At 42.7% G+C, this 72,089-nt stretch overlaps 2 long non-coding RNA genes across 3 annotated transcripts; one reads left to right on the plus strand and one right to left on the minus strand.

Annotated features, from left to right (window-relative positions):
* Positions 1-5,673: 5,673 nt before the first annotated feature.
* Positions 5,674-24,103, minus strand: LOC111771395 (uncharacterized). The gene is made up of 3 exons (XR_002805203.2): positions 23,711-24,103; positions 16,009-16,843; positions 5,674-8,542 (listed from the first exon to the last, which is right to left on the minus strand). It is a non-coding gene; the product is annotated as an uncharacterized lncRNA (long non-coding RNA).
* Positions 24,104-36,914: 12,811 nt separating this feature from the next.
* LOC138921678 (uncharacterized) lies at positions 36,915-38,337 on the plus strand. Of its 2 annotated transcripts, none has more exons than XR_011434461.1 (2): positions 36,915-37,177; positions 38,056-38,337. It is a non-coding gene; the product is annotated as an uncharacterized lncRNA (long non-coding RNA). The 2 variants fall into 2 exon arrangements; XR_011434460.1 differs by having other exon boundaries at positions 38,086-38,337.
* The last annotated feature ends 33,752 nt before the right edge of the window (positions 38,338-72,089 follow it).

The following is a 72,089-nucleotide window of genomic DNA, read 5'->3' on the forward strand; positions in this document are numbered from 1 at the left end:
CTAACTGTTTAGTGTAGCTGCTAAGATCTTGGCTCTGGAGCTATCAAGACCAGAGTTTAAATTCTGCCTCCGCCACTCGTAAACTGAGAGATCTTGAGTGAGTTATTTATTTAGCATGCATTTTCTTCATCTGTAATACAAGGGGGATAGGACTAGAATCTACTGCCAAGAGTTGTTGTGAGGAATGAGTGAGAAATGCAAGCAGAGTAGAAGAACAGAACCTGCTATGCATAAGTGCTCAATAAGTGGTGGTGACCATCCCTTCCTCCCCGGGGAGCCCCCCATCAGGCTTTTCTTCCCTAAGCAGGGACCACACTTAGAGCCTCTTCATCTTTCCTGGGTCTCATCAACATTTCATTTCCTCAACTTCCAGGTCAAGTTACTAGCAGGGAGAACGGAGCTAACAAAAACCAAAGGTGTGAATAGCAAAAAGCTGGACTCTAAGATGTCAAACCAAAGATATTTTAGGCTACAAATCATGCTTTTAACTAAAGGATTAAATTCTCTCAGTGGAAATTCAAGCAATGAGGCAATGACAGTATGGGAATTCACAGCTCTCCTCTGCAGATACCAGCTGTTGACTGAGGGAAACTTGCTGAATTGGGGTCTCCTCTTTGGGAATGTGTCCTTTGTAGGGTTGTGGTGAGGATTCATGCAGATAAGAAAGCTTGACAACTAAAAGGTTCTTGTGAATGTTCTTCTTTTTTAACCCCTGAACCTATGGCATAAATGATAGCCTTGCTGCAGTATTGGCGAGCAGAGTACAGATGCAATCAATTTACTTTGAATTGCATCAAAAATAAGATGAATTGATAGATAAATAAAATCATTAATAGATCAATATATCTTGATAAGACAAGTATAATAAAATGTTAACAGTAGAATCCAGATGGTAAACATACAGGTGTTCACCATAAAATTCTTTCAACTTTGCCAAATATTTGAAAATATTCATAGTAAAAAAACTTTTTAAAATGAGAACAAAATGGGACAATTTCACACAAAAACAGAGTTTTGCAATATTTCTCTAAAAGAATGTCTAAAGGAGACAATTCAGAAAGAAAGAAAGTAACACAAGGAAAAATGATAACTGAAATACAGAAAAAATAGTCTATAATTTGGGAGGAGAATGATTAGAGTTAATGAGTTTTTGTTTTTTATTGTTCAGAGGGAGTTAAGCTGTTAACCTTAGACTTTGTTAATACTTTCTATCTCCCAGAGTTGCTGTGGGGATTAAATAAGTTGATACGTTTAAAATATTCAGAATACAGTCTGTCACATAGTGTCTGTTTACCATATATATTAATTTACTTATATGTTTTACTACAATTATTATTGTTTTCATTGTGTAAACACTAAAAGAAAGAAAATAAAGTGCCTGACTTTTCAGCCTTGCAGAGGGAGAAAAGGGGAGTAGGAAAGACAAGACACAAAAAAAATCTCAATTCTAAAGTGGTAAAAATAGTTTTTTAAAAAAGAAGCATAGCAAAAGTGGAACAAGCAGAAAACACAAAGAAGGGAGGTAGAGACTACCTCTGAATATATATCAGTCATCACAATGAATGTAAAGGGATTAAATTCTCCTGTTAAAAAACAGAGATAAGAAGATAGGATTACAGCTGCAGTCCCCAAATCAAGTTGACTATTTGGTATTAATAAATACACAATTAAAACTTAAAGACATGGAAAGTTGGAAAAACAAAATGGAAAACTATATACCACGCAAATGTAAACAAAACAAAACAAAAAACCTGACAGCTACATTAGCATCTGACACATAGACTTTAAGACAAAGCAATTATTAGTGATAGAAAGGATCACTACATAAAAAAGATTAAATTCATTAGAAATATACAGCTCTAAATTGTAAGCGTTTGATAAAATAGTCTAAAAATGTGGTAGATTCACAGAGGGAAACAAACAAATTCATCATCATAGTGTGAGAATTTAACGGACTTCTTTCAATTATTACTAGGTAAAACAAACTAAAATATATATTTAAATATAGAAAAAAATTGAACAAAATAATTGACTTGCTAGATTTAATGGACACTTATAGAATCAGAAATTAGAGAATACATATTCATCTCTACATTCTACAAGTGGGACATTTACAAAAATTAGACCTGATGCTAAGCCATAAACAGATCTTAATAAATTCAAAGAACTGGAGTCATACACAGTGTATTCTTTGACTACTATGCAAGTAAGTTGAAATTAATAACAAAAATATAAATTTAAAAACCTATACATTTGAAAATTTAAGAAGTATACTTCTGAATAATGTGTAAAAGAAGAAATCACATTGAATTTTTTTTTTAAAGATTTTATTTTTTCCTTTTTCTCCCCAAAGCCCCCCAGTACATAGTTGTGTATTCTTCGTTGTGGGTTCTTCTAGTTGTGGCATGTGGGACGCCGCCTCAGCGTGGTCTGATGAGCAGTGCCATGTCCGCGCCCAGGATTCGAACTAACGAAACACTGGGCCGCCTGCAGCGGAGCGCGCGAACTTAACCACTCGGCCACGGGGCCAGCCCCAAATCACATTGAATTTAGTGGAAATTTAAAATACTTATGACTGAATGATGACAAAAATAATATATATTAAAACTCATGGGATACTGGCAAAGCAATATTTTGAGATACAATTATGCTTTAAAAGTTTTTATTAGAAAAAAAGAAAGGCAGAAACTTGAGGAGCTGAATATCCAACTTAAGAAGTAAGAAAAATAACTCCAGAAAATTTTTTAAATGCAGAAAGAAGGAATGAGCAAAAATAAAGGAAGTAGGAAGTAAAGACATAATAGAATCAGCAACATCAAAAGCAATTTCTTAAAAAGATTAATAAAATAGACAAACCTTTGCTGAGATTGATCAGTAAAAATATAGATGTCACAAATAAAAAATATTAAGAATGAAAAGGTGACATAAATACAGGTACAACAGAGATATTTCAAAAAGAAATAATACTGTGAAAATATGTATAAAATGAACAAATTCTAGGAAAGGATAACTTATCAAAATAAACTCAGGAAGAAATAGAAAAGGATAACTTATCAACTGTGCTCAAGATGAATTACAAAGCTCTGATAATTCTACCATTAAAGAATTTGAATGAAGATTGTAACTTTTCCTCAGAGGCCCAGAGGGTTTTACAGGTGAGTTTTAAACAAACTTATAAATAATTGTTCATCCAATCTTATATAAACCATTCATAGAGTGCACAAAAGAGGAAACACTCCTCAATGTATTGTAAGAGGCCACCATAACCTTAAGACCAAAGCCAGACAAGGACTTTATAAAGGAAAGTTTTAAGACAATCTCACTCATTAACATGAATGCAAAAATCTTAAATAAAACACTAGCAAACCAAATATAGTATTGTAATGAAAGAGAAAATACACCAAGATCAAATTGAGTTTATCTCAATAATGCATGGATGGTTTATAAATTTTTAAAAAATCTATCTATAGATGTGACACAGTACCTTTTGCCTCTTAGTAGATGGATACACAGCATTTGATAAAAGTAAAAAAAAAAACGTTTGTAGTAAAATAGGAATGGGAGGGAACTTCCTTAATGATTGATGTATGGTGTCTACCAAAATGATAGCCAATATCATTCTCAATGGTGAATGCTAGAGGTATTAATTTTAAATTCAGGAACAAGGAAGATACCACGATCACTGTTTCTATGATAGTAGAAGTCCTAGTGAGCACAGTAAGAAAACAAAAAAGTACTGAGGATAGGAAGGAAAAAAACAGAACTATCATTACTGTTAGGTGATATAGTTCAGTCAAAAACCTCAAAAAATTATAGAAAATTCATTAAAATTAAGAGCGTTTTTGCAAGCTGACTGGATTTAGGATCAATATAAAAAATCAATTGCATTTCTTTATGTCAGCAGCAATTTATAAAATATAATAAAAATAAACCAGCTACTATTTGCAGTGGTACACACATGCCCCAAAAATGAGATAGAAATATATCTAACAAAAGATGTGCAAGACCTGCATGAAGAAACATTTTAAGTGCTACTAAAAGACATCAAAGATCTAAATAAAAGGAGAGAGAACATGTCGTTGGTTTAAAAGGCTATCCAGTAAAGTCAATTGCCTTAAATTCCCAACCAGTTTTTCATGGAACACAACAGTGTTTCTCTACCACTTAAATGGAAGACAAAGGCTCCAGAATAGTCATAAAGGGGAAAAATAAGGTTAAAAAAAACTTGTCCAAACAGGTGTCTATATTTCTTTTAAATTTAGGGTAACTAAAACACTGTGGTATTGGCTCAGTGAAGACGTACTGACCCTTGGAACAGAACAGAGAACCCAAAGTAGTTCCACATCTTTTTTGAACTTGCAATATGATAGAGGTGTCAGTGTAGATTACTAGAAAAGGCAGAACTATTCCATAAATGCTGTTGGGGCCATTCGTTATCTATACGAGAAAAAATGAAATTAGATCCCAACCTCACACCATACACAAACATCAATTCCAGATGGATTTAAAGACTTCATTATGAAAGGCAAAAGATTCAAACCTTAAGAAGAAAATACTGGGGAAAATCTTTAAGACTTTGGAGGTAGAGAAGTTTTATTTAAACAAAGTACACTAAGCATTAACTATAAAAGAAAAGATTGACATAATCAACTGCATTGAGATGAAGGATTTCTGTATATCAAAATACAGCAAAAGGAAAATGAACATGCCCCAATTTGGAAGATATTTTTAGCACATATAAGCAGCAAATTATTATTACTCGTTATATATTAAAAATTCCTTCAAGGGGACAAGAAAAAGACAAATAATGTGATCAAAAAAGAGAGATAGGCTGTGATGGGTATTTCATGGAAGAAGAAATATGAATGGTAAATAAGCATATAAAATATGGTCAATATCTTTTATAATTAGAGAAATGTAAACTAAAAACATATGAGATATACTTTGACTCAACTGTATTAACAAAAATCAATACATCTGAACATATGAAGAGCGTGGGAAGGTTTAAATACTGTATAGTTAAAAGTGTAAATTGCTACAGTTACATTGAGGAATAATTTGGCATTATCTTGTAAAGTTGAGGACATAACAAACATACTCTCGAACCCAGCAATTCCACTCCTAGGGGTGTGCGTGTACCCTAGGGAAAATTTGTGTATGTGCACTGGAAAACAGGTACAACCACATCCTTAACAGTGTTATTCTTAAAAGCGAAAAACTGGAAACAGGCCAAATGTTCATTGTCAGGACTAGATGAATAAATGTGTTACCTACACACACAAGGGAATATGAAGTACCAAGGACTATGAACAAACTTTAGCAACATGCAACAAACTAGATCAATCTTGGAAAAAATTCTGAGTGCAAAAAGCAAGATGAAGAAGGTTGCGTATTCACTGTGGTACCACTTTTATAAAGCTTAAAAACAAGCAAAACTAAACAACGTATTGCATAAAGATATGTACATAAACCATTTTAACAAGCTGCAATGATAAACACAAGTTTAAGGTTTTGCTTATTACAGGCCAACCCATCAAGGAAACATCTAGGTCATTTCAAAAGTGCTGGTCTGGTTCTTGAGTTGAGTGATGGTTCTCAGATGTTCCTTTTATAATTTTGTTTTACAACCAACATAGAGATTAGAGACATTATTTCGTATTAATGAAGTATTTCATGAAACATTTCAGGCACAAACCAAATCATCCAGTGACTTGTTGGTTGTATCACAAGTTTTAGAGTTCATTTTTCTACTCTTATTTATCTTAATTTTTCCATTTTTATTTCCTCTGGGACTTCTCACACTTTGGACAATCACCAGCCAGATCATGAGCCAGGCCATTGTGACTTCATGAACTCTTTTGCCTGAAAAACAACCTCTCCTTCTCTTTCTTCAGCACCACTTGACCCTGCCCAGCTCCCTACAAATCAGAGACCCAAAGCTCCAGTTGACTGTTTGGAGAAACATTCTCCGAGCAGATCTCTTGCTAGTTGCTCATGTTAACACCCACAGCATCACCTCTCAGATCTCGGAAGGATGACTGACTCTCACAAGGCTTATGGCTTGGAGCTGTCCTCAGAGCCATTTTTAGGAGTGTGGGCTTCTCATGGTTTGTCTGAACCCAAAGCCTTGGCCAGGCAGGTATGTAGGGCCTGCCTGTCCCTTTGCCTCTGCCCCTTGTCAGCTTTGTGGACTCCTTGATTTTCTCTCTGCCTCCATTTTTTTTTCTTTAAATGAGTTGTGACCATATTAGCTGACTGTGGAGCCATCGAGATTCATCCTTAATAAAACCCACTGGAAACATAAACCAGAAATGTCCACAGATGCATGTGGGGATGGACAGTGGAAGATTTCACGGCTGGATCCCCCGCCCTACCCCCATTGCTGGTTAAGAGTAGTTGGCATCTGCCACTGAGAGAGCTGGAGCCATGATTCATCATAGTCACTTGCAAAACTAGGATCGTCATTTTTCCCAGCTGCTGGCGAGGGCAGAAGTTAATACACTTTTCAAACAAAGTGAGTGGGACCCAGAAGTCCTTCAAAGGCTGCTGTTGTACATGTGCACAGGCCAATTTTCAGCTGTGAATAACTCAGCAATTGGCAAATGCTGAAACTCATGACTGAGTTCGTGGGAACAACTAATTATGAACATCATTTAACTAAAATCACCCTCTGTGTCCAAAGAACCATCAAAAAATCTTGAACTGGGAAAGTTGAGTTCAATGCATTGAGGAGACACTTGGGGTCGACAATACAGATGGAGCAAGGGGACCTGACAAGGGGCCCATGGCCAAGTCCAGGCCAGGGATGGGGGATGGAGCAGGGTAGCTGTGGGCATGGTAGTGCCCTCGCCAGGGCTGAGGCTGGGTCTTCCTCTTTCAGCTTTTCATGCTAATGTCTGGGTCCATCTTGGTTCTGCTTGTGGGTTTTGTGTATCAAGCGACATGGTTGGGTGCATGGGCTGTGGTCAACCAGGCACATCTCTCTGGTTCCCTCCAAGGGCTGACTTTGGAAAAAGTACTTAGTCTTTCTGTGCTTCCAGTTCCTCATCTGTAAAATGAGGATAATAATAGTGCCGGCCTCCCTGGGAGTTCTGAGGATTCATTGTTTTTCTTCATGAGAAAACAGTCAGTACAGGGCCTGGCACACACTGGGGACTTAATATTGGTCAGCTGATGTCTGTAGTTGCTGGACCAGGAAGCAGTTCTATGGGGATGCCCCCTAGGCCACCCCACTCAGTGCTGCTGGGAGCCAGTTCTGGTTCTGTCTTGGTTCTGTGTCTCTAGGTACCAAGCTCATCTCAACAAAGCAGGGGGCACTCGAACAGGCACACGGACCAGGGAAGGTTGATGGCCAGCTATAAGTCTTATTATTGTAGTAGATAGATGATCGTAAACAGCAGCTCATGAGATTATTTTATTTTACAACAGCTGCTTTGACAGTTTGTCTCTATAACTTAAAAACATTAAATAACTTCCTCCATGAAACTTATGAAAAAACTGTCTTCAAAGAATTAGTTATTACAAGGACTTAAAAAAAATCCAAACATTATTTGGTGAAATATGGATTTTTAAAAATGCTTTCACCAAGACTGGGCACATTTTTAGAGAACCATATCAGTGCATAGCCTCTGCGAGGTTAGGTAGTGTTCTGAGGTCCACACAGCATGGAGACCGACCTGGAGTTTAAACCACATGCTCTACTTCATTATGCACTCTCCAGTCCTGTACTCTTTGGGCTGTCCCAGTGGACCTTGCTGACTACTAATTCTGAGCTCTTTACCTCTCCCCAGATCTCTTCTGCTGGATATTTCACAGTTTTGTCTTAATCAGGAATTCAAGGATGGGTTGATTGCATAAACTCTCAATAATTTCCATTTCAATCTCAAAAACAGCATGCAAGCAGGGCATGCAGGGTTCCAGGTTGTTTTTAGTTGGGCTTGGGTTGATGAGCTTCAGTGCCTGTCTTTGTGATGTCTCAGCCCTGTCAGATCAAAAACTGTGTTCTTTATTCTAAGTTTAACTCTCTTGATCTGTGCAGGAGAGGTTAATGAAGGATTGCCCTTGGTCGTAAGCAGTGAGCAACTTCTCCAGCCATTGATGGGGGGGAAAGAATTCTTTAACCAGGAAAAGCACAACCCCAGGTACACATCTGCATGAATTAATTCCAATGAAATTCAAAAGAGCAACAATTCTACAAAATGCTAGAGACGTACTTTTGAACATATATTCATTCTCCTTCCTTGTAAACACTGGTATTTCTAAGCTGGAATTTCTTCTCACAGGCTCAACTGTCACTTAGTGCATTGACAGGTCTCACTAAGAAGCTTCAAGGAACAGGTGGGGACAGGTGGGTAACATGTGCTAAAGTTCACTGGCCAGAAGGCGCCATCAACAAAACTTCTCCAATGACCTTGCACCAATGACTGATGCAGTCTTCTCTCCCAATTAGCTCCTTGGTCTACAGAGGTTGAGCAGTCCCTGGATTTCTTCTCCAAATGGTGATGGTGGTAGAATCCAGCTGGCGTTTGTCACTGTCAGGTGGCTAAAGGGACAGAGAGGGAATCAGGAAATCGGACTCTGAGAAGAACCACAGAGCTCTAGCTTCCCTCTTCTCTGTCTGACACATGTAGTCACAGTCCAAATACTGTGCCGTAAATCTCCTCACCATCCCCATTCCTCGTGTGTGCACATACGTTTCTACAGTATCACTGTCGATATCACTCATTTGAGCCCTTCCTCTCCATCTTGCATGGCTATCTGATCTCTCATGGCTATGTATTCATCTTGTCTCCTTCTATGGCTATTTGATCTCTCATGGTTGTATACCTATTTTGTCTCCTTGGATGGCTATTTGATCTCTCATGATGTATATCCATCTCATCTCCTTGTGTGGCTGTCTGATGTCTCATGACTGTATGGCCATCTTGTCTTCTCATATGACTATTCCATCTCTCGTGGATGTACATTCATCTTGTCTCCTTGCATAGCTATCTAATCTCTTGTGACCGTATATCCATTTTGTCTGCCCAAGAGAACTGTAAGCAGTAGAGGGTGGTTAAGAGCAGGTCTTTGGAGTTAGACAGACATAGGTTAGAAGGTCAGCTTAGTCACTGCATTTATCAGGATAAGTTAGGGTATGCTGTTGTAACAAACAAACCCTAACATTTTAGTGGACAAACACAACAAAGGTTTATCTCTCATGATGCAAGCTGGGAGGCCCTCCTTTTTGTAGTCTACATCCTGCAGACCTCCTTCTCCTCCTAAGGCCTCCTCCTGAGGTCCCTGTAGCAGTGGAAGAGGGAATGAAGGAGGCACATCAACCTTTAACTGTCTCCACTCAAAAGTGACACACATCACTTCTACACATGATCCATTCACCAGAACTAGTCACATGGCCCTAATCTTACTGCAAAAGAGGCTAGGAAATGCAGAGATGCATGCATATTTGGAGAGCCCTAATTGCCTGCTACAGTCACTTACCAGCTGTGTGACTATGGATATTCAACTTCTCTGAACCTCAGACCTCTTAATTTACAATTAAGGTACAAAGTAAGATGCCTCATAGGTGTGCCATAGGATCAGATAAAGTGATATTATGTCAAGTTCCCAGCCTACTGTCTGGCTTAGAGTAAGTGCTTAGTATATTCAGTCCATGTAGCTGTAAAGGTTACGATGATCTAAGGATAAGGCTCATATTTTCCACTTCTTCATTATTAATCCTCCCCCACCATATTATCCAGCAGGATAGAAAGAAATCAAAATTAAATTTGTCATTGTTTAATTTGGGAGGATTAGGGAAGACACACACACACACACACAGGTCTAAAAATAGATATATGTATTGTAAACTTTTTACTTACTCATTCATCCATTCATCATAAACGTTTTTTGAATATGTGCAGTAAATTATACCCTCTTTTAGGTGCTGGGAGTACAGAAATGAATGTCATATTCTGTCATCTCAAGGAGTGTATGGACTAGTGGAGGAGAAAGAGAGTAATTACGTGACACAGTGCAAATAATAAATAATATGATACACAGTAAAAGTCCACTAAAAAAGGTACCAGCAAAATGTGGTGGAACCCTAGATGAAGGAGATATAAGTAAATCTCCAAAAGTCAGGGAAGCTTTCATAGAAGAGAAAACTACGTCTTAAAGGACAATAGAAATTCACCTAAAGAAGAAGGTAGGAATGATGTTCCAGGCACATCCCAGTCACTACAAGTGGTTAATTTTGTATTGACGTTGAATAACCACGGCTAGAAGATCACACCTGTATCTGGCTGGCTTAAGTTGCTGAAAATAGAACACTCCCTAGTTAATTTACACAGGAAAGAACTTACTGCAGATCTATAATTGGCTTAGAGAATCACTGGGAGTGCTGAAGAAACAGATTCTATGTGGAGTTTGCAGGAATGTGTCCCAAAGGCACATTGCATCGCTGACCCACCGAGGGAGTGGTTGATTTTTCAGTGATTAGGAAGCCACTGGCTCCAGAACCACACTCCCAAAATAAAGGGCCACCATGACGAGGAAGCAGCCACAATCAGAAAAGCTGATGTGTCTCCTGGCTCCAGTACTTGCTATGATCCGCAGGGATGACCTATTCTTTGTCGGTTGACACCCAAGATAATTACTAGACAATGAGACCTCTACTAACACTGGTGCAAAAAATCCCAAAGCACATCTTTGAGCTTGCCAGCAGAGGCAGCAGATGCGCAGCTTCGGCCTCACTTCTGCCTCCCAAATTTCACTCGAGAACATCTGATTGTTCTAATCCTTGGTCACCTAGTGGATCCTAGATGCAAGAGAGTCTGAGAGTTGTGGATTGCAGATCATCAGACTATGGAGCACAGAAAAGTGTTCTGAAGCAGGACAGAATGGAGAAAAAATTGAAAGTTAAAAGAAGAAAACACTTGTGTATACTTAACAAATAGCTTATGTGTATATTTGACCCTGTTGTTTTTATGAAATGTCCCTCTTCGTCTTTGATAATACTCCTTGTTTTAAAGTCTACTTTGTCTGATATTAATATAGTCATACTAGTTTTTGTATGTTTACCATTTGCTTGGTCTATCTTTCCATCCTCTTACTTTTGACCTATTCGTGCCTTTATATTTGAAATGTGTCTCTTGCAGAAGATGGTTGGGTTTTCTTTATCATATGCCTTTTAATTAGACAATCTCTGCCTTTTAACTGGAGCACCTAGTCCTTTTATACTCAGTGTAATCATGGATATGGTTGGGTTTAAGTTACATATTTTACTTCACCTATGTCGTGAACCCCATCTTACAATGCTAGTATTTTTACTTTAACAATTATTTGTCTGTTACAGAACTTAAGAAAAAACCTGTCTTTTGTATTTACCCATGTATTTAACTTTCTTGTGTTTTTCAATCATTCCTATAGGTCTGAGTTTCTGTGTGGCATCATTTCCCTTCATACTGAATAACTTCTTTTAATATTTCCTGTAATGAAGGTCTGCTGGCAATGAATTTTCCCAGCTTTCATTTATCTGAAAATATCTTCTTTTTTTAAATCTCAGCTTTAAAGCTTTCATCACATTGTCTTCTGGCCTCCATTGTTTCTGATGACGTCAGCCATCATTTGAATTATTGTTCCTCTGAAGGTAATAGATCATATTTTCCCACTCCATGTTTATTTTCCTCCTCATTTTAAGATTTTCTCTTTATCTTTCATTTTCAGAGTTTTGACTATGATCTGCCTTGGCTTGGTTTTCTGGAATCATTGGCTCTGTAAGTTGGTGTATTTTCACCAAATCTGGGGAAACGTTGACCATACTTTCTTCAAATATCTTTTCCTGCTCTCATTCTTACTCTCCTCTTTTTCTGGGACTTTATTATGTTCATGGTAGACCACTTGCTATCCCATAGGTCACTGAGGCTCTGTTAGTTTTGGTTTGATCTTATTTCTCTCTGTTCTTCAGATTGGATAATTTGTATGGATCTATCTTTTAGTTCACTGACCTTTTCTTCTGTCATATCTAATCTGATCATCAAATTAATTTTTTATTTTAGATTTTGTGTTTTTTATTTCTGGAATTTCTACTTGTTCCTTTTTTGCAGCTTCCATCTCTCTCCTGAGATCCTTATCTGCTTGCTTCAAGACTTTGAATATATTTGTAATACCTGTTTTAAAGTTCTTGTATACTAATTCTAACGTCTGGATCATTTCAGGGTCTGTTTCTGCTCACTATTTTTATTCTTGATTATGAGTCAAAATTTTCTGCTTTTCATGTGTCTAAAAATTTTTGTTAAGATGCTGGACATTTGAGGCAATGCAGCATAAAGGACCTTTAATTTTGGAAGTTGTGCTTACACCTAAGGAGTGAAATTTCTGGTGCCCCAGCTGAATATCTGGGATGTTAATGAAGTCTCTTCATTCTGTTTGGGCTAGAACCCACTGTCTTCCAGAACTGTGCATTTTAGGCATCTTTGTTTCTGTTTCAACCCTGTAGTAGTTCTCTCTGCTAGGCCCCTTGGAGCAACGTGCAGGCACCTTTTGACCAAGAACCCACAGAGAAGCATCACACAGACGTCTGCCCCCTCCCACTTTCACCTTCTCGCTGCAAATACAACTCTCTTTTCTCTAGTATCCTGAGCCATGAACCCCAAATTATGCTTTCTCAGCTCAGCAGGACTGCCCTACTCTGTTTGAGTCCTACCTTCTGATGCTAAAGTCAAGAAATTGTCCCCAACCAGACAGCCAGGGTGAGTCTAGGCCCCACGACGTGTACTTCCCTTCTCTCAGGGATCCCAGACCTGCAGTGCCTACTGTTCAGTGCCTGAGAACAATATCCTCATATATTTGTCCAACTTTATAATTGTTTATCATGTAAGGGTAAGTCTGGCACCAGTTACTCCAATCTGGCCAGAAATAGTTCCTCTCTGTACATACTTGAAATGCATATAATAAAGAGAAAAATCAAGAAGTAATCACCTTAAGGCAACTCTACTGATTTTAAGCCAATTTGAATTGAAACACTTTGTAAGTAAATCCAGAGGATATGTAAACGTTATAATTTGAAAAGTTACCTAAATATAAGATGTATCTATTATGGTTTTTGCACTTGGGTGTGGCAGGCATGAAAATTCTTGTGTTGCTAACTGCCCTGGTGATTTTAGCATGAGTTGAAGGACCTTATTTTCCCACTGAGTTTCCAAGATGAGGTGCATTTTTCCTTTCATCCTGACACTAGATCATAGGTTGGCCAGACCTGAGAATCTTGGACTATCAGAAAATGAACGACTTTAAGAGAAATGATTTAAATAGAATGAGAGTTTAAGGTGCAGATATAGAATGAGGTTGCTGTTACATTTCAGATACTAAAGGAAGTGTGACTCAAAGAGGAGACAGTGGTTAATTTTAGCTGCTTGAACTGTATGGGGCGAGAGTGTGATGGACATCCCAGAATAATATACAACCATCGTCCAACCTCTGTGAGTCACACGTGAGCCCTCCAGCAAGCTCTTTATTGAATGTTCTCTTTGCTTCTGTGGTCAAACCTGGGCTTTCCAGGGACAGGCTAATGGGCCAGCCACATTTTGAGCTGAAACCTAATAAAGGCAAAGAAATTTTAAATGAGTTCACGTTTAAAGGACTCATAAAAAAGATGTGCTTATGCCGCCAAGTACATTTAAGAAAGTCTGCATCCTCAACATAAATGAAAGGAAATGTCAGCTCTCTGACGTTAATTCAACTGCAGGTAATTTTTCAGTGTCCAGTTTAAATTATTGTTTCCTATTAAAATCAGCTAAGACTTTTGGTCCAGGCAGGATGTGTTAGAGTACCTGACCCTGAGGAGTACGTGGTAAGCAGGCAAAGGCAGACCCTACTGGGCTGTGGAGACTTATTAGGGTTAGCCTGAGGCCAGGGCTGAGGCGGGAGAGTGTGCGACTGACAAAGATCACAAGAGGCTCTGTGGTGGTGGCGGTTAAGGCTCAGGCTTTGGAATCAGACTCACCTAGATTATATTCCTGACTCTGACTTTGGGTCAGTTAACTTGTCCTCTCTGAAAGTGGCTTCCTCATCTACAGAAAGTTGATCACAATTGCATCAACTTCTCAGAATCCATGTGATGCTTCAACGAGATTATATTTGTAAGATCCTGAGCACAGATCCTGAAGATCACAACGCTCAGTAAATGGTAGAGGTTATTATGAAACACGCATGTTCCATGACTTCTCTGTAAGTCTGCACATTACTGACAAAATAAAGCCAAGCTTTGTGGTTCCTGCAGTGTTAAGACACTAACAGATCATAGGGTAGGTAAAAACAAGTGTTCTTTCTCTCTCTCTCCCCACCCACATCCCCCCGGCCACCAGAAGATCCTTTCTCTCTGCAGAGCCTGGGCAGCCTCACCTTCATCCATTGATTGGTTAGGATCTGTCAGTGTCATTTCAAAATGCTTGCGTTGTGATGTTAACCACACATTTGCACACACTATTCAGGATAAGGGCCAAGCACAGTTGATTCATTTTGGAATTTGTATTGGGTGGGCAAAGCTTTGTTAGGTTTGGAGAAGGGGTCATACCTTCTAGTGGGCAGCCCTAGGAAGGCAGGAGCTGTCAGGGATAAGGGGAGCACCCCGGTTAGCTGTTTCAGCAGACAAATGCTCACAGGATGCTATCTGAAAGTGGGATGCTGGGCAAGGTTGATTTTGTTTTTTTTTAAAGATTGGCCCTGTGTTAACATCTGTTGCCAATCTTTTTTTTCCCTTCTTCTCCCCAAAGCTCCCCAGTACATAGTTGTATATTCTAGTTGTAGATCCTTCTAGTTCTGCTATGTGGGACACTGCCTCAGCATGGCCTGATGAGCAGTGCTAGGTCCATGCCCAGGATCTGAACCGGTGAAACCCTGGGCCACCAAAGCAGAGTGTGGGAACTTAGCCACTCGGCCATGGGGCTGGCCCCAGAAAGGTTGATTTTAATGCTTGGAATTTGTTTGCATGAGTAAACATGAAATCCAGGGACACTGACTTTTATTATCTATTGATTAAATGTCTGCTTAATCAATTAATTTAGTTCATGTAAAATGGACTAAAGTAGTTGTCTCCACCGGCTGGCTGGGCAGGGCTGTGAAGAATGGGGAGAGACTTCAAGGGGGCTTGATTCAAAGGTCATTAAAGGTGACCCAAAGGAAGTGAGATGGGTCAGAATCATTTTCATCTGTGATTGAGTTTTCCCAGGGGGTCTGTAGTGAACAAGTGTGAGGGGGGTGTTGTCCTGGGGATGTTTCTTCTATGCTCCCTCCTTCCTTTCAGGACATTCCCTGCTCCTCTTTCATTCTCCCTCCCTCCAGGTGATCAATAGTCTCATTTCCTGGAACACTCTGGTTTGGGGGTTTCCCTGCCATGGCTCCCATATTGTGTCACCCTGCTCCGTCCTCCATATCATGGACTACCCTATCTTACTCCCCTTATCAGAATTCTGTCTGTCCTTTTGCTCTTTCTAAGCATTTTGCCAAATATCTAACCAGCTAATCTGGGATAAACGAGGTATAAGTGGTGTGGTGACTGACCTGCCCTGCCCCCCTGAGACACACTTTGAGGGAGGACACTTAGAGAAGCTTTGCTCCAACGTAATGACTATCTTCGCTCAGATGAGTACAGAGGAATTTTGAGTGGGAGCATGGGAGGTGGTGGGAACTTTCCTTCAAATCACACTGCATATTCAGCCCCCTATGGGGGATGATGGGGGAGCACAGTCTCTGGAGATTGGTTCACACAGCCAAGTAGGCCTCATGGTTTGGGGCCCTGGAATTTATTTATTTATTCATTTGGTGAGGAAGATTGGCCCTGAGCTAACATCTGTGCTCATCTTCCTCTAATTTTTTGTATATGGGATGTCACCACAGCACAGCCTGATGAGCGGTGCTAGGTCCCCACCAGGGATCTGAACCTGCGAACCCCAGGCCCCTGAAGCAGAGTGCGTGAACTTAGCCAGTATGCCACCATAGGCCCTGGAATTTAGAACCAGCCCTCCTCACCATGTGATCCCCATGGGGACTGCATCCATGAGCTCTGAGGCATGAGCCAGGAAGAGTCCACTCAGGGTCCAAGAGAGTCCACTCGGGGTCCAGGAGAGTCCACTCAGGGTTCAGCAAAGCCAGAGAGGGGAAGTCCCAGGAGAGATGCCGTTCCCTCCTCCGTCTCCCGCTGGCCTCAGCACCATGCTGGCCATGGCTCCCTGCCGCGTGGCTGCTGGAGTAGGACAGCACTGATGTACCCGAGTGTGACATCACTGTGGAAGTCGTGGAGTCGACAACAGAAAGCTGCTAAACTGATTCCCCCTGCAGCTGCCTGGACTCCTCTGTTAGTCATTCCCACCCAGTGTTGGAGGAATTGCACATTCACCCATCACCTGGGGGACAGGCAGAGTGGGCCTCTCCCCTGCTCCCCACCCTTCTGAATCTCAGCAGGTGTGTCAGAGCAGTGACATGGTTCTCAAAGGTGCTGTCCCATGGTCTCCAGCCCAGAGCATTCAGAGCTCCATCAGGGGGACACAAAGAGTGGGAGGGGCTGAATGCGGTCACGCGCTGGCTGTCCAGGCCTGGAAGAACAAGGTTCCTCCTTCTCACTGGCCTCTGGAAAAAAAATCAGTGGAATATTGAGGTGCCACATAAACCCAGCAGGGTTTTATTTCCAAATTTGGTGTTTCTATGAAAAAACAACACTGTGGTTACTCCTCAGTGGAATTGCCATTGAAGTTGGGTAAGTTCTGAGCGCTCTTACTCATCTGTTCCTTTGAGTGTCCTCTTATTTCCTCAGGTTGGGTCCTCAGATCATCAGGTCATGAGCTCTCTTGACCCTGCCCCGTTCTTCCTGTGGGTGGAAGGATACATTTTGTCACGTCGTGATGTTATGATGCCCTTTGACTTTACTGTCTAAAACTACTCTCGAGTTGCCAAGAATCTGTAAAGACACTGAATGTCCACCATCTCCTCGCTCTGCTTGGGGTCCTTTTACCCATCACCACTTCACATCGTGAGTCTTGCCTGCAAGATGAGAAAATTTTAAAATATGGTATAGTGTCGTGATACAAAATTACGCCCTTCGTATTTTCGAAACTAGAAAGAAGGCCATTTCAAGATGACTTTTTATACTTCCCCATTCACCTGGAGATCTGGTGAAAGGTGAACTTGGAGCAGTGAAAATACCTGGTAAATCAAAATTCATTTGTAACGGGTTCAAAACCATCCATCAGCTCTTAGGGTGAAAGGTACTGAGCAATCAAGTCATGACAATGAGAGCCTGTCAACTTGTTGAAGAAAAACTCTGATTCAGAGACTGGAGGAAAGACAGTGCTGACCTGGCACCCTGGCACTGTTCACCTCCAAGGCCTACACATGGGCAGTCCCTGAACCACGGCGGTTTAGTGTAAATACCCTGGACATTTTTAATTCCTTTTAAGAGGATCAGCCACAAATCTCTTTGTGATGTTACAAGTTTCGAAAGCGAGGGAGCCCTCTCAAGTGCATCCATCAGAAAATGTTTTTGTTGGGGCTGGAAAAACAAAGGAAAATGCATAACCATCCCCTGGGCTGTGTGTGAGCATGCTGGCCATTGCCAGCCCCAATTGACACACAGGAACCGTGAGTAGAGAGGCCAACAGTGACCTCAGCTCCACTCTTCCTGCTCCCAGCCCCGGTCATGGGGCCTCGGGGCCTTGACTTTGACAAGACCATGCACTCTGAGCCCCCCAAACCCAGGCCCCAAACCACAGTGCTCGCCATCCCCGCCTCCGAGGAGGTCAGAGGTGGAAACTCTATTGGCTCACTGTAGGACTTTCCAATTGGGAAGCCAGGATCTTCTCCTCGCACATTACAATAAAAATAATAATAATTACTGCTCTGCAATTGAATTTTTATACTAACCAGGCTGGGGCGAGACATCTACATTAAACTATGCTGCAGAACCTTTAGCGGAGATTTTTCCATAGCTGCAAAGCTCTGCAAAAACTAGAAAACGTCCAACAGCTGCTGTAGCCACGAAAGTATTACAAGAATGAAGACCTTTCAAATGCAAGAGTGAAGGCTGATTATGCTTATCAAAATGGCCTTGACCAAGGTTTCTTTTGGCTAATGCTACAGAAATGAGTAATGAGCCATTAGTTAGAACTGTGAAGATAAAGACCTTTCATTAATCATGCAGGAGATTAGAGGAAGGGGGGAGAAAGGGTTGGTGTTGAGGTGGATTTAGGAGATTATATTCAAATTGAGAGGCAGTCTGAAAAGCGTGGGATAGATTAGCAACCTAGGTCCTGTTGAAGGGGAAGAATCAGCTGCAAGAACTTTCAAACGGACCTATTTCTATGCTGTTTTGAGTACACCATTTAGTACCATGGAAGCTAAGAAACTTTATCGTTCCTAATACTTGTTGCAATCAAACAACATGGCGGTCCTACCTTAGAGCAGACTATTTAATTAAATGGAAAATCAATGACCTTTTTTAAAAAGAGCACAGACTTGTAGCATTTGCAAAAGTGTCTCTGACTCTCTTGTTCTGTGCACTGTTGATCACCAGGCTGGGTGCCCTGGGCAGAACAGAAAGGCTCTTAGCTAACTCAACCACCCCTCCCCCACCGTGAACTCCTTTCATCTTTCTGGGTTCTCTTTTACCTGGGTCCCGTGAGATTATTTCAGAGGTTACGAGTCAGGGTTCTCTGGAGAAACAGAAGCAATAGGGTTTATATACATATATACAAGAGAGAGATTTTAAGGAATGGACTTGTGTGATTATGGGGCTGGCGAGTCCAAAATCGGTAGGGTAGAGCAGCAGGCTGGAAATTCAGGCAGAGTCTTTATGTTGCAGCTTTGAGGCGGAATTCTTTCACTTTAGAGAAACTTCAATATTTGCTCTTAAGGCCGTCAACTGATTGGATGAGGCCCACCCACATTATGGAGGGTAATCTATATTTAAAGTCAACTAATCACAGGTGTTGACCACTTCTACAAAATGCCTTCACAGCAATGTCTAGACTAGTGTTTGGCTAAACAACTGAGCTCCATAGACCAGCCAGGTTGACACATAAAATTAACCATCGCACTTTGTGTCTGTTTCAAAAACATTCTGGAACTCTTTTGAATTTCCAAAGAAATCAGGTCCCCACAGCCACACTGAGTTTTGTGTAGAACCAGTGGGAGCTGTCAAAAAGTGTGGGTGTGTGGGATAATGTTATTAATACTATTTCCCAGAGTGGAATAAATGTCATTCTCTTGTGTTCAAACTTTATTAAAATTTCCGAATTCTTGAACACTAAAAGGATACAGTAAGGATTGAGGGCTAAAAGGACAATTCTACTTAAAATTCAGCAACAGATTGCTATCGCCATGAAGCCAGATTGTCAAAGTGTGAAAATCTGCCTGTCACTTGCTCGCTCAGACGTCCCATTCACACTGTGCGGCACCAGGAGCAGGCTGGAGGGGCGGGCTGGTGGAAATCCCACAGCACTCTTCCCGCTACAGGCTTTGGCACATTGAAGCCAAAGTGCCACCTGCAGTGTCGCTGTCTGTCTGTGAAAGGGGAGCTGTTTAAGTCTTCCCAGGACTCTGTGTTTTGCAAAGTGCCTACCAATAACCAAGAGATGGGATACCTGGCCCCAGAGCCACAGCTCACGTGGTGCCTCTGCCCGCAGAGCACCCCCCCTCCCCACCTTGTCCCTGCTGCATGCCACTCTCCATCCTTCTCTTGCCTGCACCGCTGAGCTGCCAGCAGAGCTGGGAGCCAACAGAGACCCTGGAGCTCTCTGATGGGGACAGTCATTACTTCTCGACTTCTGGATTATTGATGGCCAATTTCAGGGGGAGAGAGGATTTCCGGGATTCCTTTTCTCTTTTTTGGAGCCCCATGATTATGACTCTGTACCTCTTTGCCTGTTGAATCTGCCTCTTCCTTCCAGGGTAGGCGCAAATTGCAAGTCTTCAGTTCAGCTCTCCTGGGTGGCTCCAGCCAGAACTGACCTCCCCCTCCTCTTGGCTCCTGGAGGGTTTATTCTTTCTGTCATTCATCTAAAAAACACCTGATCCTATTGTTGTTAATTTTTAGATCCAGATTTTATCGCTTCATCAAGGTTGGAAACTCTGAAATCTTAGCTCCAGTGTCACGTTTATTTAAAACTTTCCCTGTACTGCACCCTTGTTTCTTGCGGACACAACTGCACATCCACACACACCCATGCATGCACACACACACACAGACACACACACACACAGAGTCCCCAGACAGGGTAGAGGTTTAATAAATACTTCTGAGTGGTGCTGATGACTCAAACTGCTTCACAAATACAATAATTTGACATTTAATAGTGACAATTTTTGCAGAAAATAAGTTTACCCTCAGGGTGTAATTTTATGTTGCTTTACTACCTTAAAATTGCATTTATTGAGCAATTACTATGTGCCAAAGACTACTCATAGCTCTTTATGCATCTTGTTAGCTGCACTAACATCTGTTGCCAATCTTGCCCCCTTTTTTTCGCTCCCCAAAGCCCCCAGTACATAGTTGTATATCGTAGTTGTAGGTCCTTCTAGTTCTGTGATGTGGGACGCTGCCTCAGCATGGCTTGATGAATAGCGCTGGGTCAGCGCCCACGATCCGTACTGGCAAACCCTGGGCCGCGGAAGCAGAAGGCGCAAACTTAACTGCTTGGCCATGGGACCGGCCCCTACATGCATATTTTTTAAATGGCCAATTGTGACTCAGAGTGATTCAATAATTTTCTCAAAGTCGTGCAGCTAACAAATGGTAGGATTGGGGTTTACGCTTATTCGCATCTACCAAACCATACCAACGTGCAAAGAACAGTGCAGGCGAGGGAAGGAAACCAGGGGAAATTCCCCATCATGGGGTACACTTCCATGTGGGACAGTAGGAAAAGCATAGGGCTGGGATCGAATGGTTTGGCCTAGGTAGCGTTTGGAAGTTATACGAGCTTAGGCAAAATCTTAAAGTCATCTGAGTGTCGAGATTCATATTTCTTAGCCTGTAAACAGGGAGTGAAAATAATCTTCCTACCCTATATCTAGCAACCAAGCTGCAAAAAAACTGACTACAGTTCTAGGGTTTATTTAGAATGGTCTTCTATTGCCTTTATGGAACATTCTTGGTTTTGCAATCTATCCAAGAGGCTAAAATCTATGTAAGGTTTGATAATTGTCTCTGAATACTTTTTGTATCAAACAAACGAACATCCCTACCTTTCAGAGACTGAAACCCCAGGACAGATGAAGGAAAGTCGATCCCTCCACTTTTCAGTTTCCTTCTCAATTCTTATTGCAACCAACTCTACATCATGCAGAGATCACTACAGGCCTGTCGTTTTCATTTTAGATTTTGGTACATGATTTTGGTGTTCATTCATATTTTTATTAGGAAATAATTTTTTTTCATGCAATGCCACTCTGAGGCAGCACACATTTGAACTGGCAAAGTCCATCACACTGACATTGACATAATAAGTAGAAAAAGTCATTCCCGTTTTATCCACTGATTTGTCCATGATAAACTGGCATACTAATGCAGACAGAGAATGAAGAAAGGGGCCCAGAGAGAGGTATTTTGGAGTTTATCAAGATATGAGTGCCAGAGTTACTTTCTCTCTTTTGGTAACAACAAGAAAAGCCACCCCCCCATTTTTTTTCATAGAATTGTTAAAGGTCTACCGCACGTACAAGAGACTTAACATTTATTTCTTCCTTTGAAAATGGACCACTAAAATCATCACGCAGTGGAGTAGAGGGTAGACCATTGCTGAGCCAGGTTGTTGAAGTGTCTGGCAAGCTGGATTCCACCCACCCAACCCTGGTTAATTCCACCCCCAGCCACCACTGTCAGATCGTCCCCAGCCCTCCCCCTCCCAAGCCCTCCCCCAGCTCCCATCCATCTGTCCATCCTGCCCCTGACCTGCCAGGATGTCACCGGCGAGCCTCAGAGGGGCCTCGTGGCAGCTACAGAAACTAAGGTTATTTTCAGAAGGATTGTGTCATCCCAGGAGAATTGTGGCTCTAGATTGCCAGCTTGTCCTGGTTTTCCCAAAACTTTCCCAGTTGTGGCACTGAAAGTCACGTGTGCAGGGGAAATTTCCCTCAGTCCTGGGCAAACTGGGACAGTTGATCACCTTGCACCATAGTCTCTGTCCATTGAAACAGGCCCTACCCATATCCAAGAGATACACATTTTTAACTAGAACGGATTCCAAATTTGACTGTGTCGTTTCCCAGAGGAAATTATGAGCTTAAAGATTTTCAGAAGTTGCTATCTATTTTTAGCCTTAAAAATCGCCTATGGTCTTATTAAACCAAGATGATGTAAGAAAGTAACGTTTTGGATTGTGCCCCCCCCTCCACCCCCACCGCTATGCTTGGCTTGTCCGTAAGAACCTTCATCGGCTCTGATGATGCTTCCTCTTTCCTTCCCTTGTGCGTTCTGAACGACAGGAAATGTTATGTCTCTATTGCCTCTGCTCAAAGACATTTCTTGTATTTGTTTCACGGGTAACATTTTAAAATAAAGTTCACCTTCTCTTTAGAGCGTTCCTGGTGCTACCTGATTCACACTTGTATTGACCAATGGTTCTTTTAGAGTAACTGTGAAAACTCATTCTGGAAACTTCCATCATTTTGTTTCTTTAGCCTTGCAGTGGGATAATTTCCCAGTGCCACAGACCAGCACCTGGTCAGGGCCACTCAAGATGTTTTTCTGTACTTACAGCTCACATCATGAATTATATAATTATATGACATTATTTTGTCCCGTGTTCTTGGCCTGCAAGACTTGCCCTGATGCCCTCAATGCCCAGCCTCTTGCTCTGTCCCTTCGCCATCGTACACTTGCTCTGGAGACCCAGGAATCAGTGTTGCTTCTTGGCTGATATTTGCCTCTGGTCCTTCAGAACAGTCCCCTTCCTGATCTCGTTTGCTTAGCCTCCCTGGAGAAAGAAGACACACGTGGGACATTTCTCTGTGAGTCACCACACGATCCCAGGCAAGTCGCTTAATCTCTCTGGCTCTCAACTTCCCTGTTTTTAAACAGAGGAATAAAATACCCAACTCATAAAATTGCTAGTGCATTAAACGACAAAATGTTTATTATAAAAGCACCCTGTAAACTCTAAATCGTATACCAATATAATTCATGACTATGCTTACTCAATTTAGTTGCCATATAGGATAAAAATAGACAACCATCTGTTTTAGTAAGGGTTTGGTGTTGGCCTGGTGGGAGGCAGGAGCCCAATAACTTCTGGAGGGCTCTGCTCTTATATTTTGAAATAAGAGTAGAAGAGCGAGTCCATGCATTTAGGAAAAGGAAATGGGAAACAGACGCACTACTTTATAAATAGTAACAAAGATGCATTGAGTTAGCTTCCCATGGTGGGTCTTTAAGTTAGAAACAGAAGTGAATTGTGGAACAGCTCAACCATGGTGGTGCAAAGACCCCTAAAAAAATAAGCCCGTGGATAGATGTTTGCTTACTTTAGCATACACGTAGCCCATGGCACAGTAAAGGTGGGAAGGGAGGGTGAGGAGATGCAGTGGGATACAAGGTAGCCCTCCCCTTTCACAGGAAACCTGAGAGACAGGCAGGAGCTCACACACCCTTCGTGACAAGCTCTAAATAGGAATTTGCAGGACATCTAAAAGCAATAAGTATTTGGTGAGATCCATTCAGAATAAGGGTTCTTGCAGGTACCTTGCAAATCAGCCAGGGGTCTCCTGCAGAGTCCAGTCAGGTCTATTCAGATGCAAACGGTTGGAGGAAAAGAACGCAATAGTGCTAATACTGAGGAAGGGCTCACTCTGTTCGCTGCGATCTGAGCCAATTAATCACAAGTTAGAGATCGAGAAAGGAAGCTTAATTAGATTAGCTGGTTAATCGGAAGATGAGTGACTAATGTCTCAAAAACCCATCTTCCAGGATTACGGAATCTTGAGGCAGTTATATAGGGAAAACGGGCAGTAAGGAGGGGGTACAGGGATGTTGGTGTCCAGGCGTGACGGGCTCCAGGCATCACATTGTTCCATTCTTCTGTCAGCTGTGATGGATTCCTTGTAGGTGTGTTTCCCGCCTGTGGTCAGCCTGTTCCTGGAGAAAAACTCATAGAACAAAGTTTTAATTTATCAAGCTATCCGGGAGTACATACATAAGTAGAGGCCATAAATCAGGAGAGCATGTGAATTTTTTAGAGTACGTGCAGAGCAGCAAGTAGTCACACAGAGGAGGGGGTGGGGCCATTTAGCCCAACAAGATGGCCTCACTTATGCTCACTTGAGTACTGCTCTGTTTGGGTTTTCAATTAACTACTAAACACAGGGTCTGGTAGTGACACAACTATCTGGTAAATCACTCAAGTTTTGTTTTAAATACTATCCTACACTGGGGTTAGGTTCTAATTCTTCTGCCTTCATTGTAAAATCCTCCGTTTACCATCCAACTTTAACTAACAACTTAGTAGGACTAGTGTATTTATTAGGAATGCTTTAAGCTCCAAGCAAGCAAGCTCCTTGTTAGCAAGGAAGAAAGATGGAAATAAATATTGGTAAACAGAAGATCTGATCACAACCGAATCACACAACTGTAAGGTTTTAAATTCCAGGGGAGATGCAATCACTTTTACTTGGCTACAAGTAAACTGTCCCAAAAAGCCGATCTCTTAGCCAATGACAATTGTGATGGAATTTAATATTTATGACTTAATAGAATCTGAAACAAGGGTAGTAGACATTAGATTAGTGTTATGAACCAACAGTAATTAGACAGATGGGGAATTTAGTATCCTATGTATAAAATGACTCAGAGCTGTAAACAAGATATTCCAAATTAATCCAAATGAATTACTCATAAACATTTCAACTTCAGTTATGTATTCATAGAAGACAATACAACGATCCATTTTAGTGGGATTTTTCTGAGGAACAAGATAGGTCGTGAATTCATAAGTGTGGAGATTTATAAATATTGGCACAAGACTGTGACTGACCCATGTTCATTTTGCCCACTGCACGATTAAGCCAATCATGGAGAGGCCGAATTTGCAAAGAGAAAGGATTGAATCACAAGGCGGCCAAGTGAGGAGATGGGAGAATCAGTCTCAGATCGGCCTCCCTGAAAATGGGGGACTCAGGGATACTCACTGGGAGGGGCCAGGTGGTCTGAAGTGTGGGAATAGACGCTTGGAGATGAGGAGAAGCGAGGTAATTGATGATCCGTGCAGGCGTAGTCAGGTTTCTTGGCTTTTCATAGGACCCGTGTGGTGACATTAGCACGATCTGAGAGTGGAGTTTCCAGCCTCCCGACATCAAAAATGTCACTTGAGCATTTGCATGGACCCAGTTGATGGGTTGGTGGTCTCAACCAGCCTGAACTGGCCACGGGGTTCTAATTCCTGAAAAACAGCTCAAACATCTGTTACCATGGTGACCCAGGCTCCAGGGAGATGTTATCTATAGGAGCCCAGTGGGAGTCAGATAGTATATTGCCTAAGCAGCACAGTTAACGATGAGTGGTGAACAACTAAAAGCTATAACCAGTAGTTGCAAAAAAACACTTTAGTTACTAGCTGCCTAATCATCAATAGCTAACTGTTAACCAGTTTCAAGACCAAAGGAACATTTGCATAAAAACAAATGCACGTAAAACCGTGCTAATGAGCAGCTGATCCCGTAGGTTACGTACTGTAGGCAAATGCAGCCGGAAGAACCCAAATGCTGGCTCCGGTTGTAAGTTTCAGTCCCTGTATGGAGACCAGGCACCTCGAAAAATTGCATCTGCTTCTGGTTACATTGGCGAGCAGTCAAGAAAGTGAAAACCCTTAGCAAAATGCATCCCTGTTACTGAAAATATCTCTGACCAATTCTTCATTTCCCTTTGTCTTACTTTCCTCGGTTTTCACTTTTCTTGCTATAGTGTCTGCAGCTGTTAAACCACCTCCAATCCTGTCTGATGCAGATGGCATAAACCAACACAACCAACCAACCAAACTCGAAACGTGTATTTATTCCACGTATGTTCAGTGACATTGTGAATATAAGGGAAAGTCTTTTTTGTGGGGTCCGGCCCCGTGGCCAAGGAGTTAAGTTTGCATGCTTTGCTTGGGTGTTCCAAGGTTTCACTGGTTTGGATCCTGGGCACAGACATGGCACCACTCATCAGGCCATGCTGAAGCAGTGTCCCACATAGCACAACCAGAAGGACCTACAACTAGAATATATAACTAGGTACTGGGGGGCTTTGGGGAGAAAGAAAAAAAAAAAAAGAAGATTGGCAACAGATGTTAGCTCAGGTACCAATCTTTAAAAAAAAAAAAAAAGTCTTTTTCCCCCTCATATGGATCACTTAAACAATCATGAAAGTTGGTTCTTTGTGTACATGCAGCATACATGCAGAAAGGAATCAGAAAGAAAAGTACATGTATGTCAGAGTTCCACACCCAGAATGGCAATGTGAGGAGTTATACCAGCCCATTCCTCTGCAAAGCAAGCATCGCTGGTGAAAACGATAACAACAAAGCCATTTAAAGTCTCTGGAAATTGTTCCAAGGGCATAAAGCAAATGGAGAAAATTACGTAAGAAAATCGACCAAGAATCTGTAAGAACAGTGAGAACCTGCTTCTTCTACGTGTCCCCAGCAGCTTGCACAGAGCCCAGCACACACCAGAAAGGTTTGTTGGTGTGAGAATAGCAGCCACGATTTTTGAGTACCTATGATGTGCCAGCCACCTGTCACGTATCTAGGACTCCTCCAGAGCCAGCTTTGTGCCTGGTGAATGAGTCTTCGTTATCGCATCTTCTTATCATTGTTACCATCATACATAACAGGCTGGCTGCTTGGTTTAATCCTGGCACATGCCCTCCTTGAAGTATAACAAGGTGGTTAAAAGATTGCCTGGGATGATTCTGGGCTCAGCCACCTCCTAGCTGTGTGACCTTGGGCAAGGTACTTAATCTCGCTGTGCCTCAGTTTCTTCTTCTGCAAAATGGGGTGAATGATAATACTACCTCTAGAATTATTAGGAGATTTAATGAATTGATACTTGCAAGGCACTTAGAGCAATGCCTGGTAGACAATAACGCTGTCTGTTTCTTAAAGATAAAGCTAGTCAGTGACTTAAATCTCTCTTTCAGTATGTGAAAAAAGATTAATTTGTTTCAAACTTCACAGCCTTTTCTGCCAATAGCCACGTGCTTCTGCCAGAAGGAAAGGAAGAATGGACCTCAGGTTTCCTGATACGCCCATTTAGGCCAAAGCCTTCTACTCGTGACCCTGTGTTCATCCTCTCTTAGCATGTTATACCCTCCCCAACATCGGCTTGGGGGCACCCCCAAAACTTCCTTCCCCCAAGAGCTGTGCTTTTTGCTGACTCAGATTTTTGATGAGTATTTTGCCAAAGCAGAAATATCCCGATGAAAACTGACAAGAAAGACACTTCTGCCAGCATCCTGTTTTCCTCTCTAAGAGAAGGAAACCACAAGCAGGACACACGGTCTCTGGCTCAAGCCCTCCCATGTGGTCCCTGCTTCCATGGAGCTTCCTACACTTAGCGCATCCCAGGGTACGTCTGCCCAGGGCCCTCCAGACCCCCAGCCCCCTATCGGTGGCGCACCATTTACATTTCTTCCGGACAGTGTTACTGTGTCAGTTACCTTGCTGGCACTCAACAAACCTTTTACATCCTTTATGCTCTGGGGCGGGTTTGCTATAGGAACGTGAATGGAAGAGCAGCAAAGCCTGACTAAGACCCAAAGTATGTTCTGCTAAATGCCATGTTCCTCGGGATGCCAGAATTAGCAAGAAAAAAATCAACAAAGGATGCCCAGTGAAATCTTAATTTCAGATAATCAGAAAACAATTTTTTTAGTATAAGTATATCCCATGCAATATTTGAGAGATACTTATACTAAAAAATTATTTTTAGTTTATTTGCAGCTCAGATTTAACTGAGCATCTTGTATTTTATTTGGCAATCCTACACGCTTTGGAAAGGGAAACAATCCGGGGAGAAGCCTTATAAAGCTGGTTAGTATTTGGTGGGAGGACTAGCTCTCTCTACAAATGATTTTTTACTGACAGGACCATGTTCTGTCTCCCAGGGACACGAAGGACCAGAGGAGGAGTGTGTATTTGGCAGCTCAGAAGCAACAGGACAGGGGTGACACAGGGCTTCTGTGCAAGGCAGTTTGGTCTTGTGCAACCCTGAGTTTGGACCTACGTCCCACTTATGTGACAGCATTTAGTTCTTCCATTTATTTACCTCTCCCAAAGAACTGTCTAATATTTCGAAGGTCCTTTACTTCATCACAAACCCACCACTTTGGCAACCCACTGGCCGCTCTGAAAATACAGCATCCGTGCTCTCAGTGGGAAACCCAGAGGCTGGAGATTTCCTTGGCTCTGAGTCACCGGGATTGAACAAAAATAAAGTGATATTCATAAAAACACACTTATATATTCCTGCAGCATCAGAAATCATTTATTCCCCTTTTGGTTTTAGTTTATGCAGGACTGGCCTCAGGGGCATGTGGTCTGTGCCATCACACAGGCCCTGCTCACAAAGACCTCAGGCTCACATTAATGCTCCTCTGTTGCCGGCCTGGCATTCTTAATAACTTTTATACAAGGGCCCCCCAGATTCATTTTGCACTGGATCCTGCAAATTACCTAGCCAGTCCCAGGTTTATGCATTATAACAAAAATACCGAAAATCGTAATTATGGTTTCATAGAGAACTTAGACCTTATCTCCTAAATCATTTAAACGTTTTGATATATGTAACCTCTAAATCCCTAGGAAGTCAGAAGAGAATTTTTTTTAATGGGGAAAATGAGGCTTCAAGGGATATGTCTGTGTCTAGCTAAAATCCACATTTCCTAAACCTCACACTATATTCTCAAATTTATTCACTCCACTCTTGTGCTTCCAAGATCTTGCCCTGTTTTCTTCCTCATCATAGCTGAGGATGTAACTACAGAAAGTGGGACTCCGAGCTCTGTCCTTGTCACTCTTCTGTGCATGAAATCTAAATATGTAGAACCTTTGGATCCTAGATAGCAATTCACATCAAGAACCTTTCGACCATCAAATTTCACTGTGGTTCAGCCGATTATGGGCATATTTCTACCTCATTTCTGCAATTTGTAGAGAACAAGGAGAAAAACAGGATGCACAGTTTGGAGATGAAGCCGGCAAGAGAAATCAAGTCTTCCTTCCTCTGGCCTCTGGTCCAAGAGGCCAGACCAACCCTGGATGGGTCAGGAGCTGCTTGATGAAAGTCCTGGTTGCAGGCAGCTCAGGACACCTGGCCCTGGGGCCACTGCAGGCCGGCAGTTCTTAGCGTGTTTTTGCTTGAAGAGGCCATGAATGGTTTGGTCTGGCTGCCTCTGGGTATTATTTCCTTTTTGCATCCTCTCGTACTTTGCACTTATTGCAAATTGTCCTCTCAATAAATGGTTGTTATGGAATGAAACAAATCACAGCTTTACTTTCGCAGGGTTAGTTAAATCCACCGCTGGAGCTGGTGTTCCTCAAGGCATGGTGATCTTCCACCTTTGAGAAAATTATCAGATCTCTAGAAGTGAGTGGGAGAATAAGGAGCTCCCGTACCCGTGGAATTTAATCCATTCTATCTTGTTATTAAGCTTTCATAACCTCCATCATGTTTTCCTGCCTGTATGTGTTGTATTTATGTATGTCTCTGATATATACATATATATGCGTGTATATATACACAAATCATATGTATGTAAATCATACATATCTAAATCATATGTATATAGATATATGGTTCTGGCACAGAAGAGGTCTCAAAAATGTTTGTTGGATTCAAATGTATATTTAGATTAATCAGAAATACATATCCACATTAGCACTGTTCTTCAAAAAGTTTAGAAAAGAACTCAGCCATCTGTTTCCTGGTTTTCCAAGCTGACTTTATCTTTTGTGGATCCACTCAATGGATATCTTTCTCCTCCTACTGCAATGGTTTTGCAGAGTTATATTTGGAGTGAGTGGGGAAGGGCTTTGGTTCTAAAGTCAGCGATCTGATTAAGCTCTGGTGAGATGTAACATGGGTATGTTGTAAATACCTATTTTCTATGTTGCAGTCCTTAATATACATTTTTAGGTAAATCACAAGGATTCTTATAATAAAGTCTCTTCCCCTAACAAACATAGAGATGGAGTGATCTTCCTTTTTTTCTTTAAAATACAAAATGCACAACTTTCTCAGAGAGAAAGAAGTCTAGTGCACAAACTCACAATAGTCTTTTAAATATACAGAAACAATCTCTCCTCCAGCCCTAAATGCACCCCCGTCTCCCTTTTAGGAGCTCTAAACTTTTCCTCTTCCTTCTCCAACTTTGAAAGTGGTTCACCGATTTTCAGGAACAATGGCAGATTTTCAAACATCCCCTGGAAAGGGTGCAGCGCGGCATTTCTCATTTATCTGCTATCCTTACATTAGTCCATCAGTGTGACACTTGCGGCCTCAGGGATTTTTCACCACAGTTCATTCAAGGGTGACCCCGAGATGACAGCCCTCCTGGGCTCTGGAGGGGAAATCTGCGAGAATCACAGGGCAAGCAAGAAGTCGTCAAGGAAGAAAGCTTCATAAACAAGACGCTGCTCTATCCCTTCTCCAAAGCTGTTTTTTGGGTTTTTTAAAAAATCTATTCTCTTACACGTTTTGACTACTTTGGAAAAGTCTTGCTCCTTTCCTAGGAAATGTCACCAGGGAGCAAGCTTTCAAAGCCCACTGATGAATGTGCGCCATGCCAACATGTGGAAAGCCATTTGTTTACAAAAATGCGCTAAATGCACAGATTGCTCTTCACTGGGCTCATACCCCACAGCTACTTAATCAGCATTGAGACTTGCAGGCTTCTAGGGAACATACTGTTTTGAAGCCATTTCTTCTCTGGGCTTCTTGACTCTTATTATGGTGTCATGCACACCTCTTGTTTTATCCCAGATGCATACCAATAACACAAAAGGTTGGAGGTCATGAGAGTGTTGGGCTCCTAAACCAGTATTGCTTGTCTTTTCCTAACCGGTTCCCAAAAGGACTTGAACTTCTAAAGAAGGAGCTGGCACCATTTCCACCATTTACACAATTGGAGGTCCAGTGTGTATGGGGTGAGAGTGAGGATGGGGTAGGGTCACTTCTATTCACTGGGACTCTAATTGTATTATAGACCCAAGAATGTGTCCAGTTCTCAAGGTAGTAGCTTATTTAATTATTATGATGGGTGAATCAAAGGACCTTTGGATTGCCTTCATAAAGTTACGGAAGGGCTATTAAACACACTGATGGGATTAGTACATTTCAGAGTTGTTTGCACAGGCATAGTGATGCCAAGTAGTAGCATGTCCTTCATGTCCACTCACCCCAAGTGAAAATAGTGTGCTTGGTATGCAAGCAGAGCTTCAGCACAAATCCCCTAGACCTTTCTTCTAATTGGATGGCCAAACCCCCTCCCCTGTATTTCATATATTGAGACTCACATGTCCTGGGAGTAAAAATAGAGTGGTCTTGAGAAGTCTGTCTGTTAATTATCTGTTTGCTGAGTAACAAATGACCCCAAAACTTAGTGGCTTCAACCACAATCATCCTGTATTATTTCTTCGTTTCTGTGCATCAGGAGTTCAGCTAGGGCGCAGCAGGGATAGCCTGGCTCTGCTCTATGACTCCTGGGGTCTCAGATGGAAGACTCAAAGGCTGGGCATTGCAATTATCAGAAGGCTCATCACTCTCATATCTTATGGATGATGCTGCTTGTTAGCTGGAGGCCTAGCTGGGGCTGTGGGCCAGAGCACCCACTTGGGACCTCTCCCTGTGGCCTGGGCTCCCTCGCAACATGATGCCTGGCTCCTAAGTGAGACCATCTCAAGAAAGAGAGAGAGTCAGGCAGAGCTGCATGCCTTTTATGACCTAGCCTTGGCGGGCATGCAGCACCACTTCCACTGTATTTTGTTGGCAGAGGCGGTCACAAAGGCCTGAGCTGGTTCAAGGGGAGGGAATATAGGCTCCACCTCTCACTGCAAATGCGTCAGATCACACTGTAAGAGTGCGTGGGCTGGGAAGTATATTGGTTCAGCCACCTTTGAAAAATACAGTCTGCCATAGGTACCACCTCAACATACACCGGCTTTCCTGCAGAAGTGGTGGATTCATTATCAAAAATCAACAGCGAAGGCATCTCCTGAATAAATACTAATGGAACTCCATGGGCCCTGCACTGACTCTGTGGGATACAACAGTGGTCAGAAAACCCAACAGTTCAGTGCAAGCCCTAGAAGAACCTGCCAGCTGGAGAGGGAAGAGAGCTGATTGCTGGACTTTTCTCCCAGCTACGCTTTTGGATAAACATCTGCAGAGCACAGGGCTCAGCAAGTCAAGAGTCAGCTAAAGCAACACCATAAAAACAGCACCCTACATTTTACTGCACGTGATGTTTTCATAGGCACTATCTCATCTGATTCACCAGATAGCAAGCCGAGGGAGGTGTGGACGGTCCTTCATGGAGATTCAGTGGTAGACAAGAAACACGCTTCTCCTATGTCCAAGGAATTTACACTCTGGTTGGAGGAGATGGACAATAAACAAAACAGAATAAAGTGACAAATTAACAAGAAAATACTAGCTCATGATGGGCATTTTTAACGCTAGCGCCGTGTGACGGTAGAGACTCACACAGGGCCATACCTATGCAGTGGTGCATTCTAAGTGCTCAATAATTGCTTCTCCAAGACTCCTGGGATATGTGTCAGCCCCAAGTACACTCTGTGGATGGAGGAACTAAAGTCACCGGGGAGATTCTGGGGCTTCGTGACACCAATGGCCAGTAGAAATCCCACAAGTTGGCTTAGCAACAAGGCCAAGGTGAGAACTCCAGATTCCTGTCTGCAGCCCCTTGCTCCCCGCAAGGCTGCACTGCTCCCAGTGATGGCTGATCCAGTGGCTCAAGTCAACCAGCAGAGGTCTCTAGGCTGGACCAGGTGCGCTCTCCACCTGGGGCCCAGAAGGTGTGCCCAGAAGTCCTTTGAGAATGAAGAAATCAGGGAGCAACCAACTGAGAAATATAATCTTCCCCATCTATTCAGATCAGGAAACGCATTGCAACTTATCTTTCTTTACATAGTAGATTTAGTCATGAAAAGCTGGATGTAAATACAATGTTTGTGGATTAAATTGCATTTTCCAAGCTCTCTGACATCAGGGTGGGCAAAATGTTGATAATCTTGAAGTTAAACAAAGGGGGCATGGGGGCTCACTATACTATTCTATTCTGGTGCATGCTTGAAAGATTCTCAAATAACAGGTAAGTAAAGAAGTGAATAAAGAGCTGTCCTTCTAGCAGTGGATCACTCTCTCTGCCCCTCTCACCGTCTCTTAAAATGAGAATGCTTACTTTTAACTAGTCTTCTTTGTAAAATTAAATTTTGCAAAAAAAAAATTACATATAGCTATTTTGCACTTTGTGTTTTCCTGAAGCCAAGCAAAGCATATTGAAATGATTTGCAGTATTAGCCCCACCTTTAATTTCTGCGATACTTAAATAATATGAATAGGCGTGTTTCTACCTATGGGGAATACACTTATGAAGCGTCGAAAGGAAACAGTGTGGTTGGAATGGTTACTAGACAGAAGAGACGAACCTGGAAGGTATGTGACTTGGTCCTGGCCAACCAGGTCTGTGACTCTGGGCACATCTCTTTGCATCTCAGAGTTTCAGTTTTCTCATAAGTAAAGCAAGAGTTTGCTCTGGATCACTTCAAGGATCCTTCTTTCCGACAGTGGAAAGAGAATTCTGGGGGTCAAAGCATGTCCTAACAGAAAATACCTAGGGCACTTGAGACCGAGGACAGGGAAAAGAGATGAGAATTTCCATCTCTTAGGACAAGAAGTCAATGCGATCCCTCAAGGCCTTTAAGAATTTTCATATCACCCATCACTTCTTAATTCTCTCTTCTCTATTTCTTAGGCTAACGTTTTAGACATTATGAAAAGAAAACCCATGAAAAAATGAGTAACAGCTCCGGCTGTTGAGAATATTCTTACAATATTTTCAAATTTCTCAGATAACACACATATAAATGTCATTCTCTTCGTCTGGAAGAAGGTAAACAGACCCTCGGCCAAACCATGACTACTTGGTAACCTTGTTGAAAGACTGCTTGAAATCTGGCCCTAGCATCACCTTTTTCTTTCCATTCACCTTGACTGGTGAGGTGACCTCTCAGGGGTCTCTCTCCTCTTCATCCTCCACCAGCAACCCCAACCCCAGTATCTACAAAAGACAGCAAGAGAAACACCAAATGCTCGTGGTCTGATATGCTTATAATTCTTTCTAGGTGGTGGGGTTGTGGTCTCTAATTTTTCCAAATTTTATTCGTTTTCACTTTCTTCTTAGTTTTTCTGCAGTCTCCAAGCTTTCTTCAATGAGCATGCGTTACCTTGTACTTGAAGAAAGAACAATGCACATTATTTTTCAAAAAGCAAATATTGTTACTCTCCAGCTTGAGATCTGTCCTTGGACCTTCATTGGCTTTCCGCTGCCGAAAGCTTGACTTGGGGCCTCTGCCTCCAGGACCTGGGTCCGCTGCTGATCTCACCTTCTCCCTCTTCCCTGACCTCTCCCCCTCCCCTCCTCAGACTCCTTCCCACCCATGCCGCACTCCTGGTACCCACACACCTCACTGGATCATCCTAGGACCTGCCACAGCTCTATCACCAACGTGCCCTCTGTCTGAATCTCCTTCCTTGCCTGCCCACCCCGCTGTGTTCGCCTGGCACACTCCACTTTCTTTAGGAGACATTTCAAGTTTTGCTTCTGCTGACTCTCCTCCAGGCCCCATCTCTCACCCAGCCTCTTACTCAAGCAATCCACACACCACATCCTATAGTGTGTTTCAGGACTCTTTCTACACTAGACTGGGCATGCCCTGAGGACAGGTTCAGTGTCTCTACTTCTCTAGTTGTTTTGTGTGTGTGTGTCTTTTTAGTGTTCTTTGTGCCAAGCACAACATCAAACACACAGTAAGCGACCCATGAAATCGCTCATTGAAAGTTTGCTTGAGTTTCAAGATGCCTACGCAGGAATTATGGATCACTAGAGCCTTATTTTTTTTTCCCCAATAAAGGCCACATAGGAATAAAACCATGAAGTGTGTTGGCTGCAAAGGGCCATCTTAAACACAGACAACTTTCTTGTGGCACCACCTGGAGCGAGGTCCCCCAACTCGGCCTGTGCCACATTGGTATTCCAGCTAGAGTGCCTTCCCTACCTTTGGCTCACTGTAGCCCAGAGAGTGGGCGATGTACGGGTAGCATTGCTGGTGCATCTGTTCTCCCCAGTAGTTCCCTGGGAACTCTCTGACTGGCGTTCTACAGGCGCTCATTTAATATTTGTGGAGGCACTCTTAATATTTGAATTGCACTCTTACGTAGTCCATGTGCCAGGACATGTTCAGTCAATATGAATGGAGGGCGTTAAATGATGGATGACTGTGGGGCTCTGCAGAGAGTTTTGCAGTTTGGTTCCTGCACAAAGGCAGCTTTCTGCTGGGGTGAGTGGGGCTTCCAACCCACGCCCAGCTCTCCCAGGCCCTCTGCCCTGGTGCGGGGCTGCCCATCTGGAACCAGGGGCATTCTGATTCACTCCAGCAGCATGTGGGCTAACAAAGGAAGCCAAGTGTATAAAAGTGCTTGCCTTTCTTCCTTCCCACGTTAAACTCCAGATTCTCCGTTATTTTAAAATTTTCCTCCTCTGTTATTTCTCCAGAGTTTTGCCAGTCCCGGGACCGAAGAGTCGCAGAGCGTCACCCTTTAGGAATGTCAAATGATTCTTGTCCCAACACAGCTTTGCTTAATAATACACTCTACAAATTCAGGGAGCTCATTTGGGGAAAATACAGTTTTTCCTTCTCGTACATTTGCTGCTTTCTTCAAACAAATTCTAAGAAAGACTGCATCCTCAGCAATTTGACAATTTGGAACTGAAATAGAGAGTCTAGAGTCTGGAATTTCATGTTTCTTCTGATTGAAGAAATAAAAATTCTTTGAAGTGTATAAATTTGTGCTTGGCTGTGCTCTCATCTGGCATTGGTTCATTTTTCACAGACCAAGCTAAGGTAGGAAATATTATTCCTAAGCCCTTTACCCCTAAGATTCTCTGTCCTGTAAACCTTTCACACAACCAGCACAAGAGTCCCCCTGAAAAGGGTGGAGGCCACCTTCCATCATGAAGAATCTCCCCAACTGACTCCTCTTCATCCTCCTAACCATCCTTTCCCCACCCAATGTGACACACGCCACAGAACACAACACCTAAGACCAGGCAATCTGCTAAATCCTTCTGAAGTATCGAAGGATGGAAATGGGGGCAGCATCCAGCATGCAAGTCTCCCTCTCTTTCTCAGATGGCTCAAGCACGGGGCTGGAGGTGTTTGACATTCCAGGGGAGAGGACAGTTCAACCCAATGGGGAGACATGTGCTTTGCTCCTTCCATGGATTCTGGCTTCATGTCATGGTGGTGATGACAATGGCCAGTTGACATGTTGTCTCCGCATAGAACTGGGTGCACAATGATAGCTAGATTCCTTTGTTATATACGGAGCAGTAGAAGAAAGTACCACTTGAAGTTTGGAAGAAGTAAGGGTCAACTGAGCATGTTGAAGGGCTGCCTTATCCTACAGAAAACAAAGGAATAACATGGCCAGGCCTCCTTTTATCCCCTCACCCGACACCCTGGGGACTGGGAGAGAGTGCCTGGTGGGGACAGGACTTTGAATTATGTTGAAGCTGGAAAGACAGATATTTTGGATCCAAAAAGATGTTTTTCCCTTTTGAGACAGAGACTAGAATATCTTCTAATCTCTCTTCTGTCCCAGAAGGACTGCCTACTCATTGCTCTGAAGGAACCCAGAATGCAGCAAAGTAACCCAAATAGAGAGTCTCCAGGCTGAGATGCTGCGTTCAATAATATAAACTGGGCATTTTACTGGCACTGTTCCCCTTTGGGGCCAGGCCACACTGTGCCTGAATATCATCATCCTTAGGATTGTCCAAGAACTTGCTCCCAAGAGTTTGGGAGCTAAAGATGAGGGCAGCAGAGACGTCCAGCTGACCTTCTCTTCCCCTGTCCCTGGAGGGAAGAATAAGGTAAGGAACAGGCTGTACACTGACGTCTGCATGGTGTTTTCTAAGGCTGAATAAGTAAGACTGAGGGAATGGACAACAGGTGATTTTGGACTTTCTTGCTTTGGAGTCTTGACTGATTGTGATTGTCTTGTTCAGGTCATGGAGCCAGACCACACATTCTCGGTGGGAGGGGGTTTTTCACTGGGAGGGAATGGATGCTTCCAACCTCAGTCACTGGAGGAAAGGTTAATCCTGGGGTGGGATGTCTAAGAGAGGTAGACCTTCCTTTCCTTGGAACTGAGAGGGGAGGAGGATGGGGTTGGGAGAGTGAGGCTCAACTGTGAACAATGGAGAGTTGCAGGGTTTCTGGTGGTGGGTGTGATCCAGGCCCTGCCACATGGATGTGGACTGGGATCCAGGTGAGCAGCTCTCTGGGAGGGCACCCCTGAAGTCATGATGGGAGCTGTGTGTGGACCCTAAGAGCAGACCCCTCAGGGGCAGCTGTGCGTTACTCTGTGAGTTGTTCTTTCCTAATCCCAAGGGCTCTTGGTAAAGTGTCATTTAGGGCAGAGCCCCATCTCACTCATGCTATAAGGAGCTATGAGCATCAACATAATGATCTCCCTAAGGCCACTGGCTGCCAAGGCTGCCATCACAGTGGGAACCAGGCAAGTAAGCCAGGGAATCTAAGCAACCCATTCTGGTAGTGTGGTGTAGAAGGCAGCTTCTAAAATGGACCCTGAAGACCCCACCTTGGCATTCACATTCTTATGTAATCCCTTCCCTTGAGAGTGAGCAGAACTCATGACTTGCTTCTAACCAAGAGAATACAGTAAAGGTCATGGGATGTCACTTCTCTGATTAGGTTATATAAGATGTGACTTCTGTCTTGCTTGCAGACTCAACTGCCTTCTTGTCTTGCCCTCAAGGAGCCGTGTTGGAGAGGCTTGTGCATAAGGAACTGAGGGCAGTCTCAGGCCAACACCCTGCAAGGAACTGAATCTTGCCTGCAGCCACCTGGACTTGGGTGAATCCTTCCCCAGCGGAGCCTTCAGATGAGCCCTCAGCCCCAGCTGACAATTTGATTGTGGCCTGTGAGAGACCCTGAAGCAGAGGACCTGCTAAGATGCTTGGGTTCCTGACTCACAGGAACTGAAATAATAAATGTGTGTTGTTTTAAACTGCTAGTTTGGGATTATTTGTTATGGAGCAACAGATAACGACTACAAGTAGTACCTTAAAAACATGCTAAAAATACCTGGAGAGACATAAACCAGAGGTGTTATTGCTGGCAATTAGGGCATTAGGGGACTCTTACTAGAAAAATATGATGTTAAAAGGAAGAGCAATTTATTTTGTAGTCATAGGTTAACGAGACTAGAAAACACTAGTTCTTTGAGAAGTTGCTTGTGAATTATTTGTTTCTCAAAACTATGTCTCTCATCCTTTTGCTCAGAAAGCTCCCCTCTTCCCTAGCCGTTCTCCCATTGCCTGGTTTCCTGCCTTCCTCATTGGATCAGAGACTCAGTTGGACCACGTGCCTGTCTTTGATTGCAGTTGATCCAAAAGGAGTTGACTCCCATTGGCTCCTTTCATTGCATCTAGTGGTTAAGTGCTGCCCTCCCCACCCCCCACAACCACCCCGTACTCAGGGCTGGGTTTGAGAACATCATATCCCAAGTGGAAACAGAAGCTCAGAGCTCTTATATGTCTAGAAGGGGGATTGGATGTGATTTGCATCGGTTCAAGAAGGACTTAGAGCAATTAATGAATTAACAACACAAAATGAGTTAGTGACAGGAGCGATATTTAAGGGAGTATTGTACAACTTTTAAATCTGAAGCCTTTGGAGAACAGCCATGCCCCCCACAGCTTGCTTGTTGGGATCACTGTTTCAAACGGAATTCAGGATAGAACATGGGACAGAATCCAGGCCAACCCATGCTGGCAATGTCACTTTGGCCTGTGGTCCTTTTACCAGATGTGATCTTTGGTATCCGTTCACGAACAGTGGCAATTCCAGGCGGGACCCACCACCACGAGAGTCTGGAGGAAGCCCAGAGAAACTGTCCTCCAGGAAGTTGCTCCCTCCTGCCACTGCATACGGCTCAGCTTTCCTCTGTCTGATTAAGACCAAGACCTAACTTCTCCATGTTTCCCTTGGCTGGAATCCAGCTGAAGTGGAGAATTGGGATATTTCACTGTTTGAAGTTGGAATTACGATATCCTGAATTCTTGGTCAACCGTTCGACTTCAGTTTTCAGTGCCCGATGGGCACTCCCTTTTGTGTAAGTTGCCTTCAGCATGTTTTAAGTTCTGCAGACATACCTTCAAGGTTTGAGGAAACAATGGAAACCATTTCTGCAATGAACAAAATGCTGTGTTTTAGGAAATGATACATATTTTGCTGTCAAAAATAGTTTTTCTGCTTAATTTGCATTATATTACATTTGGATTAAGTTTATTTCAAACAAAAATATGTTTGGAAGGTTTTCTTCAACACACTAGCCATTTGTACCTCCTGATTCTGAAAGACAAAAAAATATCTTACCACCTAGCTATGAAGAAAGATAAAGGGTATATATATGTGATCACTTTCTTCTGCCTGACTTTCACCCTCAGATGCTCCTGGGCAAGGGTTAAATCAGACAATGAGGCCTGCAGAGTAAATAATCTCTTGCAAGCTTTGCACATGGCGTTCTTGGTCTTGGGAAGCTGGCTGGTTTCTAGACCAGGAGGGAGGCGAGCTGGGTGAACCCAGAGACAGCAAAGCTGGGTACCACAGGGTGCTGGGGAGGCCACAGCCTCAGGCTGAGTGTTGGGCCAGATAACTCCCAACACTTCTATCCGGATAAACTGAGTTGCCAAATCCTGTCCTCATACCACCATTGGAGTAGGTGAGCCAGGGAAATTCTGTACGGTGGGGGCTGGAGTATGGGTGTGCTCATGAAAGGGGCAACAGGAAAGTTCAGACCAAAGGGAAAAGCAGAACTGAGCTGCGTGTACCCCAATTTCTTTCCTTGGCGGTGGATATCCAGGGATCCGGCCTTGGCCTGGCTTCCAGGAGCTGGCCTGGCATGGAGGGGGGATGGGGCTGCAGACCCAGAGCCAAAAATCAACATTCAGAATCAAACAGACAGAGTAGGAAGATTAGGAAGGACTGGGCAGAAAGGGGGCAGCAATGAGACTGCAACCAGGGACTCCGACACGGGCAAGGACAAGGGTACAAAGAGGAGGAAGAGAAGGTAGAACCAGGAGACTCTGTGAGGTGTAGGGACTTCTGCAAGACCGTGCGATCTTGTCTGTGGGTGGAGAGGGAGCATGAAGGCAGACTCAGCATGGCAAAACCAGGGCTCCCAAGCCAGGAATGGAGCTTACAGAGTTGCCAAAATGGAAGCAAGGCCAGAAGATGGTGTCAGTGTCATAGTCTAGAGTTGGCAAGACAAAATCAAGTTGGAATAAGGACCAGCTGTGGGTGAGATAGACAGGGTTGGAGGGAAAGCTTTGCCTTGCCCAGGAAACGTGTTTTAGCTTTTGTCTGCATTAATAAATCAACCAATGCATGATTTATGGGCGGATCAGGTCTATTACTGACATGGCCAAGGCTGGAAGGGACAATTTATGCTTAACATGGACAGTCCTTATGCAACCAGCAGTGGAAAAGAACATCGATAGCTCAGGACAACTTCATCCCTGTGGCAGGAAAAAGAAACGCAAAGCGCAAGGCCTTCAGAAGTTAGGTCTGTTCCTCTCCATCCATTTACAGGGAACAGCATCTGCCTGTGGGAGATGAGCTGTCTTCAAGGATGATGAGGCAGAGGTTGGATTTCATTATCTGGCCTGGAGCTCCAGAGGCCAGGCTGAGGTCTTGCAGGGGGAGAAGCCAGGTTCTGAATCTGGACATTTTGTTGACATTTTCTGGAAGCCTGTTTAGTACCTGTCATCCAGACTGACTCCTGGGGATGCTATTGATTCTGGAAGGAAAATTGCTGAGCAGTGAGGATGCAAACCTATGGTCCAGAGTATTCGTTTCTCTTTGCTGACTCTTAACCATTTTCAGATTTTCCTGTTTTGAGTTACTTTGTTGGTAGGATTTTTTTTTTTTACCTTATATTTTTTCCCCTTTACCCGTAGAAAAACGTGGGTTTCATGTTTCTCTTGAATGTCATTCTCCAATTTCACCCTAGGGCAGAGGTGGATCTTGGTTTGTGGGGCCTGAAGCTTACACAATTTGGGAGTGGTCCTCTTTAAGAAAACTAATATAAAAATTTTAACATAGAATTAGGTACAAAAGTGAAAATATTAATTTGGAATGAGAAAAGAAGCCACAAAATATTAAAAATCTTAAAAAGCTAGCAAGTATAAAACATCAGATATGGAAAAATATCACACTATTTTTATTAATTAGCTGCCTGACTCTAATACTCTGTCCTACATTTTTGGCTGCATACTCTGATCATCTCTTCATATAGCAACCATTTCTATAATATTTTCCATAGAGAAAATCAAAAGCTTCTTCAGTCCTTCCTTGAGCATGATTGTTTCCCATTGATTGGTTAGAAAAGTTTCTTCCAGCTTTTCAACTCTTTTTTTTTTTTGCTGAGGAAGATTTGCCCTGAGCTAACATCTGTGCCAATCTTCCTCTATTTTGAATGTGGGATGCTGCCACAGCATGGCCACAGACGAGTAGTGTAAGTCCACACCTGGGACCTGAACCTGCAAACCCAGGCTGCCAAAGGAGAGTATGCTGATCTTAACCACTACACCAAGGGGTCAGCCCCCCTCAACTCATTTTTGATGATGCTGCGTAAAGTTTTAGGATCACTATCAAACTTGAGACAATCTTCATCAATTTTCCCTCCTGTAGGAGCTGCTATGGACGTATGCAACCTTTTGGAACGTGGCTGCAAGTTTGTGCCCTCCAAACACAGGAGGTCTGATAAATTCTATTTTGCATGATTCCCATCAAAGAACAAAGTGGTATAACACACTTACAATTCCACACACTGCATTGTGCAGTATGTTCCGTAGGAGAGAAATCTGATTTTGAATAGGCATCCAGGAGAACTAAGTCCCCTGCTTCAGTTTTCATGCATGATGTTGGAAGAAGTTTCTATGAGGTAACTTCTGACTCTATACATTTCAAACCTTGTTTCTCTTCCACTGCCCACATGCATCCAGCGTCAGGCACTGGAGGACACATTCATGTTGCAATAAGTCCTGTGTCCTTGTACCTCTGTGTCTGACCTCGGTGAGTCAGCAGGTCAGTGGAAGGAAGACTCCTGGAAGCCATTCCTGTATCGGGACAGCTGGCAACGACTTAACTGCACACAGGAGTGACTGGAGATATATAGATAGATAGATAGATAGATAGATATCTAAGCGCAACTCAACTTCTCTTTAGATCCTAAAAAATCCCTCGGACTCTTTGGTGCCACCTGACATCAAGGGGAGAGTGACAAAGGGGCAGTTGACATGTAGAGATACAACAGTCGTGACCACGAACAGCCAAAATATCCTACTTGCGCACACTTTACCGAAAACATGATCCTGTGGACTCATCGCTGGGGTCCACGCAAGATTTTGCAAGGAGCTGAGCAAATTCGGAGCCCAAGGCTAATGTACCAGTGGCTGGAAAATCCCGTCTTTTCTTAAATATACTAGTTTCTCGCAAGGCATGTTTCTGAACTCCTGGACTCGTTTTCCCCTAGAGACAGTTGTTTTTAACTCTTTCTCTTTCTCGCTCATCTTAATTTTCTGCTGGTTTTTGTGGTGGGCACTTTAGATGGCTTCCAAATGCTGACATAATGTACTTAGGATTCTTGATTTATGTTTACTGGTGTTATTAGAAAAGTGAAAAGATCTCAGATGTAAAAATTGTTTAGGTTCATACAGTACAGAAACACAGGGGTGAGCAGCTATCCTGTGGGACCACATGGCAGGTGTCTTTGCTTCTGTATCAGCTCCTCCTCTCATGGATTCGGGACAGTGGACCAGGCTGCAGGGCTCAGAGAGGAAATTTAACACCTAGGGTTAAAACTTAAGTTGTTACATTTTAAATCACCAGATTAAAAAAAACTGTCTGAAGAATTTAAATCTCCAGTATTTCTAAAATGTCAAATACATTAAAAAATATGATGTTGACAAGCATATGGTTTCACACCCCCACACATTCTCCTTCGTATCTGATGACTCAGGGTACCAGGTTAGGTAGAAAATTCAGCTTTGCCTGGTCTTGAGGAGCCTGGATTGAGAGCCAGCCCACACAAAACCTGGTCCCAGCCTGGCCACTTACAGACTGTGACACTGTCACTTCCCCCATGGATGCAGTCTGCAGCCTGAGCAATGAAGAATCTGGAAGGAAAGAGTCCCAAAGCCCTTCCTGATTCTGTGGCTCCAGGTAAAATTCAGGCTTTACTTTAAAATTATGTCCCAGTATTGTAGTTTCAAGTTTGTTTGTTGGTTTGTTTGAAATTTCAGCACGAGCACAAAGAGAACTTCAGTAACTCCCTTTGCCAGCAACAGGCACATGTTCTGCAGAAGTGGTTGTTCGAAAGAGAAGGGTCTTGGGTGGTGAACAAGCTGGTTCCTCTTTCTCCCTTCAGGGCAGGACAACAGCTCAGACCCTGGAAAGAGAGGGAAGTATTTCCCATTTAAGAACCTCCAAACAAGAAGATTCCAGATGAGATTCTGGGCATGGGAAGATCTGAGACAGCCTGTCTGGGAGGCCCTTGCAGCTAGTGGGGCATAAAGCGACTTTGTGCACAGTCCTCAAGAAGATGGAGAGAGCGAAGAGTGTCGTGCATGCTGGCAGCCCGTGGGCCGGGTCTGGCTCCCAACATGCTTTTTTTTTTTGGCTTGAACAGTATTGTGCTACGTTAGTTTTTTAAATTACGCAATAGTTGCCAACAGTTCAAAATTTGGAAAATTCATGCACACTAATGGACACTCACTCCCACACACATTTATAGCCCAGATTTCCAAGTCTCCTCTTTAAAAACTTAAGCAATTTAGGGACAATTGGACCCACACTCCTGCCTAGCTGTGGGCACATACTTTGGTTCTCCGTGGTCCTCACCACCATCCACAGATACCCCAGAGAGGCTACTTGTGTTACCAGCCAGCCTCTGTGATTCTTTGACTTGGCGACCCTGGGCTAGAGCCCCACTATGTAGTGGAAATATAATTCCAGCCATGGATGAGAGCAACACATGTAATGTACATTTTCCAGCAGCCCCATTTAAAAAAGGGAGAAAGAAACAGGTAAAGTTAATTTTAAAAATATTTTTTATTTAACCCCATACATCAAAAATGTGATGCCATCAATATAAAAATTATTGATGAGATATGTATACGCTTTTTTCATACAAAATCTTCAAAATCCAATTTTACTCTTACAGCTCATCTCAGTTCAGGCTCGCTCCATTTCAGATGTGGCAGAGGGGTGCAGACCAGCCAGGGCAGGGTTATAGCACATTACATGGTGGAGGTGGGTGAATGATGGAAGGCTAGGCAGGAGAGAGGTTGAGGCCAGATTATAGGTGACTTGAAGAGGTGTTTTTTGGCTTTCCTTTTGTCAATAGTTAGAACCCACTGGAATTCTTTAGGGGGGCTTCTGTCCAATGTTTTTAAAGTCCTTTATTGTATCTAACATTCCTCCTCCCATACTTTAAAATCATTTACTCTTGGACCGTCTTGAATGTATATGGAAAACAGTGCAGCAAGGGCATCTAGAAGTTTCCAAACTGTTCCCTTTAGAGTGCCAGGAGTTTAAGTAGGGACTCCAGAGAAATGGCGATGGGGGAACTGGACCTGGGGCCCCATCCCAGCATCAACACGAGCAGCTTCTTCAGTTTTATGTGTTGCCCAGATGAGCAAGATTTTATTTACAGAAAGAGTTCTACTGTTTTTGTTTGTTGTTTACCGTTTGGAAAACTCTCCTTTGTGATATAATCTTCCAGAATATATGAAATAGTCTCTTCCGTGGTAGCTGTTTAAATACTTGGTGTGTTTCCCGTCCTCTTCACATGTCTTTTACGGGTGTCCTTTATTCACTTTAAGTCCTTTTATCCTGGGTGGCCCAATATCAGTTGGGTATCAGATACGGTCATATTCTGCTAAAAGAGGGCTTTTAAAAATATAGTCACATATAATGCCTCAAAAACCTAAGCAGTTTATTTAGTTACCGTGTATCTTCACAAATCTCGCGTTAATGAGTAATTGTGGATCTGATTGTATAATCACAAGCTTTTAAAATAACCGTTGAACTCCATTTTTTATTAAATAAGTCAGAACAGAGGTCTTTTGTAGAAACAGATTTTCTACAAAGAGGAAATGGACTATGAAGAAAGACTTGGATCCTATGCCTTCCAACCAACTGAGCAAGCTTACCCACTGCCTTCCCAAACCCACTTGTAATTTGATCTCTTAGCAAAAGAAAAAGGGCTTTCCATTTTTGTGACTTATATGGAATAAAGAACAAGGTCTCCAACTCTGGACTGTGACCCTCTGTGACTTTATTGTGATCTGTGGCTCGTCCGCACCATGTGGTGAGAGCGTGGAATTCACAGAGGAATGTACTTCTGGGCAGCCATAGATGGGCTTCTTGGGAGAGTTTATCCCGCCTACATCGCTGAATTGTCTGGTCTCCCCTCTCCTTCCTCTTCTTCTCACATGTTTTCTTTTGACTTTAGTTGATAATTGATTGTTCCTTACCTGCCGATTAACTGAAACATTTTACGATGGCTCCAAGCACAACCCCACAGCACCAGGTGGTTTTTTTTTTAGCGAATTCCTTCAATGTGAATCTGACGTGTCCAGGCAAAGCCTGCGACAGAAACCCACCCAACCCAGAAGGATTTGTAAAGGAATTCCCAGGGTGTGTTCAGTTAAAGGGCTTCTGTAAACTTCCTTAGTGTCCCTCACTTTCTTCTGAAAAGCCAAAAAGAGAAACCAGATGTGTCTGTGAAGCAACAATGGCTAATGTAGCAAGGGCTAGGGTGGGGAAGGCATGCCTAGGGGACTCTGGGTGGGACAGAGGCTGTGCCCCAAAACAGATGTTCAGACACTCAGTCATTGAATATTGACTGTATTGGTTAATTAATTAATTTATTAACCCATTAATGTATTGAGTAAGGAGCACATTAATCCAAGGATGAGCACACAAGGCATCCCGTAGAAAGGGGATCCAAGGCTGGGGAATCCACTCTAGGGAGAATATTGGGAGGACACAAGATGGTGCTCCCACATGTGTCACACCCACGAGCAAGTCCCAGCTAGACTGCTCTGATTCCGTCCCTTCACTCTGGCAAAGGAAAGTGCAGAAGAATGCAGGGGAGAGTGATGCTGTTAAGGACACGTATTTGAATCAGTTCTAACTTACATAAAAAAGTAAATCACTTGCAAACTTTGGTACTTGAATATCAACCTATCGCATTCCTTAGAAATGATCCCAACATCTCATGTCTTTCAGCAACAAGTTCAAGGGCAAAGCAGACTCCAAGCATCCCAGCAGGAAAAGATGGCACTTTAAATGGAGATAATTAAGGAAAGTTTAATGTTGTGATTATTTGCAAAAATGTGGATAAGCGTAAAAGAAACTAACATGGAACAGTGAAGCATAACAGGACCAGCTACAGCAAGGAGCCTTCATCCCCCAAACCAGGTGAGGAGGGCAGGAGTGATCATCAGATTCCTGAGAGAGAAAGAGGATCGCCTGGTGGGAGTCGCAGCCTTTGGGGAAGCCACTGACAAACACCCTGCACCTCAGTTCCTTCTGTCTTCTGAGTTTCTGCTTGTAAATGTCACTGTAAGCCAGAGGCCAACGGATGACGTTGAAGCAGCCCATAGAACACAGTCTCCCTGGGCACAGAGTAAGATGCACAGTAGGTCAGAGTATCAAAGAGAAAATGTCCAGCCCAGGTACCAGTTCCAACAGGATGGGGCTGTTCATCAGCCAGAGCACCAGGGAATCAGGGCAACCTGGTTTACAGTTTGAGGTATCAGAATCTGAAGCATCAGAGCACATTTTCTCCCAGTAGTTACTGCAAAGCAATCACTACTCTAATGAATGACTCACTCTGTTCTATGTCACATGCCAGACTGTGAGCTTCTTGCAGTAAGCGCCTGCCTCTTCAGCTGCACGCAGTTCACTGCAGAACGTCTGACGCAGGATAGATGCTCAACAAATGGTGGTGGATTGAACGAATGAAGTTCCAGCCTGCTACCGAATTGCAGCTCAGTTCTTTTTAATTCTCTACCTTGGCCAGAATCAGTCTTCACGAATAGTGCAGATCAATGAAACCAAGATTTAGTTTTTTCAAAAGGTAAACAATTGACAAATCTTCAGCTAGGCTTACCAAGAGAAAAAGAGAGAGGACTCAAATAAATAAAATTATGTATGAAAGAGGAGGTGTTACAGATGTGACAGGAATACAAAAGATCATAAGAGACTACATGAACAGTTATACACCAACAAATTGGACAGCCTAAAGAAACAAATAAATTCCTAGAAGCATACAACCTACCAAGACTGAATCATGAAGAAATAGAAAATCTGAACAGACCAATAACAAGTAAGAAGATTTAATTAGTAACCGAAAACCTCCCAACAGAGAAAATGTCAGGAACAGATGGCTCATGGGTGAAGTCTACTAAACCTTTAAAGAATGAAAGCCAATCCTTCTCAAACTCTTCCAAAAAATGAAAGAGAAGGGAACACTCTTAAACTCATTTGATGAGGCCAGCATTACCCTGATATGAAAACCAGATAAGGACACCACAAGAAAAACTGTAGGCCAACATTCCTGATGAATATAGAGGCAAAAATCCTCAACAAAATACTAGCAAACCAAATTCAACAGCACATTAAGAGGATCAGACATCATGGTTAACAGGGATTTATCTCTGGGATGCAACATATGCAAATCAATAAATGTGATATACCACATTCAAAGAATGAAAGATAAAAATCATATGATCATCTCAATAGGTGCAGAAAAAGCATCTGACAAAATTCAACATCCTTTGATGACAAAAAATCTCAACAAAGTGAGTATAGAAGGAACATACTTCAACATAATAAAGGCCAGATACGGCAAGTCCACAGCTAACATCAAATAATGAAAGGTTGAAAGCTTTTCCTCTAAAATCTGGAACAAGGTAAGAGTGCCCATTCTCACCACTCCTATTCAATATATTACTGGAAGTCCTAGCTAGAGCAATTAGGCAAGAAAAAGAAATGACATGATCTTGTATCTAGAACATCCTAAGGTCTCCACCAAAAAACCTGTTAGAACTAACAAAAAAATTCAGTAAAGTTGCAGGATACAAAATCAGTATACAAAAACCAGTTGCATTTCTATATACTAACAATGAACTATCAGAAAGAGAAATTAAGAAAACAATCCCACTGACAATTGCATCAAAAAGAATAAAATACTTACAAGTAAGTTTAACTAAAGAGGTGAAAGATCTATGCACTGAAAACTATAAGACATTGATGAAAGAAATTGAAGAAGACACAAGTAAATGGAAAGATGGTCATGGATAAAAAGAATTAACATCATTAAAATGTCCATACTACCCGAAGCTATCTATAAGTTCAAGCAATCTCTACCAAAATTCCAAGGGCATTTTTCACAGAAATAGAGAAAATAATCCTACAATTGCTATGGAACCACAAAAGACCCTGAATAGCCAAGGCAATTCTGAGAAAGAAGAACCAAGCTGGAGGTATCACACTTCCTGATTTAAAACTGTGTTACAAAGCATCATAATCAAAATATAAAGGTACTGGCATAAAAATAGACACATAGACCAATAGAAGAGAATCAGGAGCCAAAATAAATCTATGCATATATGGCAAACTAATATTTGACAAGGGAGCCAAGAATACTCAGTGGGGAAAGAATAGTCTTTTCAATAAATGGAGTTGGGAAAATTGGATATTCACGTGCAAACAAATGAAACTGGACCTATATCTTACAACCACTCATGCAAATTAACTCGAAATGGATTAAGGACTTAAACATAAGACCCCAAAGAGTAAAACTCCTAGAAGTCAATACAGGGAAAAAGCTTCCTGACATTGGTCTTGGCAAACACTTTTTGGCTATCCCAACAAAAGCACAAGCAGCAAAAACAAAAGTCAACAAATGGGACTACATCAAATTAATAAGCTTTGCACAGCAAAAGAAACAATCAACAAAAAGCCAGCCTACAGAGTGGAAGAAATATTTGCAAAGCATCTATCTAATAAGGGGGCTAATATCCAACATATATAAAGAACTCACACAACTCAATAGCAAAAAAACAGATAATCCAATTAAAAAATGGTCAAAGGACCTGAATAGATATTTTTCTAAAGAAGACATAAAAATGGCCAATAAGTACATGAAGAGGTGTTCCACATCACTAATAATCAAGGAAATGCAAATCAAAACCATGAGATACCACTTCACACCTGCTAGAATGGCTATCATGAAAAAGACGAGAGATAACAAGTGTTGGTGAGGATGTGGAGAAAAGGGAACCTTTGTGCACTGTTTATGAAAATGTGCATTGGTTCAGCCAGTATGGAAAACAGGATGAAGTTTCCTCAAAAAATTAAAAGTGGAACTACCATATTACCCAGAAATCCCACTTCTGGGTAGATATCTGATGGAAATGAAATCACTATCCCAAAGAGATATCTGTACCCATATCTTCATTTTGCAACATTATTCACAATAGCCAAGATATGGAAACAACCTAAGAGTCCACTGATGGATGAATGGATAAAGGAAATGTGATAACAAAGGATATTTTCAATGTGAATGAAGAAAATCCTGCCATTCGCAAGAACATGGATGGACCTTGAGGACATTATGCTAAATGAAATGTCAGATAGAGAGAGAAAAATACTGCGTGATCTCACTTATATGTGGAATCTAAAACAGCCAAACTTGTAGAAACAGAGAGCAGAATGGTGGTTACCAGGGGCTGAGGTGTGGGGGAAAAGAGGAGATTTTGGTCAAAGGGTACAAACTTCCAGTTATAAGATGAATAAGCTCTGGGATATAATACACAGCCTGGTGACTACAATTAACAATACTGTATTGTACACTTTAAAGTTGCTGAGAGTAGATCTTAAGTATTTTAAGCACCACCACCACCACAACAAAAATGGTAATTATGTGAGGTGATGGATATGTTAACTAATCTTATCGTGGTAAGGATTTTGTAGTATATGCACATATCAAATCATCACGTTGTGCACCTTAAACTTACACAATGTTGTATGCCAATTATCTCTCAATAAATCTAGGGGAAAAAGAATGGTGGGGAATTGACTTGCAGGTTTAGTTGTCCGAGTTAGAGGAATTTAAGGAATTTGAGATTAAGATGCTTATTGCTATAATTGAATTAAGGAGGAATATTCAAGATCCTGAGACTTCAGGGGACCCAGAGGTGTGTTTAGGAGGCCAAAAAACCCAAGTGCCAGCAGGTAGGGATCTCGGTGGGGTGTGGAGTGCTTCCTTACCACAGCCAGTAGGAGCATGAACAGGTCTGTCTGTAGGCTGAACTACACTCTATACATCTTGGTAGAGGGCAAGTTGAAAGGCCTACCCTGATCTAATCCTGACAGCAGTGTAGACTATAATAAATGGGACAGACCAAGTAACAAAGGAAAATAATTGTATTCCTGAACTCGAAAAGCATATTCTGGGTATACAAACATACAAAATATACAAGTTGATAGGACAGGAAAAACTACAATAACTTATCCATTTTTCCTAAGGACTTAGGAGAATAAATTGGGTCATTTTTCAGGCTCATTGCTTTTGGTAAAGTAACATACCTGTGCATAGATAAATATACAAGTATTGCAACAATTTGAGGTTTGTCACAATATGTTAACTCTGGAAAACTTACAATGGTTCTGCCTTGAGGGCGACATATTTACCGTGGGATGATGTCTTTACGGAAATGCATTTGGGAGGGCTTATTTTTCAATAGGAGAACTGCCATAAATTTGGCAAGGCTTAGGTGCATAAGTTCTTCTAGGAGTGGGGGATGTGGACCGGTAAAGCCCTCTTCCAGGGCAATAAGACCCCTCACACGTGATATTCTTAATAGACTTCTACAGCTACCATCTTTGGAGACTGCATCTAACATAGTTATGATCTTTCACCATATTTTGTTAAGGAAATTGTAAAAGTCATCAATGAAGTTAGCCATATAACACTTCAACTGGAAAACCTTTTAGGGAAACAAGGAATGTCTTTAACAATAGAGAAACCAGTAAGCTATCAAATGAATTCATAATACACATTCCATCAATTCTGACTCCTTTGTAGGGCTGTTGAAATTGACCATGCTATATAAAACTGACAAGTTGGAATACAAGAATGAGGACCACTGAGGCGTGCAGAGAAAATATGAATATATTGTATGTTTATGTACAACATCAACAACCACAATAGAATGTTATCCTAAGATGTAGTGGCTTGAATTGTGGCCCCCAAAAGTTATACCAAATTCCTGATCCCAGGTACCTGTGGATGTGGCCTTATTTGGAAAGAGTATCTGCAAATATAACCAAGTTAACATGAGGCTGTACTGGATTAGGGTAGACCCTAAGTCCAATGAGTGGTGTCCTAACAAGAAGAGGAGAGGGAGATTTCGTGTAGAGACAGGACACACACTAAGGAAGAAGGACATGCAAAGGCGGAGGCAGAGAGCAGCGTGAGGCGGCTACAAGACAAGCAAGGTCAAGGATTGCAGGCAACACCGGAAACAAGGAGGGGCAGGGAAGCATCCTGCCCTAGGGCCTTCAGAGAGAGCCTGGCCCTGCCCACACCTTCCTTCAGGTTTCTGGGCTCCAGAAGGAGGAAAGAATAAATTTCTGTTCTTTCAAGCCACCTAGTTTGCATGAATTTTGTTACAGCAGCTCTAGGAAACTGACACAAGTATAAACAAAAGTAATTGAAAAAACTAATGTTTTCTGTTAGGTGCATAGGAAAAACCTGGAGTCGCCCTGGCACTTCCCTCTCTAGCACTCCCCACATCCAATCTGTGACTGAGTCCTTCCGGTTTCACCCCTACATCTCTTGGCTGGTTCATTTCTCCTTGTCTCCAGTCACCCCTAGTCCAGACCCTGGGCCCTGGCAATCCCACACTGCAGTGGCCTCCCTCCAAGCTTCCAGGCTTTCTCCTGCAGCCAGGGCATCCTTAGAATGTAAATCTAATTACTCCCCTCTCCCACTGCCCTCTCAACCTCCCCATGTGCTTTTATATAGTTTTAACCATTTTGTGTGTTTCACATCTCATGGAACAAAAACCAAAACTCTCATTGCGGCCTCTGGTGCCCTATGTGGTCCGGTTCCTTCCAGCCTCTCCAGTTCCAACTCATCCCTCTCTTCCCCCTGCTCCCTAATCTCAAGATGCTCCAGCCTTCTTTCTGCTCCTGGCCTCCACCAAGCTCTATCATCTCCCAGGGACCTTCGCATATGCCCTTCCCTGTGCCTGGGGCACTCACCCTTCTTCTGCTGACTTCACTCCACATCCCTCCCATAGGGTTGATCAATCTTGCATCCTACGTGCTCACATCATCCTGAACACTGTAATACTCAACGCCATTTATAATTGTGCATTCATTTGTGTGGTTAATTGATAAATGTCTCTCTCCCACGGTATATTATAACTCTGGGACAGTGGGTCTCTGTCCAGTTCTGTTCTCAGAGCCTAAAGCGGGGCCTACACAGAGGAGGAAATCAATAAGCTGTTACTGAGGGCCTGAGTCTTCTTGTAAATCCATTCAAATGCTCCTTCCATCTATCTACTGCCTTTTTTAACAGGGAAAAAAATCCATAGAAGGTGTACATTTAAGTAACTTTGATCCTTTTTACCATCCCTTCTTCTCGCTCTTCTTCCATTGAATGTGAAAAAAATTGTGTATGACTGACCAAAAAAAAAAAAAAATTAATCTCACTGTAGATTTCAGCACCAGGCTTGTAGGATTACTAAGCGATGAGAGCATTTATCTCAAGAAACATTTTCTCCTTAAAAAAGGGAACAAGATCATAAAAAAGACCTTATCTTACTTCTAAAGCTCTTTGTAAACACTCAGCGTCACAGCTGCAGCTTTTTACAAATGTCTGGCCCGCCTCCACATGGGGAGCTTTTGTGACTACTCTGTCAATAAGAAGGTTGGCTCTGATTAAAAGTGAACTGTTCGTGAGACCCGGTCAACAAAAGAAAAACAGAAAACTGTGTTTGAGCTCAGGAACAAGAGCAGAGTTTGTAAAAGACACGTTGCTCTCCTGCTAAATGAGCCGCCCTCCTTGGGCAGTGCCTGGCTGGGCTGTGCTCTCTCTGGTTGGTACCCATGCTCCATCTCCAAACCTGGGTGGCTTTGCCTCCTCCATACCCAAAACTCTTGCCCCTCTGGGCAGCCTTTGGGGTGCTTTCCTACCTAGAAGAGTGACCCCCAAGACATCCACTTTACCCCTCCAAGGACAATTTATAATTATTTGCAGGTGATCAAACCCACTTCGGTGGTTGTGCGTGTGTGTTGGGTGTTGCCATTTCTTTGCAGCAGCTGGAAACACTACGCAAAGCAGCACTGGCCTCTTCTCCAAGCTGGACTTCCACCTCAGGGTGAAAAGACAGCTGCTGTGGGGGCCTGCTCCTTCCAGCCCTTACCTGGGCCTCCGAGGCAGCTACTTCAGTCTTCAAACATGTGCTCAGAGGTGGCGACCCTACCCCAACAAAGGCCCTGTACTCAGAAGGGAGCACAACCCTGCTGTTGGCACCGGGCCCTCCATGCTTCCCTGACCAAGACATCCGCTTCCGGTTCTGAGGAGAGATGACTTCCTGGAAGGGGCTTGCTGAGGGGTCTATGCGGTGGACAGTGGATTCAGGTCCCACTGGTATGTTACATAATATGGTATCTAACAGAGAACACAACATGCATAGCTACAAAGCATCTCCTTAGTCAACCAAAACGACCTATTACTTTGATGGCAAACTGCCCAAGAACAGTTTAGTATTTTGTGTGTTGGTTTACTTGTATTTTATTGGCTGGCTTATATACTATATTTATTTGACTGATGCAAATGTATATTCACATGCTCTTGGAGGTTATATAAAAGATACAGGCCTAAATGAGAGTTGATTGCAAGAACCCAAAGCAGGCAAGGAGCCACATGGGATGTCAGCTCCTTCCAAGCTGTACAGTCACTCCGAGTCCCAGGACTTCCCACACAGGGAGTACAGGAGGCTTCATGGAGAATGGGAATGGCAGCTCAGCTTATTGAGAAACAGGTCAAGCATCTTGTGTGTGCATCCGGCCTCAGCCATACCAAGGAAGGGGGTCTGTATGGGCTACTTTGCCACTGCCCGTCTTCACTCAAAGTCACCTCATGTGCTGCTTGGATCCTCGATGTCCTCAGCTTGGCACTTAAAAGTCCAGGTGGCACTGTGTGACAAGGACCACCAGGAGCATGGAACTCTGCTTAGAGAAGCTTTTCCCAGAAGGGAAATGTAGCCCGGCAGTTGACAACATTTAATGGAAGTTTCCAGTCTAGCGCTTTACATACTTTCAAATACTTAATGCTCACAGCAAACAGAAAAGCCAAATGTCATCATGGGCGTTTTAAATATGAGGGAGTAGAAGCCTGTCAGGTGTTTGGTCAGTTGTGGGGCATTTGGGATTTGAACCAGGGAGGAGGTTGGTTCCAAAGCTCATGCTTTCAATCGCGGAACAGAGCTTCAGGAGAGCTTTGCAGACTGGCCCACAGCATCTTTGTCATTCACACACAAGTAACTCAATCTTGTAAATCGCCACAGATTTGATCGATTCAGTTTTGTGTAGCAGGAACTAATGTTCACAGTTGCCAACTGGATTGGGCAAAATTTAACTTTATTCTCCATAATTAGAATAATTAGATAAATTTCAACTCTTCCACTTAAATTGGGTATACAATAAAGATCCAGTCTTGGTCTTACAAAATTACTCTGTTAGAGATGTGCTGGTTAGACATCTCATTGTCCCTAAATCCACCAGCATGCGAGCAGTACAGCATGAGGCCTTGACATTTAAAGGAGGTAAGGGTTTCCTTTGTCTTCTCCTCATGACCCATCAGACGTCAGGGCCATCTTCACCTCTCCAGCACACTGTAGTGAAAGAAACTAATAGATGAATGCAGTCATAGTCTACATATCACCACCATCTTGAAGTATCTGAAGGATTTAAGTATGGAGGAAGTGGCAGAAAAAAAACACATTAGGATAAAGCATAAAAGACTCTTGAGGGTGGGGGGTGGGAGAGATTGTTAGAAGTCTAGTTGGAAGTTTGAACTAGAAGTGCAAGGTCATCATTTACCATTTGTTAGCCAAATATCCTTTCCCATGCTAGAAACATCTCTAAGCCAGTATTGGTGTCAATAGGTTATCCAAGGATTATCTAGCCATCCATTTCCATGGTAAATACTGTAAATATGGAAAAATAAAGCATTCCAGCTTGAATACTATGATTAATTTCTCTCTGTTGATAATATTTTGCATAGTTTTAAAGGTAATGGAACAACAGATTGATTACGCAAAAAAAATGCAAACATTATGTAACTATAGTTACTAAAGATCCAAAATTTCAGACATACAAACGCTGAAGAGTAGCTAAGTATAAATGGCAGTATTTGAAAACATCAAGAAGAGTCCTTACCAAGGGTGCCCTCTCTGCTGGAGTTTGGTTGACCTGCACAAATTTCTTGATACTTCCTTTGATCTTTCCAGTTTTGAGCCTAGCGAAGATTCCCAAACTGAATCCTGCTATATTCTTGGCAACTGGCTTTTAACACCCTTTCAATCAGCAACTCTGGCTTGTCCCTTTGCTTCTGCTCTTTTAGTTAATTCTGCCTTTGACTTTCCACTACTGCTTCTCTGAATTGAGTTTTATGGTGCTTCATAATCCAGTTGTATACACTAACTAGTATGGTCTAGTGAGGGGTCATCCACGCTCCACCTGGCCACAGATTTAAAGTATTCTAAGCACATACAAACTCTCTTGTTGGCCAATACGTCTTTCGGATGGTGTGGGAATACCCATAGAATCTGAGTAGCAAACTGAATACTCAGCATCCTTTAGGAGTCTCATTTTCAACCAAGTAAAATTGAGACCAAGGATAATATGAAGTATTTGGAGATATGCGTGATTGTTCCCATGATGTCTATGCTTTTGACATTAATGTTAACTCAAACCTGGAGGTAAAATATTAGTGCCATCTTTACACTGTCTGTTGGCAGAAAGAGTGGATCTGGAACAGAGGAGGTAATTCCAGCCTCTGGCAAACATGAGCTCCCTAAACAATAGGGATGCCTGTTCAGCAGGAGGGAGGAGAGGAAAGAGGAGGGAGGGCAGGGAACGGGTAGAGACCGTAGGCACAAGGACTGGAGCCCTTGGACCTGGGTCCCATAGCTCCTCAGTATCCAACTGTGTTGAGAAGGCCCTGAATGCACTTGCCGCTGTAGCTGTGCAACCAGACACATTTTCAGGAGGTGAGATGGAAGGGGCTTAAGACTGTGCAGTATTTTGAAATAACTACTCCAACTCTTCATCTTCTAAAACTTGATGTTCTCAGTCAGCTCTGATTTTCCACCCTCTGATTTGATTCTGGAGGAAAGATGGAACACTTGTTGTCCTTAGGTTTCCTTCAGGGGAAGGAAGAGACATTCATGTCCCCTCTCTGCCATTAGAAGTTGTTACTCCATCTAAGGATGAGACAAGCCCTGATGTCAGCGTCTGCCCCAAAGAATCCTCAGTGCTGGAAGGTGAGTGAACAATGACAACATAGGTGTCTGGGAAATACTGATTCATTAATTTATTAGTTCCTGAGCTCTCAGACTCAGACCTCACCACACGGATGGCTTGTCTACAATTTCAAGAGGAAAAATAAAAAGGGTTACCTAATTAGCTAGCTCCGTGACTTCCAAACACCTGCTCGCTCATAAACGCTTACTGACTGCTGCCAGATGTTATGCCACAGGCTTGGCTTAATTAGCCATTGGATTGCAGCTGAATATAATTAGTAATTTAATTTTGAGCTAGACTAAATGAGGGCATGACATTGAGGTTACTAATAAAAGCTAAAAATTATTGATAAAAGAAAACTAAGTGTGAGTAAGAGCCTTCATGGAATGAAATGAAATTAACTTTGAATTAAACATCAGTACAGACCTGCTCCACTCAGTCTTCTTGACCTTGTAATCATCAATCATACATCAGGTTGACTGCTCAGGTAAGGAATCTGATTCCAGTTGCCACTGGGTAAAAAGCATGGCTCCCCTGCATGAGGAGGCTGAGAGAGGGGGGTGGTGGGTCTCTCAAATGAGAGAAGTAGCAAAGGATAAGTTAGATCAGAAGCCTTTCAACTCTCAGAAGCTGTTCAGAGCAGCTGGAGGAAGAGAAAAGGGGCTGTTATGAGTAGAATTGCATTGCCTACAAAGTCATATGTTGAAGTCCTAACCCTCAGCACCTCAGAATGTGACCTTATTTGGAAATAGGGTCATCACAGATGTAATTGTCAAGATGAGGTCATACCGGAGTGGAATGGGCTCCTGATCCAATGACTGGGGTCTTTACAAAAAGAATGCCCTGTGAAGAGAACGAAGTGCATACAGATGGAAGATGATACAGGGAGAACGCCATCTGCAAACCAAGGAACCCCAAAGATTGCCTGCAAACCACCAGAAGCTAGGAGAAAGGATGGAACAAAACTTTCCTCACAGCCCTCAGAAGGAACCAAGCCTGCTGACACCTTGATCTCAGATTTCCACCCTCCAAAAGCATGGGAAATAAATTTCTGTTGTTTCAGTCACCCAGGCTGTGCTACTTGTTATGGCGGCTCTAGCAAACTAATACAGGGCCAATGCAAAAAGGCAGAAAAGCAACCACATCCTTGGAAGGCTGGAACTGAACCAGATTCCTTTCCTGACATATAGCACTCAGCCTAGGGTTAGAGTTCGAGTTAGTGCTCAAAGAGGGGGAAAATAATTTGGAAATGTAGTGTATTTGAGGTATCATCTGAGGTTCTCTCTCCTGTGATTCCTCGTATTCATTACGTTCCCCACCATTGGTGGCATTGATGGTGTCCTTTATGCTGAAACCTCGGGGAAAGGGATGATTGGCCGAGAGCAGAGTCAGATTCTTGGCTCTGAGTTTCTGTAGCAGAGACAACAGCACTGAAAACGTGGCTTTGAATTACAAGAGCTGGGAGGCTTAGGGGAAAATTTTCTCTTGGGGTTTGTAAGCTTGATTTTGACTATAAGGAGGAAAAAGATCTATGAAACTTAGGGTACACAACCTATGTAAATAGAGAGGGGAAGAGTGCACGGTGATGTAAGGATGGTTTGCCCACACGCTAGAAGATAAGAATCTTTGCCAGTGATTGGAATAAAAGCACCAGATGTGATTTGATTTGAGCATAGATGCTAATGAGTTCCTGAGGAGGGAATTCTACCCTGCTGTTGGTCAAGCCTCTGGTGATGGAAGAACAAAAGCCATCTCAGAAAAACAGCTGTGTGCAGGGGCTGGCTTCGGAGCTGAGTGGTTAATTGTGTGCACTCTGCTTTAGCAGCCCAGGGTTTCACTTGTTCAGATCCTGGGTGAGGACCTAGCACCACTCATCATGCCACGCTGAGGTGGCATCCCACATAGCACAACCAGAAGGACCTACAACTAGAATATGCGACTAAGTACTGGGGGGCTTTGAGGAAGAAGAAAAAAAGAGGCTGGCAACAAATGTTAGCTCAGGTGCCAATCTTTAAGAAAAAAAAAAAAAACAGCCGTGTGGAGTACTGAGGAAGAAAGAGCCCAAAGCCGTCCCACACGTCTCCCAAGCACCCCACCATGGAGAAGATGCAGAAGTGCCCTATTCCCCTGAGAGTGGTGTGGAGATGCCCGCAGGTGGGCAGCAGCACACCTGCAGGGGTAGGTCTAGTATCACCTGCATGACCTGTGGAGTGGGGAAGGAGATTGGAGTGCAGATGCTTTAATCAGGAAGCAGCAAGGAAAGGTGACAATGGCAGAAGTCTATCAGTTGGAGGCTAGAGTGAAGGGGCTGGCTGAGGTCACCTTGTAACTCTTGAATCCATTCTATAGTGAATACGTCCAGTCAACATCTGATGTATGAAGGAAGTCTATGTATGCATGGGAGGAAAGAGGTAAGAAACAAAACGGAGACCATGAGAAGGGAAGTATAAAAGACGACCTTTCCCCTTCTCTGGGATGGGTACCACATTGTCTGGCTCCTCTTCCATGTCCTTGCCCCTCCTCATGCACAAGTACTTTGTTCTGTTGGCCTGTGTAGAGCAGTGGGGTGAGCAGGGCTGGGGAACCGCTTTATCTGAGTTCGTTCCATTGTGATGCTCATGAAGAGCCAGGCCCCAGGCTCCAATAGAAGCTATACTTTGGGCCATAATGGACACATCCTTCTCTTTCTCTCTCTTGTTTTCATCATATTTCGGCAGGCACGTGGAAGAACTCTTGTGAGACATCATGTGTAGCTAACTGGGGTCTGTGCTTTGCCAACTAGGTCTTAGGAGAAAAAATACCTACTTCTACTTTCCCAAATTGTGAGGGATTATTGATTATGAGCCTCTTATACTGCAATGGATCCATGTGAATCTAATAAATGGTGATGTGTCCTTGAAATTTTCTAAAGAATCCTTCTGATCTGTACCTCGTGTATCTATCTTTTGTGTAAGTTTCACTTTCTCTTCTTGCTGCACTGAATCAGAGTATGACGTGTGTGCTCTTAAGATGAGATATAGATCTTACGTAGTTAAGTAAGCTTTGAAGGTATAGTTCACATAAATTGGATTGGAAACCCAATAAAATTTGCAGTAAATGATTATTGATGATCTCACTAAGTTGCTCCCATAGGTATGCCGTCAACTCAAAATTCAGCACAGTTAGAGAAGATTTTGCTGCTAATAGGAATTATTAGAGGCTTTATCTACCAGTTGCAATGCCTATACCCTAGACAAAGTATACCAGTAAATATAAATATATAAATATGGCTTGCCAGATATAGGTGTCACTCAAGGTTAATGCATTTTGAGTGATTTTGCAAGAAGAGGTAGATATAGTTCCCATGTTATTCTAATTAATACAATACCTGTGAAAAAACATTTGCAACTGAATTATTAATTCAATAATTAATTAATAAATGCAGCTGTCTTTTATCTCAAAAATGTTTTGGGTGAACGCTATTAAATGTATGGTCTGCAGCACGCTTGGGTTGAGAAAAATAGTTGGTAGTTATTTCTCCCATTTGAATCGACCCCCAAATGTGGTTCATTTCCCGTTGGGGAAGTGGTTTCATTGGAGCCCAAGACTTTGAGGAGTATTCTCGGGAATGGTCATCTTTTGACTAAGACTTTAAAAGAGCTATGATCTCTTTCTTAAGTCTAACTATTCCACAGCTACAAATTATTGCACAGCTATGGTATTTGATATACACACATAAAATCCCAAATTTTTTACAACAAAAAGTACCATAGGTATCATTTTCACCACTTGCCAGATGATAAACATGTGAACAGAAGTTCACAGAGGTCAAGTAACCTGCTGCAAGAAATCTTATAACCTCTGGAGGCATGATTCAGACTTAAGTCGGTCTAACTCCACGACACTTTGCTATCTCTACAGAGCTGTCCTATTTCCAAATTTAAAATTAAGCAATTCTTGGGGAGAAATCTTCCTCTGGGATTTAGAGAAGAAAGCTCTAACAGAAGTGCTGAGTGCTTATCAATTCAATTCAATTCAGCAGATACGTGTCAAGCATTTGCCAAGTACAGTGGGAGTTACACTGATGATATGATACAGCTCCCGCCCTGTGGAATCTTATATTTTAGGCAAAAAGGGAAGGGAGATGGACCTGTGGGACTTGGACAGAAATAATTCAAACAAAATTCAGAGTATAATTGTCAATAAAGGAGCACAAGCGAACTGCTTTCAGGGCCAGTTTGGCCATGCGTTAGTAATTGTCGAAGCCAGGTGACGGGTATGTGGCAGAAGGCATCCATTATGCAATTCTCTTAACTTTTGAATATGGTTAATAATTGCCATAATGCAAAGTTTTAAAAAATACTATGGGATATATGGAAGAAAGCATTTGCATCTGTGTGGAAAATTTGGAAAATGGTATCAAAGGGGAAGTGATAATTACAGGAAAGATTTAAATGATAGGAAGGATCTCAACAGGTGGAGATGGAGACAAGGAGAAGTTAGTCTCTACAATTTCCTTGGGAATTGTCTGTCTCCTGATCTCCTAAACCAGATTGTGTCTTTATTGTTGGAATCTATGGTGGTTCTGGGGTACTTAGCTCTATCTGGCATGGTGCACTTAGCCCCACTGATACCAGTAGTCATGAATCCCCAGGGGAATCCAAGTGGTGACAGGTCTGCGCTCATGGTGCCAGAAGCGCCCCCAGATTTTGCAGAAGCTGCATCTCCTGGTGCTGCTGAATGGAAATGGAACAAATCTTCTGTTTCAATTCAGTCCATCTGGCAATGTATTGGGAATAATTCCAACTCAACTCACATGTTCAGTAGGTCATTTGTCCTGAGCAAAGGTGCAGTTGAAACTGTGTGTTCCAGCTTGACAGAAGAGGAAGTTCTCCTTACTCTGCTTTGGTGCCAGCATCCCATGCCTTGGAAGCATTCCCCACCCCTCCAGACTCTGATACTCCATGACAGGCTGTACTCCTGAGGGATGCCCTCTTTAACCCACTTGAGTTCTAAGGCCCCATGCTGGGCCATACTCTGCTTGGACATCCCTTCTTTCTTCAGGCCCTGACCCTCACTCCAGGTCACCACCATGCTGGGCCATCCCATACCCCATGTGGATACCCTCCTTGCCCTGCTCTGGATCCTAATCCCTGTGCTGGATCTCTCCCACCTTGTATGTGTGCTCTTTTCATCTTGTTTAGGTTCCAAAACTCATGCTGGGCCTTCACATACAAACACACTCTTCACCCTGCTCAAGTTGTGACATTCCATGCTGGACCACCATCACCTGTGAATGCTTTACTTACCCCAACAGGATCTGCTTCCCCACCTAGTCACCCACTTGTGTGCATGCCTTCCTCAATCTTTTTGGGCTCTGACTCCCTACACCAGGCTACTCTTACATAGTGAAATCCTTCTCATCCTGCTTGAGCTGTGACATCTCACAAAAGGCCACAACTTGTGGGGATACCCTATACTCTTCACAGACTCTGACAGTCCACTTGGACCCAAAGTAGCTCCTCCACTCACAGCATGCATTCCTACCTTGTCAAGCCAACAAAAATGGTGCGACAACTTAATATTTTAGCAAAGAAGGGAAGAGAAAGGAAGGAGGAGAGGAACAGTCTTGGGAGATTCTTTGTTGTTGTTCTTTTTTGTCAGGGGTTCACAGTAACTAAAGTATAAGTCACATACAGTAAAATTCACTGTTTTTGGGTGTACAGTTCTAAATTGTTGTAAATTTTTACAAATGCTACAACAAAGTAAATAAAATATATCACTTGCAAAAATTTCCTCACGCCCCTTTGTAGTCAACGCTTATTAGCAGTGCTTTCTTTTCCAAAGTTTTTCAGTAGTTTCCCTAGGATTTACAATATATAACTTTAATTTATCGCATCTACCTTCAAATAATATTATACTGCTTCACATATATGTACGAACCCTACAACAATACTTCTAATCCCTCTCTTTCATCTTTTGTACAGTTGTCATATATTTTACTTTTATATATGATATAAACCCAGTCATAGATTGTTACTATTTTTGCTTTAGGAAATCAACTATGTTTAAAAGTGATTAAAATTAAGAGATAATATATTTTATATTTGCCTATGTTATTACTATGTGCAGGGTTCTTTCTTTGCATAAATCCAAGCTTCTGTCTACTATCATATTCCTTTTGCCTGAAGAACTTTCTTTAACATTTATGGTAGTGCAGGTCTGCTGGAAATGAATTCAGCTTTTCTTTGCTGAAAAGCCTTTATTTCATCTCAACTTTTGAAAGAAACATTCTCTGGGTAGAGAATTCTGATTTGATATTTTCTTTCAGTAAAGATGTCAGTCCATTATCTTAAGTCTGCTGTAATTCTTATCTTTGCTGTTCCTCTGCACAGTATTGTCTTTTTCCTCTGGCTGCCTTCAAAGCCTTTTTCTTCATCTTTAGTTTCCTGAAGTTTGAATATAATGTCTAGGTGTATTTATTTTGTTTTTTTACTTTTTATGTCTTATTTATTCTGGGGTTCTCTGAGCCTCTTGAATCTGTGGCTTAATATCTTTCATTATTTTTGAAAACTTTTTAGCCACTATCTCTTCAAATATTTCTTCTGCCCCTTTATCTATATCTTCCCTATCTGGAAATCCAACTAGCTATAATGTCCCACAACTCATTAGTAGTCTGTTCTCTCTCTCTCTCTTCTGTTTGTGTCTCAATTTGGATAATGTCAAACTGCTATTTCTCTGATACTCAGACTTATCTTTAAGTTTCCTGATTCTTTCCTCAGTTGGGTCTAGCCAATGAGTCCATTAAAGGAGTTCTTCCTCTCTGATACCATTTTATTATTATTATTCCTTGCATTTCCATTCAACTCTTATAGTTTACATCTCTCTACTGAAATAGCCCCTCCATTCATGAATATTGTCCACGTTTCCCACTAGATCCTTTAACTTAATACAGTTATTTTAAAGTTTATTTCTATTTGTCCCAATGTTGGGCCATCCGATGATGAGTTAGTTTACTTTCCCCCCCTTATATCTTATAATTTTCTAGTGAATGCTGGACATTGTGTGCAGAACAGTAAAGACTAAAGTAAATATTTATGTCTGGAAATATGTGTATTTCTTCTTCGTAAGGCCATTTGTGTGTGAATAACTCTGGTCAGAGGTTGACCTGGGTTTGTATTTTTTTTTTTTTTTTTTTTTTTTTTGCCTTCAGTGCACTACAGGGTTCAAATTCCTCTAATGATGTCTTGTGCTTAGAGTGCAATGCTGATGTTCTGTATGGTATTTGCATCACAGAGAGTGTCTCTCTATGCTCTTACACCATCCCCAGAGGTTGACTGCTCATGCTTGTTATTCTGTGGTTGCTGCACCAGTGGGGACAAGAAGTGTTCTCTGTTGCCTTGATCAGTCTCAGCCTTAGGAAGATTCTATGTCCCTAGACCTTGTGAAAAGACTTTCTCAGTGTTCCTATCCTTCATCCACTCGTCTTGGCAGCCAAACTTTGCCTTGTTTCTATGGCAGATATTGATCAGAAGAGAGTCTCCTTAACCAGGAGTAGGAGATCTCTAATTATATTGGTATAGGATCCTGGGCCCTGAACTGTTTCTTCCTCCTCACCGAGGACAAAGATTCTTTTTGTTGTTGTTCTATTTTTCCCATAGCAACAATGGATCTTTACCTGTGCATTGGGAGTGACAAGGCTTGTTTCCTTCCCTGAGAAGTTGAAGATGTTCATTATGTGAGATGAGACAGCCAGGCAAGGAACAAGGCTTCAAACCCTTTTTTATAGTGGCAGCTGTTTACTTCCCAACATCTGGACCACTAAGGAGGGGTTCTTTCTGTCTTACTCTGCCCCTAAACTTTCTGGTGTGCACCCAGTAGAAGTCTGTGGAAAAGATCCTGTGAGTTAGTGCAAACTCTCCTCATGTCTGGGCCTTCTGTGGATTCAATACTGTCGTATTATCCCACTGTTGACTTTTAGAAATTCTTTAAGATCTTAGCTGGTTTCTTCTTACCCACTTATGTAGCATTACCTACTTCCACCCATGCTCTTTCGTAGGTCAGCCAGTTCGTGCATCTTAACTCTTTTGGGGGAGCCTATCTCTCCTTGAATCATGGGCTACTTGATTGCCCTGTGACCCAGCTCTCTGATGGGTTCAAGAAATGCTGTGATACTATATTTTTTTTCTGGATTTTTCTCATCATTACAATGGAACAATACTCTTTGAGCTTTATACCTCCTAGGTGGAAGTAGAACTCCAAGGAAGATTTTTAAAACTTGAAATGTTCTCATCAGAAATGTGTTTTTGAAAGAATAGTGCAAAGTTACAATTAATTATATAACTATGTGGAAGGAATTTTTTTCAATCTATGACAGAATTACAAGATAACAAAAAAAGTAAGCCTGTATACTCTAGAATAAATTTTCTGGTATGGACCAATTTTGTAAAGTTACATACCCACATACACACACATATGTGTGTATAAACAATGATTGGTTGATGATCTTTGGAAAGCAAGATTTTCTTGCTACCTTTATTTTTAATTGATTGTAATATATATTTAGAAATGCACATAAGTGTAGAACTCAACAAGACTATTTTTAAAACTCATCTAATTTCTAAATATATCCTTGTGTTATTAGAAATTGATTGTTGTTTTCCAAGTGAAGTACTCAGTTCCCACAATAATAAATAATAAGGGAGAATGGAAGTAATTACATTGTGAATTGAGCTGAATCTGTAGTTTTGCATGACATCTTCTATTTCTCAACATATTTTCCCAAGTCCCAAAGCCTTCTTGGATAAAGCTGAAACCTCTTGAGTATCTTTTGCCAAAAATTGAATGAGAGCAGGAGCTGCTATATTTGGAAGCAAGGGCTTGAATGAACCTCTCTCATCCTTGCAGACAGAGACAACATTGCCCCTTTGGTTGAAACTGGGGAACATCAACTCTTGTCTCCTGTCACCTGGCTGGTGAGTGGGTTATGGAACAATTAGGATTTTCACTCAAAATCAAAGGAAAAATAACTTCTTTTAATTTGCCCATCTTCTTCCTCTCAGAACCAAGTTTACTCTGGGAAGCCTCTACTCCAGACAAAGGATGTAGTTTCGCCTAATAATACTGTTCTTGGAAAGAGGACTAGTTCTTTTTATGGAACCTGAGCTTCTATGGCTGACTTTGTCCCTTCAAGTGCGTGGCTGACTCTGGCTGAAATAAGAGACTTCAGTCCATATTCATCATCGAGCAACTGCTCTTCTGAAACACTTCCTGAGAATCAATGTCCCCTGGAAACACATGACTTCCTGTTGGTCAGGTTTGATTTTGCAGGTCTCTGAGCTTGCCCTCCCCTTTGTGATGTAACTCCCATCAGATGACCAAGAAAACATTAGCAGAAGGTTTAATGGACCTGATTTGACCCAATTCTCCAATGGCAGAAGAATTTCTTGGGATTCATGTGATCCTTCAGATAATCAGTCTGTTTCTTTGTTAATTCACTTTTTGAGGACCCATCGAATATTTCGCCTCTCACATCTTAAAGAAGTTGTCCCTGATTTTTATCCCCCATCAGTACATTCATTCTCAAATTAGGTAAACCAAGATAAAGCATTTGAGGTCAACTTCAGTCTGGAGTCTAGGGTCTGTTTGAACCAGGGGACAGAAAGGGCCAGACCTACAGGGAAGGTTTTATTTAACTGCTGATTCTTCTGCTAGAAGCATCAAGCCAAGCTAGGCCTTGTCTCCCCATTGAAGTGGCTCTAGAAGGCCTTGGACTCCTACCTTGTCTCAGGGTAGACTGAGTCAAGAAGGAGGAGGTTTCCTGAATGCAGATGTGATGGACAACTTGTAATGCACCTGGCTTTCTCCAAGCCTGGAACCCAAACTCTCCAGTAAGAAGGAAGCCCAGGTATCTGGGCAGGTATTCAGTTGGCTTTGGGGTGTGGTACTCTCTTCATGCACAGAAATGGAAGGTCTGACAAAGACCACTCACTTCTCTCGGGAGACCCAGAATTGCCTTGTTTGACCTCAGCCCTTTAAAAGAGCAATGCCTACAGGGATGATAGAATAGCCCTGATCTGACAAAAGGATGCAGAATAAAGTTAACCTCAGTCAGGGATCTCTCTTAAGGCAGCTCTTCTCCTTGGCTTGCTTCTCTTTAGATTTACTGTCCTCCCTGATTCTGCCCCTGCTGGTCGGCCAGGCTGGCATCTCTATCAGTGCTCTAACATCCTCTTCCAGATGCAACGCCCTCTGTGGGCTAGCTCACCCAGGGACAGCCCTGGCCAGTCTGATGGGTGCTTCCAGATACTTTCAACATGACAGCTTCCAAGTAGGTCTATGTCCCTTCTCAACTGGCAAAGGGTCATTGAATCAACCAAAATGAAGAGCTAAAAATTCACTTCCCTTTTCTATAAGATCACTCTCAAGATTGTGAACACTGATTTCTCTATCAGTTAAAGTATAATATTTTTCTTATTACAAAGCAATTATTGCTTATTGCCCTACAAAGACGGAATTAAAGATAGCTCACACTCCGGAAAAGATATGCAAAATTGTAAGGCTTTCAATAAGGTCCTCTTCAATTACTTCTCTGGGCATCTTTGGACTCATTCTGCTGAAACTCTGAGATCATTCCCGAGAAAATGCTCGTGCAGTGGATGTTAATGTCTTTTAAAACGTTACCTTCAGATTGTTCCACCACACTTCAGTCACCCCACAGAGTAAAGAATTTTCTTCTAAGAAGTTTCCATCTAGTGAGGGGGAAAAATAACTTGGCATTTGATAATTACTAGTCTGATTCCCATGTGGTCTAAACCCATGTACTCAAATGTCCTTCTAGTTTAACAGGGTCTCTTTGCTCTGCATCATTATAAAATGGAGATTTGTGCCAATGAACTTCTAATTGTGGGAAAGTTCCACGAATGTAGGAATATAGATATGGCTTTGGTTCACGTGTTCTTCAGTAACCTGTAAGAGCTCTGATTTATGAAGCCCTGGCATGGTGCTGAAGAATGTGGTCCTCCCCACAACCCTATGAGGGGATATTATTACCTCTGTTCTACAGTAGAGGAAACTGAGAGGTTCAGAGGAGATCAATAAAGCCCCAAAGGTGGGATACCTGGTAAGTGGCAGCCACTGGGTTTGATTCCTAGTTGGTGTTAGACCCCACAGCTTGTGTTCTCAACCCTCTCCTAGGTTTCAGCCATCACTCCCACAAGAAACCAAGAAGCACTCCCTCCAAACTTCACAGCCTGCAGTGTCTTTTGCCATTAGAACGGGGATTAACGTGGCTATTCTGGAGTTTGCCAGTCCCAAAGGCGCCTACAGCACAACTCACAAGAAGAAATAACTGCCCCAAACTAGAGGAAGAAAGTGTTAAAGGGAAACCCATCTGCCTAACTCCGAACAGAGCTTCTCTTCCCAAGTGAGCAAGGTTTTAATAGTGACTATTAAGATTCCTGTTTGAAACTCAATACGCTTGACAAATGGTCCTGGCTTCAGGCCACTCCTGAGTTTCCACATGGCTGGGGTTGCTTACACTGCAGTGACAATTTCGGGATTTGTCTTGTTCCAAGTGTGTTGTAAAGTGGAAAGTTTGTCTGCCCCTCCCACCCACACCCCGATCGCCGCTGCCTCCCTTGCTTTCTCAATCCCTAGCTGAGGACACAGCTGCAGGAATCCACTGCCACCAAAGCAAAGCATGGCATCTTGTTTGTGTTCAGCTGTGGGGCAAGTCCGGGGACTCTGTGAGAGCTGGAGTGGGGCCATGTGAATTCGCTCTGCTGGGTCCAGTGTCTCTGCCGGTTTTCTCCACACTTGGTTTCAGATCCTTGGACTCTCTTTCCCGGGGAATTCGGTTTACACAGGGCTGTCCATTGTTTAGCTTGGATGCCAAGATAAAAACAAAGCTTCCTTATGCCAACCTGGGATCTGCTTTATAGCTCGCTCTGAAAAGAAACATCGCTTTACTAAAGTTTGAGTCAAGAATGTGCCTTGAGGCTAAAGTGTGGATTCCCTAGGAGATGTTATAAGGATTTGCTTTTATTGCTAAACTTGGCTTTGCTTTAAAAATAGTACACTTTTTTGAAATTTGTTTTTAACATATATATATACATGTATGTATGTGTGTATACATATATATATGTAAATCCCATCTCACCTTTTATCAAGGCTTAAATATCTCTACCCCAAAGTCCTGATTGCGCTACGCTAACCAGTCAAACCTCTTTTGCCTGTTTTGTACTTTGGGTAAAGTACACATTTTCTTACGCAATCCTTTCCTAATTGCTATTTTCCTGTCTGTAGTGCCCACAAGCTAAAAACACAATGGCAGAGAGAGAAGTACATGCATTAAAATCTTTAAAAGGCAAGAAAATCTGACATTTTCAAAAGTTTGAAAATGGCTTTGAATTTTATTTGTTTAATTAATTTATTATTTTTGGTGAGGAAGATTGTCCCTGAGCTTACATCTGTGGCAATCTTCCTCTATTTTGAGTGGGTTTTTTTTTTAATGGCTATTCTATTTTTGTTATTGTTGTCAAGTGAAGGTAAAAACCGAGATTCATCCATTTCCTCATCCACTAGTTCAATCAACACATTAAGCATGTTAGTCTGTGTGCTATGCCTCAAGGATACACGGATAAACACACCATGCTGCTGGCTTTGAGAAGGGAACACATATGCAAGGAGTGGAGAAAGACATGCAAAATAAACAGCTGCAATAAGTGTGGCAATTGCGAAAAGAGCACCGTGGTAAATTGCAGGATGCACCCACCACCCCTGGGTGCCAACAGCGCCCTATCCTTGCGTCCACGTGCAGCCCCTCCCATCAAGAGGTGGAACTAATTCCCCCCCCCAATCTGGTCAGACCAGCAGGATGCGGCGGAAGTGACGACATCTACCTATGCCCCGGGACCTCAAGAGGCCACCCAACTTACGTTCTCGTGCTCCTGGGAGCCAGCCACCAAGTTGGAAGCTTGGGCTGGACTCCAGGGTGGTGAGAGATCGCGGGGTAGGAGGGAGGCCTCATGGATGAGAGCTGAGCCACCCTGCAGCCACCACGTGAGTCCTGCAGCCCAGGGTCACAGGCTGTGGCTTTTAACCCCGAGTTCCGGTGGTTTGTCGCAAGGCAATAGATCATTAAAGCAACAGTGACAGTAACCTGTTGATGTGGAGTCAAAAGAGGTTGCCATTCATTCTCCCGGCGTCGTCAGCGGCCGTGGTGTCTGTTGTGATAAACGCCTTGTGAGAGATACTATCACCAAGCTTCCAGCCCCGGAAGCTGGTTCACCTGAGCAACAGCCGACACTCAGGGGCTGCTTAGTCCATGCCAGGTGCTGTCCTTAGTCCTTTACACCCATGAACTCATTCAGGCCTCACAACAACCTCCTGAGCCAGATGTGCTGTTATTATCACCTCCATTTTACCACTGGGAAAACTGAGGCTCGGAGAGGTTAAGGAACCTGTCTGCAGTCACACAGCTAGTAAGCGGCATATCGAGGAGTCATCTGCAGGCCCGGCAGCACCAGGCTGGGCTTTTAGCCTCCATGTGGCTCTCTGCCTAAGGCCAGAGTTCAGGAAGGAGCCCCGGCTGTGTCACTTAAAACGGTTATAGTTCCGTTGGGGGAGGATTCAGCTGATGAAGACACATTTGAGAACCCCCAGTGTAGACAGTCGCCAAAGGTCTGGGATTCTGCAATTTGATTGGCTGCCCCTCCAGCACCATGGCCTGTGCTCACCTGGCTGCTGGGCACGTGGCCTCCCTTCTCCAACCCGCTTCTCCCCATCCAGTGTCCCTCTGGCCATTTCTAAAAGCTGTGGGCCCCCTGACACGGTCTGAGCACCAGCTTTTTCTGTGGCCCTCGTGTCCGGCTTGAGGTTTAAGGGCAGATGAGGGTATTTCCCAATAACTGGATCTTCACATTATTGTACCAAACCAGAAGACAGCCTTGTCTTGAGTGCAGTCTATGATTTAGTACGTTAAAGTATGATTGAGACTTTTTCTAGGAAAAGGTTGTTATTTAAAATGTCTTCTTTTTTTTACAGTTGTGTTGCTTGCTTAAAAGTTTAATTTTTATTATTTGGGGACCATATTAATAGTGGTCTATAAAATTTGATAAAATTCACTTCTGGGGATGATGCTGATTTGGTGGAGTGAGGCCGACCCACCCACAGGCCTGTTGTTTATATTTTATACCCAGTAGATGCGCTGGCCTAGCTTAGGTGTAGGCTTCTAAAGCTTTTGTTTCCTCCTGTCTGGAGTTAAGGCACTTCCTCTCCCCCAGAGGAGGGTGCGAGAGGGGACTGCAGTCAGGCCTCACAGGGACCAGGGGTTTCGAGGTTCCATCTCGTCTGAAGCTGATCAGGAACCCCGCAGCGTCTAGGCTGGTGACGCAGTTCTTCTGGCTGCCTGGGGTCAGTGTCAGGTCTCTTCGCACAAACGCCTGCAGACCTGCCCACTTCTCACTTGGTCCCTGTTTCCTCCTTTTCTACCCCTTTCCCCACTGTGTTCCTGCTGTCCTGTGATGTCCGTCCTGTTGGCCATTATACTAAGGAGCGTTTGCCTTGCATCTTCACAGCCGCCCGTGTTGGGAACCAGCACAAACATCCTCTTGATGGGTGCTGGCGTCATTCACGTCTCACAGCTTAGCTCTGATGGGCCGTTGGCTAAACAGCTGCCTTCCCCAGGATCAGGGGGGTGAGGATGAGGAAGATCGAGGGCACCCCGTCATGCTGGCAGGGATGGGCCAGGCGCAGGGCTGATGGAGGGGTCTCTGGCCCCACATGGACCCAATCCCGGACGAGGACTGGGGAGAACGACGTTGTTCTTTCAGCTCTGATACTGTATCATCATGTGGCTTCCAGCAAGTCACCTTTACAAGGTAGAGCTCATCATATCTGTTCTCTCAACTTCGAAGAATAATCATAAGGATTAAGTGAGAAAAGGCAAAAGTAAATGTTGTAAATATTGTGTTCAATGTCATCATCTCTTAAATGTTAATTGCATGTTATACAGGGAGAACTCATTTCTCTCATGAAACTATGGCCTTTTTTGTTTTCTGTTACTGGCATATTTTTGGTAAGAGATGAAGCTGGATATATTTAAAAACATCAATCTCGCTCCAGCCTATTTTTTTTCTAGCACACTTCTCAGAAAAGCCA

Source organism: Equus caballus, chromosome 31 (genome assembly GCF_041296265.1).
Source record: "Equus caballus isolate H_3958 breed thoroughbred chromosome 31, TB-T2T, whole genome shotgun sequence".
In the NCBI taxonomy this organism is placed as follows: Eukaryota; Metazoa; Chordata; class Mammalia; order Perissodactyla; family Equidae; genus Equus; species Equus caballus.